Source organism: Hippopotamus amphibius, chromosome 5 (genome assembly GCF_030028045.1).
Source record: "Hippopotamus amphibius kiboko isolate mHipAmp2 chromosome 5, mHipAmp2.hap2, whole genome shotgun sequence".
NCBI lineage: Eukaryota > Metazoa > Chordata > Mammalia > Artiodactyla > Hippopotamidae > Hippopotamus > Hippopotamus amphibius.
Genome location: NC_080190.1, coordinates 145,639,492 through 145,711,580, shown reverse-complemented (window position 1 = coordinate 145,711,580; position 72,089 = coordinate 145,639,492). Strand labels below are relative to the sequence as shown.

At 38.4% G+C, this 72,089-nt stretch overlaps 1 protein-coding gene across 1 annotated transcript; it reads right to left on the bottom strand.

The window, feature by feature from the left end:
* Positions 1-14,207: 14,207 nt before the first annotated feature.
* On the bottom strand, positions 14,208-59,329 carry TRHR (thyrotropin releasing hormone receptor). Its single transcript, XM_057736319.1, has 2 exons — positions 58,541-59,329; positions 14,208-14,684 (listed from the first exon to the last, which is right to left on the bottom strand). The coding sequence occupies exons 1-2, from the start codon at positions 59,327-59,329 to the stop codon at positions 14,277-14,279; spliced, it is 1,197 nt and encodes a 398-aa protein (XP_057592302.1). The 3' UTR covers positions 14,208-14,276.
* Between the last annotated feature and the right edge of the window lie 12,760 nt (positions 59,330-72,089).

Below are 72,089 nucleotides of genomic sequence, written 5' to 3'. Positions count from 1 at the left end.
CTAGGTTTGTTGGGTAGAATGCTTTGTGATCTCAGTGCAGTCTACAGGATTTCAAAACAACAGCTGGAAAGGAGAATAAATATCATCGAATACATTTGCTGTTAGCATCTTAAGAGCTAGATCTCCCTGTTTGATTTCAAAATTCTGCTTTTATTAGATGTCAGTTGGTCAAAGTAAGCAGATTTTTTTCTTTCTAGTCATTTACAGTCTAATGACAGACAAGTATGTTTCATTCTGCCTCTGCCCCTCATGCTGTCTGAATGCTTGAGGCTGCTGCTGGCTGAGATATGATCTGAAGCTATGACTGATTATGTCTGAAGCTGGTATTAGTTTTCCTTGTTTGGGTAGGATTGAACTAAGATTTGAAGTAAGCTAAGGATCCCTTGAGTTCATTTTTTTTTCCCTTTGGCATTTTTTTCATACAAGTTCCAGAAAGAAGAAAGAAACTAGCACATCTACTTTGTTCCTCAAATTTAATCTGTTTTCAATACGACTGTAATTTTTACAGGCCCTAAACGGGGAGTTAGTCTCCCCTCTGGTGGGCCAGTGCTCTTCATTATTTACATTCATGAGCTGATTTGTATTAAAGAAGAAAAAGACACCATTGGTGGGAATTTTTGTGACAAGTGTCTGAGACGAGAGGTGGGGAGAGGCAAAGGATATTACGGTGCTTTTCCCCAGCCTTTCAAGAGCTTACTTTTATAGGAATCATTGCTTTACACAGAACATAAGCAGTGGTATGCAGGACGAAGCTTATTTCAAAACATGGTATAAAATAGGGGAAAGAAGGGATTTTACATGGGCAGGCAAAGAAATGCAGTTGTTTTTCTTGTTTGTTTGTTTTGCTTTGTTTTGTTTGTTTTTGTTTTTTGCAACTCTAACGCCTTACATCTTTTGAAGTCAGAAGAAATGTTTCCTTGGGCAAATCTACATTGTGATGAAAACTGGCAGCCAAGTCAGCTACCAGATACTATCTGGTTTTTTTGCATCAATAAAGAGGCTGAAGTTGAAGACAAATAAGGCAGGTCTTAAGCAAAGTGATACACCCCCAGGTCTGCAAGAAATAACTGAACGGGAGACTGAGGCCTTGTTGTCAGGCAGGTGGGTTGACCAGCCAGTGAAATGATGTACTAATGTTACTGTGACTTCATTTGTATCCATAGACTGGTGAAGCTCAGGAAAATTCAGAATATATTTGCTTCTTTTTTAGACACCAATACCTCTTTGGGACAGCAGATTTCAATTTGCTTGGAAACAGAGACATTGCATTCTCGCCTTAGGGCACTTTGAGTTAATGTCACACTAATGGCAGACAAGATCATCTTTTTTTTGCCACATTTCCATTGTTTCAGCATATTTGCATTCAATGTCTTTTTCTAAAATCTGACGAGAAGGACTTTTCTATTTGTTTTGTGTTGTATCAAAATAGGAGATTGCAGAAAGTGGTATCCTTCTAGGGGTGATAAGAATAAATGTGAAAACTGCCTTTTGGCAAGGGTGAGTGTATGGAATGAGTTAGTTGCCTTTTTAAACAGAGGGCTGAGAATGGAGGGGGTGGGATGTAGGAAGGGCAACATATAGGAGTTTTGGTGAGAATTCTAGATTATGAACTTGCAATGAGAACAGTAAGAGGACAAAGGGTACAAAGAGTAACTCAACAATTTTAAAGAAAGAATGTGTCACCCATTAGTAACTTAAATATTCAAATAGCTGCCTATCTGGCTGGCTCAGCTATCTATCATCCGTCTATCATCAGTCATCTATCTATCCATCCATCCATCCATCTTCCTTAAATATATGATGTCAATCCTTAGTAGAATAAGGATATTTTCTTCAATTTATACTACCAGAAACAGAAATTATAGCTTGTGTTTATGGGGTTTTGATTTTAAAAATTGCATATTTAATTTCTGACTTATATTGCTTTTGGGGGGGTGGGGGTAAAACAGTGGTACATTGAGTACACTATTAGGATCTTTTCTGGAAAATAGTCCCTAATCAGAGTAAGAAGAGTCTCTATCAATGAACTCTTGCACCGTGCTGACGTTTTAGCATCCTGGTGTTAAGAATGCCCTGTGAGGGACCAGGAGGAGAATGAATGGGAAGAAAATGAGACCGGAGGAGAAAGAGATGGTAGAGAAGGAGGTAGCATACTAGCTCATTTAGCGCCACTAGTCACGTGGCACCCCCCCCCCCCCCCCCCCGACTGCAGAGGGGCTGGGAGATGTCGTCTTCCTTGTGTGCATGATGGGGAAGAGAACTGGAAATGTTTATGCTTTATACGATGCTCACAAAAATAACTTTATGGGACAAGGAAGCTCCAATTCCTTTGCAATTCTAAAATAAATTCTCACAATAACTATGTCTATTGTTATCCATCCTTATTTAGTGCCTAATGTGTGTGTCGCTGTGCCAGATACATTGCACACATTTCTTATTTAAATTTACCTAAATTTTGGTTTGGTCACTTTATAGATACTCAGGGAAATTACATAGCCACCCTGAGATAGTTAATAGTTGTACTAGTGGGATTTTAACCAACATCTACTTTAAGGTGTCGAAAGTAAGCTCCCACATTGTGATCTGATAGTCACCAAAACTGGACTGATCAGTTTTTGTAGCAACTGGTGAATGTTGAGATCATCTTCCCTTTGAGTTGACTCCTTTCTTCCACTGGCTGGAATTCTAAAAGTCTGAAGAGTCTAATTCCTGACACAATCTTCTTTTGGAGAACCATATTAGAGGCCTGGATTGTTCTCCATTACCGTAATGACCAAAACATTTTTTTCTTTTAAAAAGTCTATATAAGCCTCAGCATATAAGATGTCCTAAAACAAAATAATCCTTTCAGTTATTCTATTATAAACTGTATGGGTCACTACTTGTGATCCCAAATTGAAATCTATCATGGGGCTTCCTAGGTGGCGCAGTGGTTAAGAATTCGCCCGCCAATGCAGAGGACACGGGTTCGTATCCCTGCTCCAGGAAGATCCCACATGCCGTGGAGCAACTAAGCCCATGCGCAAATAAAAAAAAAAAAAAAAAAACTGCACTGAAATCTATCATGTTACTTGGGATAGATTTTGTTATGATAACACACACACACACACACACACAAGATCTTAATAATTTTTATTGGTTTTGGAGGACATTTTTCATTCCTACTTTGGTGGTTAATCAGAATTTTAAAACCAGTAACTAAGAGCTTTCTCTTCCCAATAAACACTTTTACCTAAAATATTTAAAACACTGATGATCAAATTCTTCAAACACGTGCCTGCTCTGCTCTGGGAAGTACATAGTTAATAGCTGGGGCAGCATGTGGGGCAGCATACCATCCCTGAGAAGACACTGAGATTTTCCTTCGTCTGAATAGTAATCACAACGTTCAAGGAACTGGCAACATAGGAGCTTAATGTTGGTCAGGTCTGCCTGGTCTTTGAGTCTCTTGTTTCCTTTCTAGGGCTGGGGTCACTTGACCTCACTTTGAAGGCTCAGTCTCATCCAGGCTCTCAAATATGTTGTGGCCTCAGCTGGGTCTATGTAAGCACTTACAGCTCATGAATATACTGCTCCCCACAGCATCGTCAGCCATACTTCAGTGGCTCTGATTATTTTCATTGATATTTGTCTAGTTAGATCGCTGATTATTGTTAATTTCTTTCACATGCCCTACTTGTCTAGGTAATAAACAACTATGATGAGCTTCCCAGTACCTAATATATGTGGTGTAAAAATGTATGCCACCAGTCATAGCGTTGGCACGTTGTAGATGCTTACTACCCATTTGTTGCCTTAAATTGAATTATATAGATGTCATTTTTCCTAATGGACTGGATGCCCTCTGTTTCCCTCACCTCAACTTCTTTCTCACAGTGCTTGCTAAATGCAGGCAGCAGTTTTAATGCTAGGTCCCAATCTCTGTGGGTCTCCTAAGTGTCACTCTATTGATTATATCATGCCAGTAATAAGACATGATAATATCAATTTTCATAAAATCCCAACTGCACGTACCTGATATAAGAAATTAAAGGACAGCAATTCGTACTCATCGTATCCATTGCTGTTTCTGATCAAAGCTGAAGTACAGTGTGAGGTATAACCCAGGTGAATGATATGTAATGTGGGTAAACAGCAAATGCTGAATTTGAAAGAAGCTATAGTTCACAATTTGGCTATAAAATTCAGTGTTTCCATATCCTTTGTATCTTGGCATTAAGAAGAATGTGTTCAATGTTCCATGCAAAGGCCATGATTCTTTCAGCTGTCTCAGATCCTTCTGGTAGCCAATTACATTCTTCCCAGAGAAAATGACTTATTGTGAAAGTAACAGTGCTCCTATTAAATATTGAATATTAAACTCTGAAAGAACTTCTTTCAAAAAATCCAACACAATATGATACTTGGAAAAGTTATTTTCATTAATCCTTGTTTGTTTTTTCTTTTTCATTGTTGTTATTGCTTTTCTTCTGTTCTGTCTGTTGGGATCCTGTTTAAAGATATTTCTGTACACCTCTGTCCAGTCACAGCTAATGGGGCTAAGAAGCTAAACAAACAAATATTTTAGTTGTTGCTATTGTCACCTATTTTTCAGGGTTTTTTTTTTTTTTTTTTTTCAGTTCAAGAGTTAGTCTTTCTTAGACCTTGGAAATTGCCACAATCATATCACCTACCATAATAGCTGAAGACATAAGACGTGGTTTTCAAGGTCTGGAGTATAGGGTAAATGTTGAAACGTTTTAATCAACAATGATGGAGTTTCTTTGAGGGTACCTTGGCAATGGCAGAGTCATAAGAAACTCCTTAACGTCAGCTAGTGTTCATTTTATAATACCTATGAATGACTGAATTCACGTGGTAGATGCATGATATATTTTAGTTGATGAATGATTATATGGATGAATGAACAAAGATGTCCAGGTTACTTTGGTTTTTAAATTATTTTATACTTCTCTATATTTTGTAATCTAGCAGAGTGTTTGTGTGTGTGTATTTGGGGTTAGGATAGGGCTTTCCTGGTTTATACTGCTGTATAACAAAATACAAAGCTAACTGACTCGAGAGACATTCAAAAAGCTCCTTGCAAAAAAAAAAAAATACCTGCACTTTAATTATGGTTTGACAGCTATGAGATGTGCTAGTGATTTTGATAAGAGGGTTTGCCTAATTTTGCCATTTGGCTAATTTAAAAAACTATCAATGCCAAGATAATTCTGGATTTAATAGGGAAACATTCTATGTCATATTTTGATGTTTCTATCTCCATTTTACAAATGCAATGATTATATGCTGAGTCAAATACTTATAAATTACATAAGAGAGATTGAGAAGAAAAAAGATGAATTGAAATGACAGGATCCTTTATGGTAGTATAGAGTAGTATAGAGGAACAACTTTTTTTTTCTGTGATTCATAAATTTTGTGCTGTATTAGAAGTGTATGAACACATGTAATGTCAGTTCTTTGAGATTTTAGAAGGCAGTCTGATTGGAAATACAATGAGATCTATTCTCAGTGTTACTTTCTGATGATGATGTTTCCGATCTGCCACTGGGTAGACATCCACTTAAAAATTGTAAAAATTGTAAAATCCCAAATCAGAGTCTCAAACAAAGATTTGGGTGTAAATGTTATATTTTGGAGGTGACTCCAGAAAGCAGAAGTAAGAAATTTAGGAGAGAGGAACAAGGAAGTAAGAAAAGTTAATGAAGGGTGTGTTTTTGAGCTGGTTACCAATATGGAAACTGAGGGCTCAATCAGGCTGAAGACCTTCTAAAGAACCATTTTGAAGATGCTCAGAAAGGTGAGCATCTTCCATCAGAAGATGAGAGGCTGGAGCTTTTGTCCATTGGTTTTCATCTCTCACTGTTTTAGTGTTGTCCCCAAGGACATTAACTCCCTTGAAATCTTGGGTTACCTATGCTCAAGCTGAGTTGCTTCCCCCAGCTTTGAAGAAAGTTGTGAGACAGCAAAGCAAATCACCTTGGTTTGCTGGAGCTGGGAGAGAGGAAATGTGTGTGGAACTGTCCATCACAGCTGTGCTGAAATCATGGACGCTGAAGAAGAGATGTGATGCAAGACTCCACAGGTGGCTGCTACCACTAGTTGATTTGCATAGATTCATTACCTCCCCTTTTATAACAAATCTATCAGCTGAGTTGGCAGTTTTGTGGAGTGGATGGAGTGATCACATTTGGTGGATTTTAATTTAATTTTATTTATTTTTTTGACCACGACACACAGCTTGCAGGATCCCAGTTCCCTGACCACAGATCGAACGCAGGCCCGTGGCATTGCAAGCTCAGAGTCCTAACCACTGGACCGCCAGGGAATTCTCTGGTGGGTTTTTCTGTCAGAGGAAACAATATGAAATCAAGAAGCTGAACATATTTCAAGGTTAGTATGAATAAGTAGATGGTGTTTGAGGAGGTCGAAGACTTCTAGTGTCTACATGCAATCTATCCTCTTAGTAGTTATTATCTGTGGCATAAAATGCTTTCTGTCCATTAAATTTAATTATTCGATAAACATATTCATTCACATCCATTAACAGATACTTTTGGTGGGTCCATCATATACGCCAGGTACTGTGATAGTCATTGCCCTTTAATGACCATGGTGTGCAAAAACGTGTCTTCAGTGATTTTTATAGCATTTTTAGGAGATTTGGGAAAGAGGAATACGCTATTTGGGAAAATTCCACTAAACTAATTACCTGGGGGAATTGAAGAAACTTTACATAGCTGGAGATGCTACACATCATACTATAGGAACAAATGTTTTGGAAAGAAGATAGGGTTAGTGGTGGCAAGGTTGTTTTATTCTCGAATAAAGAGGATTCAAAGAATCCACTCTTGTTCACTCAATGCTCTGGTGCTTCTAGTTATTTTTTATTTTATTTTCCTCATGTTCTCCAAGTGTGAAAGAATAAGGTCATTCAAGCAAAGCTTGAGATTCACTTAAGCAAGCACTTTCTTTTACATGGCAAGATGAACGTTATCAAATAGAATCTGTGTACTAGAGAAGTGGCACCAGGAATGAGCCACATCCACTTCTAAAGAGCTGAACTTTATAGTTCGTGTATTTTTGTTGTGCCTATTCCAGGTAAGTTGGAGATTACTTGGAACTGCAAAGGTAATGGAGTAATTTGCTTTGCAATGATACAAAGTATCTGGGTTTACTTTGCTATTGTTCAAAAAGGGACAGACACCTGAAACAATTACTTCAGTGTTGTGTACGCTTCAGCCACTTGCTTAAACCTCACGGTTTTTTGTCTTATCTAATATTAATATCAAGTGAACTCATTAACAGCATTGACATTGTGAATTTGATGAGCTAGTCATATTTGTTCCAATACGCATTAAACTTACTATTGAAATGGAAAATGTCTATCTCTGTGTTACTTATAATCATCTCAGAAAACCACACTGGTACATATTGGGTGCCACTGGATTAAAATGATGTTCTTCTGAGCAAGTGGTTAAGAGTCAGGTTGCACCAAGTGAAATAATTTGGAAGACGAAGAAAACTAAAGAGCCAGTTCTTTCAGTCTGATGATTTATTGTTCACAATATACATATTGGAACAGACACACAGTTTCCCACAACAGAGCACATAATACTGTACGTTCTTAAAGAGTCTTTGTCCCTCAAGGACATAGAGATTAATTCCCAAGTGATGAAAGGAGTCAGCATACAGCTTTCTAAAACTGATAGAAGGAAGCCAACACATTCAGAAGCACATCAAAAGCAACATGCAAGTGCACGATGTTCTCACATCTGAAGCTAATCACTACGTGCTTTTCAATACAAATTTAATTTTGAAGCTTAAGTTCATGAAGGGCCTAGGTCTCTGAGCTAGCTCTGATTTCTATGGTTAGCATAATTGGATAAATCCAGAGTTGTTAATGACCCCTGAATATTATACACAGGTATAAATACTTGAAATTGTATGATGACAAGATGATATAGAAACAGATATATATGTGTGTGTATATATATATATATATACACACATATGTTTCACTTCGAAAATTAAGGCTATAAGAATATTTTTAGAAGTATAATGCTTATGAGACAAAGAGTGTACTATAGTTTCTATACATAATAAATGAAATGTTTAGAAAGTAAACATAGCTGACCTATATGCTTTTTAACTCTAAATTCTATTATATAGGTAAATATTTCCTCACCAAATATAAGCACAAGTAGGTCCTTGACTTCCTTTACGTTTCCTTTACTTGGAGCTTTATTGGTGGTGGCAAATATTAAAGGACTGGCTGCCTTCCTTAATCTCTCACGAAATGGACTTACTTTGGACCTATAACTTTAATGTCCAGAGCCTTGTTCTAAGGTTTATTTGTATCTTCCTGCTCTCACTCATCTTATTTCTCCCACATGCATTATCTTTTCTTTAACTATCTAAATCAAACATATCCTTGAAAGAAGTCCTGTGTTCTTTACAAAGTCCTCCTTAATGACTCCATGCACCAATGATGCCCCTTTTCTCCTAAAGAGTTCAATTGTTCGTAGTCTGAAATCACACAATTTGGCTTCCAGTTATGCACTCCATATTTCTTATGCTTCTGTGTTAATATGTCATCACTAGATTGTAATCTCCTTGAGGGCAGGGACAATGTATTAGTCTTGAGTTATTAAATTAGGATGTGGAAGTGCTATTGAAATTGTCAAGCACTACACATAAGTAAGGAATTGTTCTGATCCTCATCTAGCACACTTAATGTAGTGCATTTCACTGAGCTGGAACAACAGCTTAAAAAAGTAAGAACCAGATAGAACTAATTCTCTTATTGTGAGAAGATTTAGAGGCAAATTGGACATCAGTAGAAAATTTTAAAATGTATTCCTTAGCTTGGAATTCATTGATTTATTCCTACATTTAACAGATACTTAGGAATATCATCCAAGTTTAGATAATGTGTGGAATGCAAAGATGAAATAGGCTTACTCTCAAGGAGTTTTTCATGTAGTTTGTTTGTTAAGAATTATGATAAATAAGAGCCTTGAGGGTCTACATCGGGGCTATGACTCAATGGTTTTCAAGGTGTGGTCAGAGGACTACAGGCATCAAAATTACCTAATAAATAAGAATCTTGCAGCAAGGTCGAATAAAGTGCATTTTAAGATAAGCCTCCGGATAATTCTTATGTGTATTAAAGTGGGAGTGGCTTATTATTCTTGGCTAAGGAGTAAACATTTAGCCTCCTTACTGGGGCATTTTGTACCATTTTAGGAATACAGAAAATGTTCTTGTTGGCTTTTGAATTCAGACCTGTCAAGTTCAATCTTACTCTACTGCCATGATGTATTTATTTTTCTTTTCTGGAAAGTCTCCATCTTTATTACTATAAGTCCATAACATTCTTGAGAAAGTTCATACTCTCTTTTTTGTAAGTCAGAGAAGGACCATGTGAACAAAAATAAGTCCATTATTCTGTGAGGAATGAAATAATCATTTACGGGTGTTTCTTTGGGGCTCAGATAAGTTGCAGGAGCTCTAGCCAACTCCATTGTTTATCCCATCCTTTTAACTTGTATAATTTCCAAAGTGCTTTCATGTCTATTATTTCAGTTGAGAGCCTGTAGTATGGACTTGACCCAGATCCTCTTCCATGAGGACATACAGGCACTCATTGTGTGGATTTGCTCTTTATTGGGCATAAGACTGCCTTTTGTTCCCTTGCAGGATCCAGATTTGACAGTTTTGACAATGTGCCGTCCCAGCTGAACTATTTCATCCAGCTTTTTAATTTTTCCAGACAAAATTTCTAAAATATAAATCAACTATCTCATATTGGATTTGCCATTAATGTGCTCGGTGTAGAAGAATATAAACGGGACTGACAACACTGTCTACAAACATTCTTAGCAATTCTTTTCAAAGAGATTACTTGAATATTAAAATCAGAACCGTATAGATTTAGTTTATATCAGCATAGTCCACTTGGTTCTAACCAGTAACAAAACTATTCTCCAATGGGTACTCTTGTAAATGAGCTTTTCTGCTGAGTGATTTGAAATTACAGACCAAACACAAAAACAAAAATATTACAGGGCTGTATCTCCCTTTTTCCCCTCCGTGTGATCAATGGAGTTCAGAATTAAAGTAATCAATATTTCTAATTATAGTTCATAAAATAGTATCAAAATACATAAACAATCTTAATTGATTCTTTAAAACATTTCTGATGTCTCTAATTCATATTCTAAATATTGCCAAACTGTTATATCTTGAGATGATATCGTATTGATTTAGTTTTTCCTCATTGGATTGTGAAGTCCTAAAGAATAGGGAGAGACTTGTATTTTCTTAAATTTCTGCCATAATTTTTCACATGTGGAGTATTCTTTTACTGGTTTCTCAGTGAAGCTCTGAAATGCCTGATCACTACTTATCTGTGAGGGAAAAACCATACTGAGCAGCTCAACTTTACACATGACTCTCCACCATGAAAATGGGGACATAAATAGAAGCTTTAGAAGCATCAGTTCTTCCACAGCTTGAACATGATGTTATGAAACATAAAATGTTCAGAGCAACAGAATATTTATACATATACACATATACGTATAGTTGAAAGAATACACTTTTACTTAAGATAGTTCATGTCCAGGCTTAATCTTGAATAAAGTTGGATAAAACTGGCTGCTCTGAGGAAAACCATGTTTGTGGAGGGAGAAGAGTTTATACGAGAGATGGGGAAGGAGAGAAAAATATATTCATTACTACAAGTGCTGTAAGACTTCTTCATGTGTATTACTCTAAAAATTTATATTCTCAGCCAAATCTTGGTTTTGATGGTTCTTTACCGTGAACAACTAACAGATAAACAGAAAATAAATTGCTAGAGATGTTCACACTCTGCTTCTTCCAAGGAGAACAAGTGACTCCAAATATTTGAAATAAATGTTCTTTGAACCTGGATGGACTGGTTGTCTCTGGCTGCTCCGTCATTCACATCCAGTTCCCTTACTCCATGAACAAATATTCCAACCCCTTTGTGAGTCGCACTTGAGAGACATAAAAATATGTTGAATATATTATTTATAGAATTGATAGAGCCATGGGTAAACTATTTAAAATTCCTTTTCCTCCAAAAAGTTAATCTTTTCTCTCTTGTGTCATGTTTATAGATTTAACGTAGTTTAGGGTGATGTAACTCTCCTGTTCTTTAAGAGCAGTCCATAACTGTGTGGACTCAGCATTGCTAAGACACATTCCTCTAAAAATGAAACAATTCAAGTATCCATTTAAGACTTAATTACACTAACCTAAGTTTTATGGCTGAAGTTTTCCTTTGACTTAACTAGTTGTTTAGCTCAAAGCAGCCATTTGTTTTGGTATATTGTCAAGGTGTATTGCTCTGTGCATTTGGCCTGTTTAAGAATGATTGTAGAGTTTACACTTTTCTCATTTCTCTTCAGCATTTAGAATGTTTGTGCTGGAGTAAAGCCGTAGAAATATACTCATAATACTGATGGAGAAGTCTTAAGAGGACATTTATGGTTGCTTGTTTTTCTCATGATCTGTGCCCTTTACCTAATTACCTCCGGTGCAAGATCTAACCAAAGACACTCAGCACTTAATGAAATTGGAAGTAATAAAATAGCTCAAGGAATTTTATTAAGGGAAGCCTTAATAACATTACAAGGTCAGCAATTTTTAATCTAGCTCTTTATTTTCATTTGATAATTTGTTAACTTTTGATTATTTATGGCAATATTTTATGATTTAATACAGTGTGGTAAAGAATACCTTAAAAAGTTTCCTCTCTTCTGTGTAAACCCAGATATCTACTGCATATTGCCTGGGAACCTTTAATTTCATAATGGCATTTGCTTTAGAGTTGAACAGTATGAACTGTGTTCTTTTGAATTTCCCATGTGGTCTAAAACTAGCAGATTATTAGCAAATAACTTTTTAAACATTAAAACAAAAACTGAGCCCATATGTTAAATTTCCAAAAGTGGGAATAGTATATTGTGTTCTGTGTATAACATATAAAACTAATCACAATTTTTTAAAATATCTGATATTACCTCTCTGGAAAGTATTTATATATATTTGTATTATTTAGGCCATCATGTCACAAGAATTTTAAACAGCATGCTGGCTTAAAAAAATAGAAAGGAAAGAGAAAGGCATTTCTTCATTCTCTCTCCCTAATATCTATACAGTTCAGGGAATTAATCCCCGATCTCTGGTCTTATCATAAGAAAATCACAGCTCTAGTGAGACTGTGATGAAGATAATGTTGATTAGATACCTACCCACATGACTGAGACATAGTTGATGCTCAGGGATAGCAGTTCTTTCCCAGAATGAAAAACATCTAATATATTCCAATTCCTCTTGTTAAGCAATTTGTGCATCTGTGTATATGTGTTTGTTTGTCTGCACCTGCACACGTGTGTGTGTGATTTGGGACTGGGTCACTCTAGTGCTCTATCTATATGATCCCCAAATTAATATTTAATCCAGGATGAAAAGCCAGTTAAAATAGATTTCTTACTGTCATGCATGCAGACTTTTAGGGTGTTTCCTATAAATGTTTGCCTGCATCTGTGTACTGACACAGTGATAGGATAAGAATGTTTTCATGGAGTAGATGAGGCCAATTTTCTCCAAAGTATATTCAGGACTGAGGTTCTGGATGGCAGAGTCTCCATGAAGCAGCATTTAAAAACTGAAGTTTCCAAAACAGAGTGACATATCCTTCATAAAGAAGGTGTTTGTGTGGGTAATTATCATTAACAATTAGGTTTCAGAAAAAACCCACAAGATAGGGGTATACCCTGGAAAGGGAAAATGCCAGTCTATAGGGCAGTTAAAAATACCCAGTACTTTTTGACCCAGACATTAAAAATCAGCTATTATTGAACTAACACCAAGGGTGATTTTTACACTTGGAGATACTGATTGGCCAAATCTCAGTAGGTGAGTGAATTGAAAAGGGTTAAAGTAGGACCTGACAGATTCACGTTCACACCTCCCTAATAATCACTGGACCATAGAAGAGCAGGCCTAAGTCACAACTATAAGCAGATATTAATAATGAGATGAAATCAGTTTAACTCTATTGGAAATAAAGTGAACAAAATTTTGCATTGCTTTGATATAGAATCTGTAAACAAAATATCACAAGCATTTGAAGAAAAAAAAAGCACCTACAAATGACAAGCAGGCAGGAAGGAAAGACAACTGCAGACAAGTTAAAATCCACAGACTACAATGCTCAGTGGGGAGTCTTCATCCTGAAGTGTGATAGTCAGCCTTTGGCTGATTTAGAATAGCAACTAAGCTTCTGAGAATGTTCAGACGTTTAGCTAGATTCAGCTAGAAGGATTTGCTTGACATGGCTCAGTAGTGTATACACAAGAATGGTCAAATAGGATTTTCTTCCTTAAAAGTTTCAGAGGAAAAAATAAAACCTCATTTTGAATACTTGGTCTTGTCTTGGCTATCCTTTTCAATATTAGTTATATGTTAGTATGTATCTTCACAGTTATTTAATCTTGATATTTCTCCTGTCTCACCCATCATTTCAAAGGTTTGAAGAGTACAGCGCTGGATTTTTCTAGATATCAAATCTACATGTCTTCTCAATTAGTAATTTTGGCTATTTTGAGGTTTGGCTATATACGTTAAAGTTGAATGGTGATCATCTATACCTTGTAAGATATAAAAATCAACTCAGATTTTATAAACATGATGACTTTTTTCATATACTGAATATATTTGTCTGAAATCTCATTTTTACTCAACAAAATGTTTTTTTAATTTTCCCTGCAGTTTCAAATATTCATGAAAATAGCACTGTACTTTATTAAAATGAAATGCTAAATGAAAACATTAAAATTTTTCATATTGCCAAATTACCAAGTGTATAATTAATCTGGCAGGGGATGAGAAAATACATTTGATAAAGTTATTTTGAATAAGGTAAACTGATGTCTAGATTTTATCTAAACTTCACAGCCCCAGAAAAAACAATCTCAAATTAAACGGAAAGTTTCCACCTTTTGGATCTTTCACAGATCTGCTCATATTTTTTATAATATGTATTTTTTAACAAGAGAAAGAAACTGTGAATCATTCTTATGGGTTAAAGTGTCTTGGGCCAGGATTTGTTAGAGCGTCGGTGAAGACTTTATCTGCTCTGTCGTCATATACGAGTATTGGTCGTTTCCTCTCTTGGATTGATAACTGCACAGATTCTCATTTTCTTTATCATCCATTTTCTTCTACTCCATGAATCAACTTTGGCTAATGGTTATTTCAGAAGCCAAGCAGGTGTCATCAAAAGACACTTTCGTGGCGGACAAGTAAGTGTCAGTGACAGTGATATCATCAAGCTCTGTGCTGAAATGATCTGACTCCTTGATAACGCTGTAATTTAGGGCCACGCTGTAGTTAGCTGGTTTCTCCGCTGGCTTCTGCTTACAGTTACAGAGCTTTCTGAAGGCTGCACGGAATTTCTGGGACATGAGATTGTAAATCACTGGGTTGATGGCGCTGTTGAGATAAATGCAAATTCTGCAAAAGAGCAGGAACCAATTTTCTTGGAAAGGGCTGGAGAGAAATGAGTTGACAACCACAAGAGTTCTGTAGGGCATCCATAAAAGGGCAAACAGAATGACAACCACTGCCAGCATCTTGGTGACCTATGGAGAAGCAGAAATGCAGCGCAAACACGAGTTAAAACAAAACAGAACCAAAAAATGAAAATAAAAGGACTCCCCCTCTGCCCTCCTACAGCCTTTAATTTCCCAGAGGTAGTCTGAGAGAAGGAGTTAAGTGAAGTTTACACTGTTTGAGAGATGAACCCAGGAAGCAGGATTAAAGGCATAGAGGAGAGTGTAACAGAGGAGGAAAAGCCAAAATATCGTTTGCTGTAAGACTTCTCACTTAGGGACACACATAGCCTTTAACTCTTTTTAAACCACTACTATCTTTTTTCTGAACAGCTCCTACAACTTCTTTGCAATGGCACCTATGAGCTGTGTATCCACCCATTCTCAAGTTACTGTGTTTCCTCTGCTTCCAGAGCCAGTTGATCATTTTCTTGAAGTTCTCCCTCCCCTCTAAGAACGTGCCCCAAGCCCTCCTGCTCTATGTAACTCCCTGTTCCCTGAGAGATCACCGTTCACTGTTCTTCTGACTCACTGCATGTAGGATAATTACATTTTATATTTGACTTACTGGGGTAGGGAAGTTGTTCCGTGGGAAGATATGATTTTCACATTGGTTCATATAATACCAAGGAAAACATTTCAGAGATTCTTGACTTCTTTCAGAGATAAGGAGGATCTATTCAGACAAGAGGTTAATGGAAGCCTGCTTTTTCTGAAGCTGACTTTTAAGATTGTGAGTAAATACTTCAATTGATCCTAGTAAACCAAAGGCTTAATTCAGTGATAAATATTCTGAGCTTGGGAAGGAGCCGTAGTAATTATCGTCTTTGTCACCATCATCGTTACTCACATCCGTGCCTTCGTCCACTGCCTGGTACTCCAGGTTCTGACATCAGGTCACTGCTTCACACTCCTTGCCAAGGACTAAGTATCTTATATTTGAGCCCCCAGCTTGATTTGCAATCGGATTGCTGGCATCACATTTGAGTCTTTATAGTGGCCAGTCATAAAGATATGTAAACATATTCTTATTTAATGCTTATAATAACTCCATGTGTAAGCTAGTATTGGCTCTATTTTGCATATGAAGAAATTGAGGTTTAGAGAATATATGTGATTTGTCTACAGACACATGGCTAGTAAGTGACAGCCATGATTCAAGCTAAGTCTGCTTAAGCCAAAGCCCATACTCTTTCATTTATACTTTGCTCTCTCTGTGAAAATGTTTTGCATTTTCATTAATGAGATTTCTACCATGTTATCCCCACATGGTTGCCGAAAACATTTACTCTCTTCTAAGTATAATTCCAACATACTTATTGCTGCTTAATTTCTGAACTTTTAAGGTTGGAATTTATCTGTTTATTTTTCCCTACAATTTTCAAATGAAACACTGAATTCACATTTAATATCTACCTACCTCTTTTTACTTAATGTGAGTAAGGGAGGAACTTTCATTGTCTCAAAGAAAAGCAATCTGTTTCCAGGTTAGTATCCCTGCCATGTGCTTCCACAGGCCCCCAGTGCACACTTTGGCATCACTCTCCAAATCTTTTATTGCAATGAGTTACATTTGTCCACCTGTCCAATAGATGGTGAGCTTCTTCAGGACATGAGTAAAGTTTATTCATTTCTCTTTCCTCAGGGATTTAATATGGTATGTGACATAAGATAGACTTCAATTAATGTTGAATAAATTCAGGCATGGAAATAATTATTTCAAAATATGTAATCATGATCCTTTTCTGGGTTTTAATACTCCAACATATCATTAGAGAATTTTTGCAAACAATTTTTTAATATTAAAAATCCCTTTTAAATAGTGATTGGTTAATTAGTAAGAATCCTTAATATACTTAAGCTTTTTGTTTGAAATATATTTTTAAAAATGTTAAAGAGGTGTTAAAATAAAACAAATGCAATGATGTTTCTAAGACCCAGAGGAAAATATGTCTTCAGTGGGATAATAGAGAATACATTTAATCTCACTTATAATTTTTTTTATAAATTTATTTATTTATTTATTTATTTTATTGGCTGTGTTGGGTCTTTTTTGCTGTGCGCGGGCTTTCTTTTTAGTTGCGGTGAGTGGGGGCTACTCTTCGTTGTGGTGTGCGGGCTCCTTATTGCCGTGGCTTCTCTTGTTGCGGAGCACGGGCTCTAGGTGCGTGGGCTTCAGTAGTTGCAGCACATGGGCTCAATAGTTGTGGCTCACAGGCTCTAGAGCACAGCCTCAATAGTTGTGGCGCACGGGCTTAGTTGCTCTGCGGCATGTGGGATCTTCCTGGATCAGGGATCAAACCCGTGTCCCCTGCATTACCAGGCGGATTCTCAACCACTGTGCCACCTAGGAAGCCCTCATAATTGTTTTTTAATGCCAAATACCTTTAAGTTTAATCACTTTCTAAAATGTTCACAAGTTTTTGGTGTAGCCATAGCTTGGATTTTAACAGTTCTTACTCAATATAGGAGCAAATACCTAGAAAGGAAATGTCCTGGAGATTATCTTTCATACCCAATTAATTTCACTGCTGGCTGTTGAAGTTTTATTTCTGTTGTTGTTCCAAATAAGTGACAGAAATGAAAATGTGAAAATATCTTTAGGCCATTGTTTTTAGGCATTGACATTTTTACTGGGGAAATGCATGGGATATGCAATGAGTTGAAAGATTGCTTATTTACAGAAGCCTCTGCCCCGTGACCTAAAGTTCTTTGAGAAACAGCATGAAACAGTCTTCAGGGGAAAATGATTTTATCATGTATTTTTGCTTGGGAAGGAATTAATTTATCCATTTACTCTAGGAGATTCATTTGTATTCTTACTGTGTACCAGTCAATGCCCTGGCTCTTGAGAATTCCACAGTGACCCAGAAACACGTTGCCAATGGCTTCATGTATCTCATAATCTGACACAATGTGAAAATGCTAAGACGGAGGAAAGTTTTGGTTCTATGAGAGCCCCTGATCTGGACTTGGGGTTGAGGATTGGTGAGTGAGGGCTTGGTCTCAGTGATAGTTAAGCCAAAATCTGAAGGTAAGGAGAGGCAGGACTAGTGTTACTGCAGAGACTGGGTTTGTGTAACAATCTGGAGGCATGAGATAGTGGGGCATAGCAAGAAGACCAGAAGTAATTTACTGTGCCAGTTCCAACTGCAGACCATGGAAAGAAGTGGAGCGATATCTTTCTCTAGGAAGCTTGTGGAAAGCATTACAAAAGCCATCATTTTCTGTGGGGTACTTGGCATTCCTTCTGCTAGGACAGAAGGAGACATGCAGCTGCCAAAGGACATGCAGAGTGCTGAGTTCTCAAAACGTCAGCTCCATGGAGCTAAAAAAGTCAACGAAGAAGTACGCAGCCATTTTTGCAGAGTGTATCGAGGGCAAGGAAAAGAGATCATAAAAATCAGTTGATTAAAACATAGTTTTCAGCTGGAGGAACTGCCTACAGAAATGGTTGAGAAGAGCAGAGTGGGAACAGGAGGGTCTAAGCTGTGCAAGCTTCTGTCCTTGGCCACCATGTTGAAGTGTTATCTTTTTTGTGAGGATCAGCTTGAAACTTTAAAATCAAGCTCTACTGTATATATTTTACTCTTTATGATATTTAATTATGTGGAATAAATGGCATGTAGTTCTCACAAGAGAGTTTTAATTCTGTCCTTCATGCATCATTTTGGAATCTTTATAAAACCTCCAGATAAAGAACCTATTCAGGGATTTCTTTCCTTCCTTAAAAAATTAAAAAAAAAAAAAGCGAACTGCATAGACTTCTATCTGATTATTAAAGTTGAGATTACAGTTCCTTCAGTGGAAACGAGCTCAACTTTGCATATGTGTGGCGTCTGTGAAAAACCAGAGGCTGACTAGGTTCTCTATTTTAGGCTGTGGAGGAACCTTGTTATACTAACTACTATCACTAGTGCTAGTACTATGACTTTTACTCAAAGTTCTAAAACTATTAGCTAACGTTTGTGTACTGCCTTTAAAAAAATAGTGTTAGATTTATAGAAAAGTCGCAAAGTTAATACAGAGAGTTTCCAAATACCCTACACCAAAGTCCCCCATTACACTACTATGGTGTGTTTCTTCATCACAGTTAATGACAATTCTTATACAGAATACGTTAATTCCATACTTTACTCAGATTTCATTAGTTTTTCCCTAGTGTTTTTTCTGTTCCAGGATCCCAGCCAGGACACCAAATTATATTTAGTCATTACATCTCCTCAGGGTCCTCTGGGCTGTGACAGTTTCTCTAACTTTCCTTACTTTTGATGGTCTTGATAATTTTGAAGAGTACCGGTTAGGTGTTTTATGGAATATCCTTCAACTTGAGTTTGGATGATGTTTTCCTCATGGTTACAACGAAGTTATGGATTTTTTGGAGGAAGGCCACAGAGGTGAACTGCCATCCTCAGCACAACATATCAGGGGTGCAGGCTATCAACTTGACTTATGACTAGTGATGTTAACCTCATACATTGCTTTATTGAGATATAATTTACACATAATTAAGTTCACCCACTTAAAGTGTACAATTCAAGGGTTTTTAGTATATCCACAGAGTTGTGCAGCCATCACCACAATCTAATTTTAGGACGTTTTCATCATCCCAGAAAGAAACCCTATACCCATTAGCAGTTACTCTCCACATTCCCCTTACCTTCCCCAGCCGTAGGCAACCACTAATATGATTTATGTTTCCATAGATTTGCCCATTTGAATATCTCATATAATTGGAATCATGCAGTCTTTTGTGTATGACTAGTGTGTTTCACTTAGCATAATGTTTTTAAGGTTCATCCATGTTGTGGCATGTACCAGTACTTCATTTCTTTTTATTGCTGAATAATATTGTCCTATGTATATACCATATTTTATTTATCCACTCATTTGGATGGTTTCCACTTTTTGCCTATAATGAATAGTACTGCTATGAACATTGGTGTACAAGCTTGTGTGTGCGTGTATGTTTTTATTTTTCTTGGGTATACAAGTAGGAGTGGAATTGCTGGGTTGCATATTGCTTTTTAAGATATAAAATATTCAAGAATACTAAACATTTAATATCTGATATAATTCTGAAACAACTCTGATAATTATTACTATAATGCCTAGTAAAAAGTACTAACTGATTTTACAGATCAGGACTCAAGAAAGATAAAGAGTAAAAGACAAAACTAAAATAGTTGGGACAACCCTCTTAGGCTACTCTCGTAACCTGGAGAACAACTACAAGACAGCATAGCATGAGTAAGAGGAAATGAGTATTTTTGGAGAAAAGCATTATTTATTTATACAAATAAAAACTTTCATTTATCAGGCAGGCCTGTTTGGAGTGGATTCAAGAGAAGATGGGAAAAGTGGATAGTGATTATAAACATATCTTTTGAGAGTTTTTCTGGGAAAAGGAGCAGAAAAGCAGAAGGGCTGCCAGAGGGGGATGAAAAGTCAATTTATTTTTTTAAAGATGACAGACATTACAGCATGTTTGTTTGCTTAGGGAACAATCCCCACAGAGAGGGGAAAACTTATGATCCAGGAGAAAGAGAAAGAAGACAATTGGAAGAACTATCTATGTTCTTGAATAGGGCACAGAGTCCAGTGCACAAGTGGTGTGGTTGGCCTCTTCTCAAGTGTAGATACAAAATTACTTTTTTGATATTTGCTCTTTTTTTTTTTTGTTCTTAGCCACACTTGATCTAAGTGATCAAGATAATCTGGGAGAAAATGCCACTCTCTTGTCAATACCCTGAATCCTGAATGGAGTCCTGATAGCAGTTAATTGTTTAATTCCTTGGAATTAACAAAGTACTTTCATTGTCCTTAAACCATTTTCTGTTCATGTCCCAGTGAAATCTTTAGGACAGGTGTTGTTATTCCCATTTCATTGATGAATGGAAACTGAGCTCAGAGAAGCACAGAAATAAAACTAAGATCTGTCAACTCTAAGTCTAGTTTTCTTTCTAGATAATTACAAAAATCAACATATATTAAGCTGAAGCCTTCTAATTGCTGTAACACATATACAATGAAATATTACTCAGCCATAAAAAAGAACGAAATAATGTCATTTGCAGCAACATGGATGGACCTAGAGATTGTCATACCAAGTGAAGTAAGTCAGACAGAGAAAGACAAATATATGATATCGTTTATATGTGGAATCTAAAAAAATGGTAAAAATGAACTTATTTATAAAACAGAAATAGAGTCACAGACGTAAAAAACTAACTTACGGTTACCAGAGGGGAAGAGGGGGAGGGATAAATTGGGAGACTGGGATTGACATATACACACTACTATATATAAAATAGATAACTAATAAGGACCTCTGTATAGCACAGTGAACTCTGCTCAGTACTCAATAATGATGTATATGGGAAAAAAATCTAAAAAAGCGGATGTATATATATGTATGTATGTATAATTGATTCACTTTGTTGTACACCTGAAACTAACACAACATTGTGAATCAACTATATGCCAATAAAGAATTAATAAAAAATATTTTTGAAGTATTTGGAAAGGATAATATTTTCAGCAGGAATCATTGGTAGCCCTGGAATCACATAGGATTTTTGCCCCAAATTGGAGTTTTACATTTAGAAAGTACTGATTAGGGAGAAGAAAATTGTCATATCAAGGCAGATAGGAATCCTTCATACCAACCTATTTCTTAGGGAAAAAACAAACAAGAAAGTGTAAAATGTGAAAGTAATAAAATGGAATAAAAAATAAAATGGAATAAAAAATAAAATGGAAACCTATTTTTGGAGTTACAGCTCAATTGATAGTATGTCATTTATGAGGATCTCGTTACTCTGAGGACATTTTCATTAATTACTAGAGATTAGTTTATTAGTCTGCCTAGGAAGTCATGGGGAATTGATTGATACCTCAGTTTAGTTGTAATTCTTGTACTGGTTCAGAAAAAATTTTTGAGTTTTGATTCTATGTATGATACAGAAAAAATCCTGTGCATGGTCATGGGTCTTGCTATTATCTGGACATTGTCACCTGGGAGATAAATGTTGTGGTATAGTCCTCTGTATGTTAGTGAGGGACAAAGTGTAGTGGGTATAGAAGAAGTTGGGGCTTCCTAGGTGGCACAGTGGTTAAGAATCCACCTGCCAATGCAGGGGACACGGGTTCGATCCCTGCTCCAGGAAGATCCCACATGCCGTGGAGCAACTAAGCCCTTGTGCCACAACAATTGAGCCCACATGCCTAGAGCCCATGCTCCGCAACAAGAGAAGCCATGGCAATGAGGAGCCCATGCATCACAACAAAGAGTAGCCCCCACTCGCCGCATCTAGAGAAAGCCTGAGTGCAGCAACGAAGACCAAACACAGCCAATTAATAAATAAATAAATAAGTTAATTAATTAAAAAGAAAAGCAGTGGGAATTGGTGTCCAGCATCTTGGTTTCACAGTCCACCTCTGAGTTCTGGGGAGACTGGGCTGGTCACATCACTTATGTCTGAACCTCATATTCTGAGCCAGTAAATATAAAATCTGGATCCCTCTCAAAAGTCTCTCCAGATTGAACATTCTAAGAAAATCAAACTTATGTGTTCCTAATGGTAACACAATATTCAGACATGTTTGTGATCATTTTCACATACTTGGATTTTGTTATTTGAGTGTCATAAGGTGGGGCAAAGGGAAATAGCACTTGGAGCATAGGTATCCCTCAGGATGCTGATGAACTGTAGGAATGGATTCAGTTCCTAACCACAGTGATTCTTTGGTAATCATCTTAATTGCCGCATTCAGAGAGGTGATGCAGTTTCTTGAAGCGTTGAAGAAATTACTAGAATTTATATTAATTTCCTGTATCTAACTAAGAACACAGTGCATCTCTAGACCCAGGACTCTGGTTTCCAGATCTACTATTATTTCTTTTTTAAAGTTCATTATAATTGAAATATTGTTGAAGACACGGAGGCATAGAAAGATATAGAGGTATCACTTTGAGAAGAAAGCTAATAATTGAATCCTTTTTTCTTTTTAGGAGTACTGTCAATTTAAAAACTGAAGCTATGGAAGATTTAAAAAGAATGGTCAGACAAAAATTATTTAATAAACTGTACCAAGGCTCATTCAAACATTTAGCTGTTATTTAGTGGCAGAATATCTAAATTTCAGGGCAATCTGAAAAAGCTTTCTTAGAAGTAAATAGGCAAAACCATATTACAGGAGGTGACAACCACATCAGTAAATGTATTTGAAGAATATTTACCACTTTTATCATGAGTGATCATCAAAAGCATCATAGGTTAACTTTAATTTGTAAAAAGGCTCTTTATCAATTTTGGTTCCCACATTCAATAATGCTAAAGCTCTGTTTTTGGCTTCATGAACAAAATTAATCAACAACTAACTTTTATAGGATTGCATAACAGGTTTGGAGAAATCCTTTGTACACATGCCTGTGATGTACTGTGTTTAATTAACAGCTGTATTATTACTGAGTAAATACTTTTTGCAAAAGTTAAAATGTAATTGTGGAGGTCTGTGTGGGTGTAGGGCTCCTTAAATTAGCAAAGTGCTCTAGTTCTTGCACTTCTGGCTGGAATATTCCCATTTTCAGAAGTGTACTTCATTCTGGACAGTTTGTTGGTTAATGGATATAGAAGTTAGCCTTTAATCTTCTGATGTCATTCTTTGAAGGGTAACAATATGTTCTGTGTTTGGAACCCATCCACGTTCTCCTGCATTGCTGCATATTAACAAAGTGTTCTGTTACTGGGAATATTTTGCTCTCAGATGGCCTGTGATCAATGTGATTGATGACCCCTTGCATTTTGTCACATTAACTGAGCCAATGGAAGGAAAAAATTGACTAGACAATTATGCAAATCTGAATTTAGCCAAGCTCCTACACTGATTGGGGGGCTCTAGAATTTTCCACTTTCAGCTTGTTCTACTTTGTTTTGACTTAGTGTCTGCATAGATGCTTTAAAAAAGACAGTTATAATCAATGTGGGGTGCTTCATATCTCGGAGTGAGATCATTGACGGGATTTAAAAGTTGAATGATGGGGCCGGAAAAGGGCTTGGAATCAACCCAAAGTCAGTTAAGGTACAATAAAGTCTGAGTGGTGATTCATGGAGGAGAGATCATGGACTGTCATATCCTGTGTTGTGGATTACTTACAGATTTCTTGACAAGAAGCCACACAGGGATGCTAATGCATGGGTTCTTGACTCCACCTGTCAAGTACTATATCTAAATGTTCCATGCAGAACAGCCATTCTGGCAAGAATTCTGAAGTGTTTTCTGGGCTCCACTCTGATTAAAAAGGTCCATGAAAATGTTAGCAGATCTTCACAGTAGAGAAACTGTGGTTGTATTTGGTGATGCCTGAAGAAGGAGAAGTAGTGATTAAGTGAAAAAAATGGTGATACAAGACTTTCCCAGTGTAAATTTATGTGTGGTATATCCAGTGAAATTGAAAAAAATTTTCTTCACAATACTAGGGGTGTTGAGGAAGGTGGACTTGTCAAGCAGAGCTGTTTCCTGAGTGAGACGATTGTGGGGACAGGAAACTGGACTCTACAACCCAGGGGGGCTCCGTGTGCCATGAGAGCTGCAAGTTGGCACTGCTGTTGGTAAAATACAAGAGCACAGATGAGAGCTGGAATTACAGGGTGGCATAGTTATGTGTAGAACACGATGTGACCCTTCTGCTGAGATACCTCCAGTTCTCCAGCATAATCACTGAGCATCACCAAATACCAAGTGTGAGTCACTTCTTGTGGGAAATGGGCAGAGCTCTGCACCCAACTCTGATGTGGGATGAACCCTCAAAGCCTGTACTTTCTTTCAAGAGCAAAGGCAAGGAGAGGCACAGACATATGAAGAGTGAGAAAAAGTGATGGAATGTTGAGCTGTCCTGGTTAGTAGAGCTAGGGTTCAGGGCAAAATTACACCAATGCCTCACAGGGTAAGAGATACCCTGAGTTGTTGTAAGCCTCACTTTCTGAGAATCTCTGAGAATCTGTGTTAGATGGGGACTATACAGTATTTCTTTATGTTTCAACCTAGAATGAGGAAAACTGGATGAAAATGAAAGATATTCCAATCTAGCAATGGGAATTGGCAGATGAAGGAGAGGAAAAGAATTAAGATTTATGAAATGACTACTAAGTACCAGGCAATGTGCTTGGAATTTTCTTCATAACAGCCCTACTTCATCTGTATTTTACAAAGGATAAGACTAATGTTGAGAAATGTCATACACTAAGGAATAAAGCCACACTTTAAAAACACGTATATTTGACTCCAAAATCTCCTTATCCTCTTTACTATAATACCTTGAATTTGGAGCAGAAATACTTTTTCCCTGAAGTTTGCAAAACCAACCAACCAACAAATCAACAAACAAAACAACCCCAAAAATGTGTGCTTAAACTTGGAATTGATGAAGGCTCTATGTGCAGGGGAGCAGAGAGAATGAAAAACTAATTCTTAAGGGAAACTTCCTACACTGTTGATAGGACTGTAAATTGGTGCAGCCACTATAGAAGACAGTATGGAGGTTCCTCAGAAAACTAAAAGTAGACCTACCATGTGATCCAGCAATTCCACTCTGGGCATATATCCAGAAAAGATGAAAACTCTAATTTTAAAAGATATGTGCACCCCACTGTTCATAGCAGAACTATTTACAATAGCCAAGACATGGAAGCAACCTAAATGTCCAATGACAGACGAATGGATAAAGAAGATGTGGTATATATATACACAATGGAATACCACTCAGACATAAAAAAGTGAAATAATGCCATCTGCAGCAACATGGATGGACCTAGAGATTATCATACTAAGTGAAGTAAGCCAGACAAGGGAGAGACAAATACCATATGATATTACTTATATGTGGAATCTAAAATATGATACAAATGAACTTATTTACAAAACAGAAATAGACTCACAGACATAAAAAACAAACTTATGGCTACCAAAGGGGGAAGGGGTAGGGAGGGATAAATTAAGAGTTTGAGATTAGTAGATATAAACTACTATATATAAAAGAGATAAACAACAAGGTCCTACTGTATAGCACAGGGAACTATATTCAATATCTTGTAATAAACCATAATGGAAAAAATGTGAAAAGGAATATATATATATATATATATATCAGAATCACTTTGATGTACACCAGAAATTAACACAATATTGTAAATCAACTATACTTCAATTAAGAAAAAGAGCCCAGATAATGTTAAAAATAAAAACCAAAAAAAACCCTAATTCTTATGTCTTAGCACCTAGCAAAGACATTCCTATTCATACTGTGATACTAAGTTCTGATGGAACAGTTTTGCAATATTTCTGATTTCAGATCCTTCTGCTAGGAGTAGAAAGCAGCTGTGCACTAGGTAACATTTGCAGCTAGACTTGAGGATTAAATGCAAAACTTGCCACAACACTAGCAACTATTGTAGGGCGGAGGTTTTGGTATTGATTACAGAGTCTGATAACTGTGCATGATGAAAGGCTAGTTTCCCTACTGGTGATTGGATGTTTTCTTGTTCACAGGAGGCAGATATCTGGAAACATGCTGGGAAGGGGAAAACTCAGCTGGTACAGTTGGGCTTCAAATTATAATAACATCTCAATTTAGAAAATAAAATGTCAGTCTGAATTCTTCCATGAGCCATGCTGGAACAGTGCTGCAGTTCATCTGCCATGGGTTGAGTGTCCTATTTAGTCTTTTCTGAGTATTATCTCTTCCAGGTAAATTATTGGCGAATGGCTAAGTGTGTAGAAAAGCTTGTCTTAGTAGGTCTTGCTTTGATTTCCTTACTTTTGGACCTGGGGTATGTTTACTTCCTTTGATCACTCTTCTCATTGGAATGAGACCTTAGAAATTCTGAATGAGGCATTTTGGCTGGCTCTGAGCTGGGAATCCAGTTATTGGCTATTACACTCCTGTGAAGATATTGATCCATTCTGAGGGAGCTATTTCCCAACCACATCTCTCCCCTGTTCTTCTCTGGTCTCATACAGGTGACATTGTAGACTGTAATACATACAAGTGATCCCTCAGCTGCTCACCCAGCAGGGGATGGGAAATCAATGAGAATATTTTAAAATGTAAAATATGAATGATGGAGGGGAAGGGAGATAATCTCTAAATAGCACTAAAGCTCGCAGAGCTGCCAAACTTTTAATGGGCATTTAGTTGTCTTGCTTCTAAAGGTCTTGGACAAAGTCCCTCATTGTAGGGCTCAGAGCACCTGGGAGGCAGCCAACTCCTTCTCTACCCATGTCTCTCCCTGGAGAGACAGCCCATACCATGCTTGGGCACATCTGGAGTTACAGAGATAATTTCCTAGCTGTCCCAAAAAAACCCACAGAGACAGCCAAAAATGGGGGAGGTATGTTTCTTTCCTTCAGCAAGCCATACATTCAGCATTTTCACTGACTTTAACTTTCTGATATGTTAAACATGGGACTTAGAAATCAGAAGATTTGGTTTGAAATTTTAGCTTTACTAGTCATTACCATTCAAAGCTTTCTAACCCTTGGTGTCTGCATTTAATACAGGAAAACACATGTTTGAAGATTAATTGTAAGGAGAACATGAAAACATGTTGTAACATATCCTATACCTTTCTAATATAAGAGGATGTTATATTCCTTATCCTATCTTGAAATCTGCATCCTTCGGAAGGGGTGCTAGCTCTATCACACTGTTAACCTAACTACTTGAATAGAGCCACTTTGCATTTATCTGCTTTTTGCCTGTTTGACTAGAAACCCACATGAATCTACAAAGTGTATGACTCAAACCATTGCATACTGGCCCTGTGCTATGAGGTCCAAGCTTTTGCCACAGATTATTACATCTTTAGAGCCTCTTTTCAATGATATTGCCCAGGAAGTATTGGTATAGTGGTTAAGGGAATAGGTTATGGAGCCAGACACAGCTGGATTCTGATTCTAATTCTGCCTCTTTCTAACTGTATGGCATTGAGCAAGGCATCTCACACTTTGAAGCCTTGGTACACTCATATATGAAATAGAAGTAAGTATATAAGAATGAATGAGATAATTTATGGAAAGGACAAGCATAGAATATGGTCCTCAATAAACAATAGCTAATTTTACATTTATAGTGGTGAGATTTCCCATCTCTTAAGCATAACACGGAGCCTTTACTGAATTATTTTACAGTATTTATGAAGTAGGTATTCTCTTTATAGATGAAGAGACAGACCCAGAGAAATTAATATTTTTAGAGAGAGTGGTAGGTACAATCCCTTCTCTAAGTTACTTTCATCTTTTCCTGTTTCTTTCTTCTGTACTAATAATCACATTCCAAAAGGAGCCTGTTACTTCATTCGGTTATTTGTTTATAGTCTCTCTTTCGTCCTTAGAATGACGATGGTTCCTTGAGGGTGCCCATTCTACCTTACATGCAACGAACAACATGAAGGTCTGGCACCTAGTAGGCCTAATAAATGTTCAGGAAAGACATGAATGTATAAATGAAGAAACAACTCACTAACACTATTCTAAGTTTTGCTTCCTCCATGGAATTCCACGTGGTTGTTTGATACTTCTAATCCAAATCGTGAATGCCATTCTTATTTTGGGTCTGTTTTCTTTCCTGGTACATAAGATTTTGATGATGGGAATAATGTGTAGTGCATATTTTTATCTCTAGCCCCTGAGGCAAGGTTTGGCATCAAAAAATGCTTGAAGTACAACCTAAATGCCCATCAACAAATGAATGGATGAAGAAGATGTGGCATATATATACAATGGAATATTACTCAGCTATAAAAAAGGATGAGATGGAGCTATATGTAATGAGGTGGATAGAACTACAGTCTGTCATACAGAGTAAAGTAAGTCAGAAAGAGAAAGACAAATATTGTATGCTAACTCACATATACGGAATCTAAAAATGGTACTGATGAACTCAGTGACAAGAACAAGGACGCAGATACAGAGAATGGACTGGAGAACTCGAGGTTTGGGAGGGGGTGGGGGGTGAAGGGGAAGCTGAGACGAAGCGAGAGAGTAGCACAGACATGTATACACTACCAACTGTAAAATAGATAGTCAGTGGGAAGTTGTTGTATAACAAAGGGAGTCCAACTCGAGGATGGAAGATGCCTTAGAGGACTGGGGCGGGGAGGGTGGGGGGGACTCAAGGGGGGGGAGTCAAGAAAGGAAGGGAATACGGGGATATGTGTATAAAAACAGTTGATTGAACTTGGTGTACCCCCCCCAAAATAATAAATAAATAAATAAAATTTAAAAAAAATGCTTGAAGTTAAAAATTAAAATCAATGTGTAAAGATTCAGTGTCCAAAAGGGTCATGATAGATCAGACTGGAACTATGTTGAAGAAAAATTTCTGGGGAATAGTTTGTAGAAATAAAGAATTGTTGGGTGTATTGTTATGAAGAAGTTAGGAAATGTAAAGAGCTACAGAGATGCTAACTCAATACGATTTATGCTGAGTTCATTTCCCATTACTGGATGTTGACTGATACGCAGTTAATATATACCAAAGTAAGGTGAAGGTTGCCTCCAAAAGATATAAATCTCACATTGACAGCCATTCTTGTTCTGTTCTTATCTGCTGCTGTCAAATTTAGTCACCTGTGGCTTCTCAGTCACTCATGAAACTGTAGAAAACTATTTCTCTAGATATCACTCTGCATCTTAAATTTGTATTTTTAGAGCCTATTGAAATCAAGGATTCTCCCATGTAATGAGCAAAGCATTTTCTTTAGGAGATGCAGAGTCAAGATGAAGGTAGGGGATATACTAGCTGCTAACTTAGCCTGCCTGTGGTAAGCTTGAATTTTTCTGTTTTGAGTAATTTTGTGGAATTCAAACATATTTATTTAATATGTATTTATCATTTGTTTTTGAACACCTGTCATTTCCAGTGCCTGTACTAAGTATGTAAGATTTTTACAAATAAACTTTTAAATAGGAATAGTTCAGGGGTTAGCAATCTTTTACTATAACAGGCCAGATAGTAAATATTTTAGCTTTTGTGGGCCATATAGTCTCCTCAACTACTTAACCCTGCTATTGTAATGCAAAATCAGCCACAAACACATGGAAATGCCTGGGCGTGGTTCTATTCCATTAAAACTTTATTTAGAAAAATAAGCAGTAGGACTGGATTTGGCCCATGATTGTAGTTTGCCAACCAACTGAAGAGTTGAACACTTTAAATAAAACAACAAATGGCATATAACTTATTTCAAACTATTGTTGTAATTTAAGACTAATTTTTTTCAAGTCCTTCATCTCATTATCAACAGAGCTTGTAAGAAATATGAACCAAATAATGCTGGCTCTTAACTTGTGAACCAAAGTTTTGATTTAAAATTTGATTTCTCTTATGACAGATTCATGGGTAGCATTACCTCTCTAGAAAATATCACCTAAAATATGTAATGTTAGCACTGTACTTTCAATAATGCTGGGAGCTACTTTTCCAGAAGATATGTATTCTCATGGGTGATTAAGTCAGGAGCCATGCAGAAACCAGTACAGAAGCCAGTTGGAGAAGATGCATTTACACATTGATTGGTAGTTGGTCCTCCTGTCCCTAAGCAAGCCAGTCCTTTGGTTTTCATATCAAACTCTCCTAATTTACTAATGTCAAAGACTCCTTTTTACAGTGGTATCCTGGCCCCATCACTTACCAACTGTTAGACTTTGGGCCCTACTGAAACTATTTCTGAGTCTCAGTTTTCTCTTCAGTGAAATGGTGAAAGAAATTTTACTACCTCTGTCAACTATAAATTGGAACTTGCCATCTGCCTGTACAAGGATTAAATCACATTGTGCTGCTACTGCTGCTGACCTTCCGCATCCCCTGAAGGGCATTCAGGGTGGAGACCAGGCATGAGGCACTCTGTGCTGTGGAGGTTGGGCGGAACAGGTCTTCAGATAGTTAGATGTTTTCAGGAGCTGATTTTATGAGCCCAACCCTTGCATCCCCTCATATCTAGAAAAGCACTAAATCTCTACATGGTGACGTCTGCTCCTCGTGACTAGCTGAAACCCCTTACAAAAAAGATGCATTTGATTGCATTTACTCCTTCTTTACCAAGACCACATATATACTAATCTTCCCCGCTGCCTCTCTGGAACAGTTTCTCAGAGCTATCTGGGATGCTGTCTCCCAGGTTGCAGTCCTAATTCTGCCCCAAATAAACTCAACTTGCAACTCTCATGTTGCGCATTTTTTTAAGTCGACACTTCCCAGGGTTTTTGTGTGGAAACATCATATGATGTATATCGAGTGCTTCTGCTAGGGCTTGGGACACAGCAAATGATAGAAAGGCGAAAGCTATTTTTGAAACGAATAATAGAAAACTTACTATGCATCAAGTCCTGTTCTAAGTGCTTCTTTACATACTAGCTCATTTAATCTCAACAATAGTATTGTCAGGAGGGTACTGTTATCTCCATTTTACAAATGAGAGAACCCATATACCACACACGAGGGGTAAAACTGGGATTTGATCCACGCAGTTTGTCCCAAGCTGCTCTTTAACCACTCTGGCTGCCACCAAAAAAATGGAAGTCTCTTACCCTGTCCCTAAAAAGGCAACTGTTTCTTCTTCCCCAGTTGAGAATGACAGATAGAGGTTGTCATCCTTTCTCTTACAAAAGTGAGTAAAAGAACATTTGGGTAAAAGAACATTTATCACAAACCTCTCAATCACTAACCTACCTAGAGGTCCCTATTCCCACAGTTGGGAAATATTTCAGTTCTGAATTAGAACGTAGACTTCATTTCCTTTTAGAATAAGTGTTATACAAGTTTATGAAATATAATTAAATAGTATCACTAATGCTATACTTCCTGTGCATAAAAGCCAAATGACTAATGTAGGCCAGCCTGTTTTAACATTTCATCAATGGGAAAAACCCTGTTATTTCAGGCATTGATTTATCAATGACATTTACTAATGCCTGCATATAGAATAAAAATAACACTGCACTTTGCAAATGGGCTATTTATTTGATATCTCTGATCGTCATGTTTAAAATCACATCCCTCCTATTTCAGCACTTCATATCCTCCTTATCTGCTTAATTTTCTCTACAATCTGATGTCACAATCTGATACACTATGTGTATTTGTCTATATACTATGTGTATTTATTCCCTGATTCCATCCCCACCCCGCCCCCGACTGCCTCCTTAGAATGTAAGGTCTACGAGACAGGGATTTTTGTTTTATTTATTCATCACTCTTTCTCCAGGTCTAAACAGTCCCTGGAACATTCAAGCAGGTGTTCAACGCATTTTGTGGAATGAATGAATCAATTTAACTGTTACACATATAAGAAGGTCCCCTTTTCTTAGGTAGATAGGCCCACTCTGTACCTCATTTCTGAGATACTAGTACCACGGACAGGTATGTGAGGAAGTAGAGTGTACTGTTGCTATCAGAGGGTTTAGATTAGATGTTAGGATTAAACTCTTTGCCCTCCATTTTTTGACTGGGGACCCTGAGTTTAATGTTGCTAAATTTCAGGCCCCTCACCTTTGAAACTGAGATGAGAAAATTATATCTATGTCAGAGGCACAAATGAGATGAGATATGAAAATCCCTGAGAAAATCCCTGAGAAAATCCCTGGCCCAATGTAGAAAGAGCTCAATAATATTACCTATCAGAAAGGTTAATAAACCACTGACATCTAGGCAAGGGAATAGATTACTTGCCTAGTTACATTGGTGGGAGGAAGAAGAGACAAGTGGCCTGGGGCATGATATTAACTGAAGAATCTAAGGTAGCATATTTAAACAGTGACTCTGGACCTGGGTTGGGAAGGCTTTGAGGAGGGTTGTAAGAATCTCTTGGAAGTTCCAGAACTCTCCAGGCTCCTGAAGAGCTGGCAATGTTGCCTCCCCTTTAGAATTTGTGTTGGGATGTGAATCCGCTATTGAAGGGAAAATGTCCTGCTCCTCAGGGGTTTTGACACCGAGCAGGACCCTGTGGTGCTTCTGGGCACAAAAGTCTTTCTGTGTCCCTATGTCTTGTTTGCAAGAAATAGGCTTCATTCAGTCTCCATGACCTTCCCTGAGTTCCAAAGAGCAGGTTCAAATAGTTGCTAATCAGGGAAGGGAGGGGATGCAGAGATAAGGGAGGAGCAGCCAAGAAACAATAGTGCAGCCTTGGGGCAGGGTCCTGGTTCCCCCTCAAGGAATACACATATCTTTGAGCTATTTTGCATATACAGTAAGTCCCCTATGTACAAATGAGTTCCTTCTGAGAGTGTGTTGGTAAATCCAATTCGTTCCTAAGTCCAACAAAGTCAGCCTAGGTACCCAACTAACACAAAAGGCTATATAGTACTGTACTGTAATACATTTATAATACTTTTCACACAAAAAATACATAAAAAACAAAGAAAATAAAGAAAACGTTTTTAATCTTACAGTACAGTACCTTGCAAAGTACCGTAGTACTGTACAACAGCTGGCATACAAGGGCTGGCATTGAGTGAACAGGCAAGAAGCGTTACTGACTGGAGGAGGGAGAGGAGGTGGGAGATGGTAGAGCTGAAGGACTGTCAGAAATAGGAGACGGAGGGCAAGCTGCAGTTTCCCTCATGCCTGACGTTGATGGAACACATATTCGCAACGTTGAAAGTTCGCAACTGGAAGGTTCATATGGAGGGGACTTCCTGTACTGAAAGCCCCCAGGGGAAAGAAGTTAACTACATGCTGCCCGCACGCACACAGAGCCCTGACTGATTGGAACCAGAAGGCTGATGATGCTGACTCCCACTTACCTCACCAGCCACCCACAGGAGGAATGTGATGGGAGCCCATCACACACTCCTCTTTGAACCATTATTATAAAACTCCTCACTACTCCCTCCAGGTTGGGACACACAGTATTGAGGGCGTTAGCCCACTGTGGCCCCCTTCGCCTGGCAAAGCAATGAAGCTATTCTTTTCTACTTCCCCCAAAACTCTGTCTCCACGATTCAATTTGGTACAGGTATACAGAGGCCGAATTTCGGCTACCGTTTTGTAGTGGAAAAAAGGTTGATAAATTTACAATACGTTGCTAAGATATAATATGTTCAAATTTTTATGATGACTGTGAACATGGCACATACATGAAATATAGGCTAGTTAGTACACAGGGAAATCGCTACTAATTACAGAGGCTTTTGTGCAGACGATCTCCCTGGCACTACGACATGACAGTTTATCAAGACGTTTTACTTCTGAGAGCAGAAATTTCTGTTTCTCCTTAGGGAAAATGGTTTTGTGAATTTTATCCTTGCTAATCATCATGCTTCAAGTTGTCTTTATGATAAATTATTGGTGTTTTTGAAAGAATATATTCCTCCATGTTACTAAATAACTTGACTCTATCCTTAATATTGGGATTGTATTGAGTCATTTTAGTTGAGGCAGGAAGATGGCCTTATTAAATAAATAGGATTATAATTATACCTTTACTCTGTAACTCTGTAAAGGACAGCATCATCTGAAAGTGGGTCTACATTTACATCAGTTTGCAAAAATCAGTGTGCCTTCTTTAAATACTACCAAAAGTTTCATAACGGCCATTAAAAATTATTTGATAACATAATTCATACTGTCACAACCTAGACGTTTCTGTCTTTTGACTAACTGAGCTTAATATAACCAAGAGTTTTCTTTTGGTGCCTCAGTCTTCATGATTTAAAAAAAATTTCAAGACTGCTTTTTCTATTTGTGGTATAAATCACAGATAATTGTCTATTTTAAAGCATGTTTAGAATGGAAACAATAAGCCTGATGTGATTTAATAACCTCTTTAGATTAATTATTCTGAGGAAATGGGTGGAGTGTTGGGGAGGAGCCAGCAACAGAAGCTGTTATTCATTAGCTTAAAAGCCACAGAGAATAACAGCAGTTTTCCACCTGTCTGAATTTTGGATCTGCATTGGATTTTGAGTGACTGGCACAGACTTCTTGAGATGGAAGAGCTCCCCTGAGGAATAAACAAACCTGCGTGATGCTGAAGTGTGAAGAGTAGCACTGATAGAAGAAAGTGTTATTATGTGGAGCCTCTCTGGCTTTTGCCTTTAGCATCTCAAGGGTCTTGCTGAGGAACAACAACCCAGTACGCCTGCATTTGAATGAGAAGGGTCAAGCACCCTTGATCATGTGGATCCCTGTTTATTAAGGGTGTTTACACTTCATGATACCCTCTTTCTTTGAGATAAAGTCAATAGCAAAGTTAAAGTCAAGGACTGTGTGCAAAATGGAGTGTGTTGCTTTTGTCCCAAGGCTAATTGCTTTTAAGTGTGTTTCCAAAATCCTCTAAAGTGGATGAATATCATATATCACTTATATGTGGAATATAAAAAAAAAATAAGGGTACAAATGAACTTATTTACCAAACAGAAGTAGAGTTACAGATGTAGAAAACAAACTTATGGTTACCAGGGAATAAGGCAGGGAGGGATAAATTGGGAGATTGGGATTGACATATACACACTACTGTATACAAAATAGATAACTAGTAAGAGCCCACTGTATAGCACAGGGAACTCTACTCAATACTCTGTAATGACCTATATGGGAAAAGAATCTAAAAAAAAAAAGAAGAGTGGATATATGTATTCGTATAACTGATTGATTTTGCTGTACACCTGAAACTAACACAACATTGTAAATCAACTATACTTCAATAACATTAAAAAACATTATAAAGTGGAAAGAGTCAAGATGTTTGAGGAGAAGGAAAAACAGACTGAACACTAGGCATGTCAGCTGAGGATGCTGGTAAAGGAGAGATCTGGGTCTAGATGGTGAGGAAGGAGTTACTGCCCATGAGCTGGACCTGTTCACAATGTTTTTGAGTAAGGGGTTTATCCAGGCACCTGGCTTATATCGATTTGGAGGCAGGGCTTTCCATGGCAATTTTGGCAAATGTAGAAATCCCTGCCCTGTGGCAATGCATCACATCTGATCTGATCTGACTCTTTGTCATAAGATCCTTGCCTCAATGAAGGCGAATGAAGAGCTAAGTTTGAAATTGTACTGGTTGTGGGTGTGTCACTCGCTGCAACAGAAAAGGAAACAACCTCAAGGACAATGAAATGTCTCATCTAAATAGGGCACCATGCGTAAAGCCTCTGATTGCCCAAACAAAGGGATGGATTTTCCTAATTTGCTGGAGAAGATGTTTATTGGGAATAAGTCCTGGAAGAGTTCCACTGCAAATATTCAGACATCATTAAGAAATTAGATCACCTGTAATTTACTACTGCTCTGGTTCATTTTTTCTAAATAGGAATGGGACTGAATCTTGTTACCATTCTGCCTGTCATTTACCTTTTCCCATTTCCCGCAATGAACTGCCATGTCCCCTCCCTCTGCCATTGCCTCTTCATTCTCAATCGATACTGTCCATCCTAGTACTGAGAAAATAGAGACCAGCTTGTGAGAACTCACCAGAACTTAAAACTGATCTGCAACACGGTCATCCTCATCTCTTTTGCTTGTATCTTATTCATCCCTTCTTTAATTCACTCATTTATCTATCTATCTATTTATTTATTTATTTAATAAACATTTATTGGGTACTTCTATGTGCCAGACACTGTGCTAGGTGCTAGTGAATTAGACCAAAACCTTCCTGGCAAAGAAAACAAGGATGCCTCCTTTCCTCTCCAAGGCTGACAACTTCGCCTACACTTTGTCAGGTTCCCCTTCTTGCCTTCTCAGGAACCGTGATCTATCAAGTCTTGCTTGTGTATCTACAAATAACTCTTCCCACTTTACTAGCTCTTTCCCATCAGGATTTAAATAGGCTCAGGTTTCTTCATCTTAAGAAATAAAATACAAGTAGAACAAATGTAAATACCTTGCCTTGTTTCTCACTGTCATTGTTCTTTCTCTCATAATCAAGTTTGTTAACACTGCTGTTTACTCTTACTCTCTTTCCAGTCTTCTTTCCCCTTATAAATTCATTCACCAATCCCATGCGATCTGATTTACTCCCCCCTACACTTTATGGAAATGCTACTCACAAAGGTTACCAATGCCTGTTTTAGGTGCTTTTTCAGTTCTTATCTTTGCTTCTTTTATTGACCACTATTGAAAGCCCCTTCCTCTGGCTTTTGTGATTCTACTTCTCCTGTTCTTCCTCCTTCCTCTTTGGCAATTTCTCCTGTTTATTTCAAAAGCTGTTCATCCAGTCTCCCTACAATTCTAGCTACTCCAGGGTTTCCTTTCCATTCCACAAAATTTCCTCCTGTAAATATACTTTATCTGGAGGCTTCAACAAACTTGATTTGTTCTCAGATCTATATCTCCAGGCCAGATGTTTCTTCTGAGCTCTAATTCTATATTCCTAATTGCACCTGTGTATTGCATTGACACTTCAAATACAGTGAAGGCAGAATCGAATTTAACATGCTCATCTACCCTGAAATATGTTCCTCCACTGAATGTCTTCATTTAGGCAAATTACACTATCCAATCAGTAACATTTATTATTTTCATATTCCAGGCACTCGTAGGGGCATGAGATTCCAGAATGCAGACTTTCGACTTTCACATCACCTTTTTTCTCAATGGTTCAAATGTTTGAGTCCTTTCTCTCCCCCTTTCTACACATCTACATATATCAAATCTATTGATTCTATTCCGAATGTATCTATTTCTTGCTAGTTTCACTGCTATTTTTCTCATCATGTTAGGCCTTTGCAGAATTGCTCAGATTATCTCGCCTATATCGTTGTAGCACTCTCCTAACTATTGCCCTTGACTTTGGTCTAATTCTTTGCCTACTGAAAACAGTGATCATCCTCAAGCATAAATCTAATTATAATACATCTTGCCTTGCAGTCTTCCAATGACTTTTCCCTGCCTTTAGAATACTGTCCAAATTCTCAATATCCTAGATTAAGACTTTATTTCCTGGTTTAGTCTCCTCTTTTGTTGCCCGGCCTTAATGAGCTACTTACAGTTCTTTGGACTGATTGTGTTCTTTCTGGCCTTCACCTATTTAGTTTCCTTTGCATAAACCATCTTCCTTCCCTGTTTCACCTACAAAGCTTCTATTAATTTGCAAGACTCAGTTTAAGAGTCTTCTTTTCCAGAAGGCTTTTTTGATGCCCACCTTTCCCCAAGCCATCTAGGTCAGGTAACACTAATCTGTGCTTTTCCCCATGATAACACTTATTCCTTCATGGCTTTAATGATCAGTTTACTTTCTTATTTTTTCCTATTAGACTGTGACCTTTTTGTGAGCAGGAACCCTGACTTGTTCATATTTATATCCTAGTGCGTAATACATGTGCCTGTCATATAGGAGGTTTTTAGTTGAACAATAAATGAGTAGGTGCAAACCTGTCCTTACTTCCACTATTTTCCCATTCCATATAATGATGCATTGGAAGGGACTGTATTAGTTTAACAAGGCCATCCTTAACTCCAGGATAATACCTCCACTGTGCACGGCAGTTGGTTTATACAAAAGTATTGATTTGATTACTCTTAACTTATTCAGAGACATGTCTAATTGATTTGTAACGAAATTCCTGGTGGTCCATTCTAGCACTTTATAATATCTAGTTAAATATTCCTCCTGTAGACTCACCCTGAATCGGAGCCTCTCTCCATCTTTCCTTGTAGAACAGAAATTATCTCAGTGCACTCTTTCCCTTACTCTTCCCACCCAGATTTTTCTATATGCATAATATTTCAAATGTTTGTCAAGTAGAATCAGCCACAAAGCTGAACTCTTATCAGAGGAAACATGGCAGGGTGTCAGTCCTGCACATGGGAGCTTGAGTCACTTGACTTTAAAAATGATCTTTAAAAAATCATGGGGCGTTCTGCGTTTACCCTGCTTCTTTCCTCTCTCACTCTCACAATGGGGCCACCTCTCTCACTGAGTCATTTCCTTAGTTTCTAAGCTAAGAGCTGCTGCCTGCAGAAAGCATGCTGGGTTCTCCCATAGTCATAAATCTACATAAAACTCAAACAACAAAGGCACAGAATGGAGAGGCATAGCATGATTTACTTACTTGCAGCTGCTATGAGGGTGAGTCAAAAATTATCTGCACTCTGGATGTAGAATTTATTTTAATTAACTTTTAGAAAAGACAAATACATCATTTTTCAACATAATCTCCTTGCTTTTCAATACACTTTGTCCATCTGTCAACAAACTTTCATATTCCCTCATTAAAAAATGTTTTAGGCTGAGCTGTGAGCCACAAATGCACTGCTGTCTTCACTTCTTTATCAGAAGTGACTCTTCGTTCTTGTAGGGCTGCTTTCAGGGGACCAAACAAGTGAAAGTCCAATGGAGCAAGATCAGGGCTATAGGGAGGATGCTTTAACCTCAAAATGAAAATGAAGTAATCCATGACAGACTTGGGTTTTGAAAAGTTTGTGTGAGATGGGTACCGAAACAACTCACGGAAGAGCATAAACAGAAGCATTCGGATATCTGTAAACAAAAGTTGGACCGACACTCTAAGGAAGGTGAAAGTTTCTTAAAGAGAATCCTTACTGGTGACGAGACATGGATTCATCACGACAAGCCTGAGAGTAAACGGCAGAGTATGGAATGGAAACATCCTCAATCACCAACCAAGAAAAAGTACGAAAGTCAATCATCAGCTAGAAAATTGATGCTTACAGTTTTCTGGGATTCTCAAGGGCCAGAATTGGAACATTATTAGGAAAAAGGTTTAACAATCAACAGTGCCCATTGCAGTGAGATACTTATTGAAGAGCTGAAGCCTAAACATCAGATTAAATGCAGAGGACTTCTGTTCAAGGGTGTTATGATCTTGCATGACAACGAAGGTCTTCACAGTTCTGCCCACACTGTTGACACTCTGCAAAAACTTCCTTTTGAGGTGTTAAAGCATCCTCCCTACAGTTCTGATCTTGTTCCATTGGACTTTCACCTGTTTGGTCCCCTGAAAACAGCCCTACAAGGATGGGGATTCACTTCTGATAAAGAGGTGAAGACAGTAGTGCATTGTGGCTCACAGCTCAGCCTAAAACATTTCTTAATGAGGGAATATGAAAGCTTGTTGACAGATAGACAAAGTGTATTGAAAAGCAAGGAGATTATGTTGAAAAATGATGTATTTGTCTTTTCTAAAAGTTAATTAAAATAAATTCTACATCCAGAGTGCAGACAATTTTTGACTCACCCTCGTGTATTATTATGTTCAGGCAATCTATCCAAGGGAGATAGTTTTTGCCTAAAAGTCACCGGTGTTGTTTATAAAAGGTTGCAGTATTTTCTTTTCCAAAATAATATTATCTATTTTTATTTCAACTAAATATGGATGTCAGGTGTTTTACATTATTCATCCTATTCCGTGTACACATGTATTTAGCCTTGTTTAATTTTCAGAGCTAATTTAATTTTTAGTTTATTCAAGTTCTTCTCAGGCGCCTACCATGCAGCTCTGAAGAGCTGTGTTTGACTCTAGTGGCAAGGCCACAACGTCCCAGTTTTAGATAAATCCAATTATTCATTTAACTCAAACTTCTCTCTTTCCTTGGCTCATTCTTCTTTCTTTACTTTCCCTCCTAAGTGGAATCATCCACTACAGCTATGCCTTTGACCTTCTGGCTATTCCAAGAAAGGGAAATTGTGTGGTGTGGTTTTTTTTGTTTTTTGTTTTCTAGTTCTCTAGCAAAGAATCCAGCCCTCTTCTAGCCTCCTAAATGCAGACACTCCTCCAGAACTCAGTTTTTGTCCGTCTGTCCTTCCATTTAAAAAAATTCAACAGATTCTGGATCAAGATGGTGGAGTAGGAAGATCTTGAGCTCATCCCCTCCCAGGGACACACCAAAACTACAACTACACATAGCAAAATGATCTCTAAGAACAACCTGAAGACTAGCAGGATAGATTTTCTACAATTAAGGATATAAAGAAAAGGCCATGTTGAGATGGGTAGGAGGGGCAGAGATGTGGTATAGCCAGAACCCACAACCCTGGCTCAGTGATCCACAAGTGGGAGGATCTCACAACCATGGAGTTCCCCTCTGAGGAGCGAGGGGTCTGAGCCTTACATTGGGCTCCCCAGCCCAGGGGCCCTGCACTGGGAAGATGAGCCCCTACAACATCTGGATTTGAAATCCAGAGGGGGTTATGTCCAGGAGAGCTGCAGGGCTGTGGGAAACCGAGATTACGCTCTTCAAGGGCTTGCACATAAACTCGTTCTCTCTGAATCCCAGCACAGAGGCAGCAGCTTGAAAAGAACCTGGGTGATATACAAAGGAGAGTCATTGACTAACATAAAGGCAGGTATCAGAGGGATAGGAATCTGGTGGCACTTTCTCTGGGGACAAAAGCACTGGTGGGTGCCAATTTTCTTTTACTTTCCTTTCACCTAGCTGGCCCAGTGCTGGCAGGTGCCATTTCTGTCACTGTCCATCAACCTAGCTAAAACCGTGCACCACACCCTGGTGTTTCCTTGGCCCCACCTCACTCAACCCACTTGGTCCTCCAAAGTGGCTCTTATCCTCCCCCATCTGTCAGGCTATTCTAGCTGGCACGATGCTCCTTCAAAGTGGCTTCAGCTCCAGGGGGCCAGCCCTACACATCAATGTACCAGCAGCAATTGTGGCTGAACCTCCAAGCCAGCTGCGCTGGGGGCCAGCCCTCACATCAGCATGCTTGCAGCAGTTGCAGACAAGCTTTGTAGACAGCTGGGTCAGGGACCAGTCCTATCCACCAGGGGGCCTGCCACAGTTGTGACTAAACCACACAGCTAGCTGGCTGGGAGCCAACACTGCCCACCAACATGCCTGCAGCTATCACGGCTCAACCACAATAGAAGGACACACACATCCCACACAGGGGATCCCCTGGGCCACTTGCCTCTTTTAACTAGGGGAGATTGTACCATTGAGCCCCACAGAACACCTTCTACATAAGGCTATCCTTTCAAGACTGGGAGACAGAGCTGATATATCTAATATACAGAAACAAATATAGAAAGTTAGGCAAAATGAGGAGACAAAGAAATACCTTCCAAATGAAAGGATGAGACAAAACCTCAGAAAAAGAACTAAATGGATTTCCCTGGTGGCACAGTGGTTAAGAATCTGCCTGCCAAGGCAGAGAACATGGGTTCGATCCATGTTCTGGGAAGATCCCACATACCATGGAGCAACTAAGCCCCTGTACCACAACTACTGAGCCTGTGCTCTAGAGCCTGCAAGCCACAACTACTGAGCTCATGTGCCATGAGTACTGAAGCCTGAGCGCCTAGAGCCTGTGCTTCGCCACCAGAGAAGCCACCGCACTGAGAAGCCCACGCACCACAATGAAGAGTAGTCCTGGCTCTCTGCAACTAGAGAAAGCCAGCATGCTGCAACGAAGGCCCAACACAGCCAAAAATAAAAATAAATAAATAGATTGAAAAAAAAAGAACTAAATGAAACAGAGATAAAGAATTTACCAGATAAAGAGTTCAAAGTAATAATGTTGTAAAGATGATTATGCTACTCAAGAGTAGAATAAGTGAACACAGTGAGAACTCCAGCAAAGAGATAGAAACTATAAAAATAGTACACTAGAGTCAATAAACAGCTATTTAGAGTATGCAGAAGAATGGATCAGCGTTCTGAAAGACAGGGTAATGGAAATCATGCAATTAGAACAGCAAAAAGACAAAAGAATAATTTTAAAAATGAGGATAGTTTAGAGACCTTTGGAACAACATCAAGTGTACTAATATTCACATTATAGGGGTCCCGGAAGGAGAAAAGAGAGAGAAAAAAACAGAAACATATTTGAAGAAATTATGGCTAAAAATTCCCTAACCTGGTAAAGGAAACAGACATTCAAGTTCAGGAGGCATAGAGATGCCCAAATGAGATGAATTGAAAGAGATCCATGCCAAGACATATTATAATTAAATTATCAAAAGTTAAAGAAAGAATCTTAAAATCAGCAAGAGAAAACCAACTAGTTATGTACAAGGGAATCCCCCGAAGACTATCAGCTAAATTTTCAGAAGCAATTTTATAGGCCAGAAGGGATTGACACAATGTATTCAAAGTACTGAAAGAAAAAAAAAAAAAAAAACTTATAACCAAGAATACTTCATCCTGCAAGGTTATAATTCAGAATTGAAAGAGAGATAAATAGTTTCCCAGAGAAGCAAAAGTTAAAGGAGTTTATCACCACTAAACCAGTCTTAAAAGAAATGTTAAAGTACTTCTTTAAACAGAAAAGAAAATGCTATAATAAGAAACAAAAATATTATGAAAGAAAAAACTTCACTAGTAAAGGCAAGCATATAATAAAGGTAGCGGATCAACTACCTATAAAACTAGCAAGAAGATTAAAAGACAAAAGTAGTAAAATCATCTATACCTAAAATAACTAGTTAAGTAATAAACAAATAAGAATATGTAAAATACAATGTAAAAAACATAAAATGTGGTGGGGGCGAGTAGAAAACAGAATTCAAGAGTACAGGATCATATACCATGATTAAGTGGGATTTATTACAGGTATGCAAGATGGTTCAATATTCACCAATCAATCAAAATGATACACTGTATAAGCAAACTGAAGAATAAAAATCATATAATCATCTCGATAAATGCAGAAAAAGCATTTGACTAAATTCAACATTCATTCATGCTAAAAGCTCTCAACAAAGTGGATATAGATATAATTCAACATAGTAAAGGCCATTTATGACAAACCCACAGCTAACATTATGGTGAAAAGCTGAAAGCTTTTCCTCCAAGATGGAGAACAAGACAGGGATGTCCTCTATCAATCACCACTTTTATTCAACACAGTATTTAAGTCCTAGCCACAAGAAAAGAGATAAAAGGCATTGAAATTAGAAAGAATTAAAACTGCTGCTGTTTGCAGATGACACAATACTACATACAGAAAACTCTAAGGACTTTACCCCAAAGCTTTTAGAAGTATAAATGAATTCAGTAAAGTTGCAGGATATAAAATCAATACACAGAAATCTGTTGCATTTCTATATACTAATAACAAACTATCAGAAAGAGAAATTAAGAAAACACTCCCATTTACAATTGCATCAAAAAGAATAAAATATCTAGGAATAAATTTAACCAAGAAGGTGAAAGACCTCTACTCTGAAAAGTATAAGACACTGATGAAAGTAATTGAAGATGACACAAAAGAATGGAAAGATACATAGTACTCATGGATTGGAATAATTAATATTGATAAAATGTACAAAGCAATCTACAGATTAAATGCAATTCCTATCAAAATATCAATGGCATTTTTCACAGAACTAAAGCAAATAATCCTAAAATTTGTATGGAACCACAGCAGAATCCAAATAGCCAAAGCAAATCTTAAGAAACAAAAAGAAAGCTGGAGGCATCGCACTCCCTGATTTCAAACTATACTACAAATCTATAGTAATCAAGACTGTGTAGTACTCGCACAAAAACAGACACATAGACCAGTGAAACAAAACAGAGAGCCCAGAAATGCACCCACATTTATCTGGTCAATTAATCTATGACAAAGGAGGCAAGAATACACAGTGGAGAAAAGAAGTCCCCTTCAATAAATGATGTTGAGAAAACCAGACAGCTACATTCAAAAGAATGAAACTGGACCATTTTCTTATACCATATATAAAAATAAACTCAAAGTGGATTAAAGATTTAAGTGTAAGACCTGAAATCATAAAACTTCTAGAAGAAAACATAGGCAGTACACTCTGACATCAGTCTTAGTAATAATTTTTTGGACCTGTTTCCTTAGGTAGGGGCAACAAAGGCAAAACTAGACAAATGGGACTACATCAAATTAAAAAGCTTTTGCATAGTGAGGGAAACGATCAACAAAAAGAAAAGGTTGCCCACTGAATGGGAGAAGATATTTTGGAATGATGTATCCAATAAGGGGTTAATACCCAAAATATGCAAAGAGCTCATACAACTCAATATCAAAAAAACAAAACAACCTGATTAAAAATGGACAGAGAACCTGAATAGACATTTTTCAAGGAAGACATACAGATGGCCAACAGGCACATGAAAAGAAGCTCAACAGCACTAATATCAGGGAAATGCAAATCAAAACAACATTGAGATATCACCTCGCAGCTGTCACAATGGCTATTATCAAAAAGACAAAAACAAAAACAAAAACAAAAACAAGGATTGGCAATTATGTGGAGAAAAAGGAACAGTGGTGCACTGTTGGTGGGATTATAAATTGGTACAGCCTCTATGGAAGACAGTATGGTGGGGCCTCAAAAAATTAAAAATAGAACTACTGTATGATCCAGCAATTCCACTTCTAGTTCTGGGTATTTAGCTGAAGAAAACAAAAACACTAATTCCAAAGGACATATGCACCTCTATGTTCACTGAAGCATTATTTACAATAGCCAAGACATGGAAGCAACATAAATACCCATCCACAGATTAATGGGTAAAAAGTGTTCATATATTATATATATATATAAATATATAACATATATATATATAAAATAGAATATTACTCAGCCTTAAAAAAGAATGATATCCTGCCATTTGCAACACATGGATGGACCTGGAGGGTATTAGCGAAGTGAAATAATTAGGACAGAGAAAGACAAATACTGTATGACTTCACTTACACAGGCATACCTCAGAGCTATTGTGGGCTTGGTTCTAGACCATGGCAATAAAGAGAATATCACAATAAAGTGAGTTACATATATTTTTTCATTTCCCAGGGCATATATGTTATGTTTACACTACAGTGTAGTCTATTAAGTGTGCAATAGCATTTTGTCTAAAAGAAACCAATTTATATACCTTAATTCTTTATGGCTAAAAAATGCTAACCATCACCCAACAACGCAGGATTGCCACAAAACTTCAATTTGCAAAGATTGCAATACCTGTCAAATGCAATAAAATGAAGTATGCTTGGATGTGAAATCTAAAAAACAAAACAAACAGAACAGAAACAGACTCAGATACAGAGAACAAACTTGTGGTTAGCAAAAGGTAGGGTGGTGGCGTGTTGGGTGAAATAAGTAAAGAGGATTAAGAAGTATAAATTTCCAGTTATAAAATAAATACGTCTCAGGGGTGTAATGCACAGCATAGGAAATATAGTCAGTAATATTGTAATAACTTTGTTCGGTGACAGATGGTTACTAGACTTACAGTGGTGATCAATTCATAATGTATATAAACGTTGAATCACTATGCTGTACCCCTGAAATGAATATAATATCGTATGTCAACTGTAGTTCAATAAAAAGGATAAATAAATAAATAAATAAATAAATTCAACCCAAGTCATATCTTCCATTGGTTCATAATATGAACCATTATTCCATTGGTTCATAAATGCACATATCTGATCCTCACTACTCACTTACAGTCTAAATTTTTCCAAATTCGAAATACAATCTAAAATTTCCATATCCTCATCTTAAGCTAAAGATTTCTGACAGTGTTTTTAACATCTTTCCCTTAACATTTCTTTCAACAACAATTTTACCATTTTTGGTCTCCTGAAAAAATCTTTAGTCATATTTGATCCTTCTATCTGCATCATACTTTATATCCAGTCTTTACTAGTTTAGTCAGTTATCAGTATGTCCTTAGGTACCATGGCAGGCACTAGACGCAAAAATAAATGGAATAATGTTTCTGCCATTGCGGGATACACAGTCTGGTGGGAGAGATGTGAACAAATTACTACAGCAATGTGGTGCATGCAGGTCCTTATCCGACCTGTTACTTCCAATACACCCTCTCATAGATCACCTCTGAGAGCAGACTCTCCTTTTCTCCACCGGCAGGGATTGGTGTTTCTCTCTTCCAATTTGTAGCATTTTGCCCTTGCATCTGTACGGAATGCTTGCGGCGAGCAGGGTATGCACACTGGCTTGGAGGAGGAGAGAATGTGGCCAGATAAGAAAACTGCCTGTAGAATGGTATGTCGGGGACAGAAAGGAGATGGGCTTGGGAAAGTAAGCGGGGAGCAGAACACAAATGTCCCAGTGTGCTGAGGATGACCTTAGATTTAAACCTATATGAAACAAGGATATTGGAAGACTTCAGGCAGCATAATGATGTTATCAAGTTTGCATTTTAGATGATTCTAGCAGCACCCTGGGGGATGAACTGGAAGAGGGCGATTAAGAGGCAGGGAGATTCATTAGGAAGCTTACGCCACAGTTTGGTGAGGCAGAGAGACCAGCCTCCCGCTCTACAGCGCAGAGAGGAAATGATGAGACTGAAATTAACGAGATAGCATTAGAGAGGAGAGGTTGGATGTCAGGGGAGATTTCAGAGGAAAAAAAATCCAGGTGTGACGACTTGAGGGGAGTAGAAGGTTTTGAAATAGGCGTTTAGGGTGTAAAAGGAGGGAGTGAGTGATGGTCCTGTAAATGCATCAGCAGAGGTTAACGAAGGCCCATGGGAAGGGAAACTCCAAGGCTGGGGCAGCTGCACCCTATAGAATGTGATTTCCCTGGCGTTGCTCACCAGCCTGATAAGGGGCTTGGGAAGGGAGGCGGTGGCGATGGTGCTATCCTTCGTTTTCTGGCCTCACTGATCCAGCCTCAGCCTGCATGCCCTCCAAATTTATTTCCCATAAACCTGTGGCCCACGTCTGGCTAATCTCACTAGTATTCCTCAGACAAAACATGCTTTTTAAAATTCTGGGCTTTTTTCCTCCTGTTGATAATACTGTCACATCCTTCCCATCTCCCTCCTTCACTTGGAACCACCTCTTTCCTCTCTGTCTCTTTAACCTGGCTCAAACATCCAGCTCCAGGAAACTTACTTTAACCCTCACCGATCTCCCCCTTACTTGATTTTCTCTTGCCCTATGGTTGAAATATGGTTTAACCCAGGTGTGCTGGGTTAAAATCCTAGCTTTGCCACACCTAGCAGGTCACGTTGCATTCCTATGCCTACAAATTCTCTTTTATAGTTAGTTTCTACTTCTTAGGATTGTTGTGAAGATGTACTGAGTTAGTTCATATAAACTTAATGTGCTTAATGTATTTCTCTCTGGGCATATAGCGGGAGATCAAGAAATACTTACTAAGTTGATCTTATGAATGTGCTGTTAGATGAACCTGGAAGATCCATGTCTATTATAACCTCTAAACTTTATCTTCTTTGGAAAAGAATTGCCAGTCTATATTTTTTGCTATTTCATGAATAAGGCGGGGTAAATAATATTTTTACTGTAATGTATAATTTAAATACAGTAAATAAGAATTATTGAATACTTACTATGTACAGGCATTTCCTCTCAGTAACCCTATGAGTGTTTCGTTTCCCATGTTACATTTGAACAAATAAGTATCAAGAAGTAAAATAACTTATCCAAAGTTACAGACACAGGAAGTAGAACTGAACTTACATTTTTCTGACTCTAGAGCTCACGCTGGACGCTGCCTTTGGGTAGATGTCCAATGTGCGGGACCCCTGGCTCTAACTGCAGCCTGAACTGGGAACTTGAGCTTTTCAGAGAGGTGAGAGGTATCAAGAGTGGGGAGGGCTCTACAGGTGGGAAAAATTACATGAGCAAGGTTGCAAAGTTAAATGAGCTTGGTATACATGGGAGAATTTGGTGGGATACACCTGCACCTACGGGGAAGGAATAGAGTTAAGACGGTTCTTCCTTTTGTGTTCTGTGCCATGCTTGCCTACACCACTGCCTGTCCAGTCACTCCAGCTGAGAATCTGGGACTCGCTTTAGGAACTTCTCTCTTTTTCATTTGCCAAATTAATAGTTAAATCCCACTGATTTAACTCTTATACATCCTTCCTAACCTTCTCTACTGTTACATCTTAATGCAAGTCTTCTTTGCGTCTTGCTCGGATTGCAAAAGCTTCATTTTTGTTTCCCTAGTTATGGACTGGCTTCACTGTAAAATTTCATGAGTAAAGTTCCCAACATTCAAATCCAGTTTGCCACTGTCCTTGTTAGAATCCTTTAATTTGGTTGATCCTTTAACCAAATTTAGTTGCTTTCAATGATACACAGAGATTTCCAAGGTCTTACCCTGGGCTCTGCTTGGGTACAAAAATGACTAATTCTCCTGGTTTCATGTTAGCCTGGTGAATGCCTACTTGTATTTCAAAAGTGAAGTGACTCTTCTCTGTCGGGGGCCTACTCTCCAGCCTTATGTATGGTGTTCGTTCATTTCTTGCTGCCTCTTCTGCATACTGTACAGCCTAACTTTGTATTTTCCAACTTTTTTCAACTTTTTAAAAAACTAAAGTATATTTGATGTACGATATTACATAAGTTACAGGTGTACCATATAGTGATTCACAATTTTATACTCTTTATAGTTATTATGAAATATTGTCTATATTCCCTGTGCTGTACAATATATCTTTGTAGATTATTTTATACATAGTAGTTTGTGCCTCTTAATCCCCTAACCCTAACTTGTCCCACCAACCTTTCCTCCCCACACTGGTAATACTAGTTTGTTCTCTATATCTGTGATTCTGTTTCTTTTTGTTACATTCACTAATTTGTTTTATTTTTGAGACTCCACATGCAAGTGATATCATACAGTATTTGTCTTTCTCTGTCTGACTTGTTTCACTTAGCATAATACTCTCCAAGTCTACCCATGTTGTTGCAAATTGCAAAATTTCATTCTTTTTTATGGCTGAGTAGTATTCCTTTGTATATATGTACCATATCTTCTTTATCCATTCAACTGTTGATGGACACTTAGGTTGCTTCCATATCTTGGCTATTGTAAATAGTGCTGCTATGAACATTGGGGTGCATGTATCTTTTCAAAGTAGTGTTTTTGTTTTTTCACATCTGTCAGAATGGCTATCATCAAAAAGACCACATATAACAAATGTTGGTGAGGATGTAGAGAAAAGGAAACCTTCATGCACTGTTGGTGGGAATATAATCTGGCGCAGCCACTGTGGAAAACAGTATGGAGGTTTCTCAAAAAACTGAACATAGAGCTGCCATATGACCCAGCAATTCCACTCCTGGATATATAGCTGAAAAAAACAAAAATACTACTCCAACTGGTTTTGAATGATGATCTTTCATATTTTACAGAAAGTTTTATAAGATAGTGACTACTATTGGTTCTCTGAGTAATGCCTGGCATGAAATTGGTGCTCAATAATTGTTTATTGAATTAAAGAAAAAATGGATGGACAAAGCCCGAAAACTGATGAAAAGGTCAGATTTTAGAGGGTTTTGAAAGCTAGTCAGAGGAGACTGGGGATATTTCTTTTTGAAAGAAGATGATGTGTGCAAATTGTTTTAGGAAAATTAGCCACGTAGGAGCACTCAGATAGATTTATTCTCATCTTAATACTTCTGCTCACATCATTTACTTCCCTAAGTTGCCATCCCTCTGCATCTCTGCACATTCTGTCCAATGTAGCTCTCTCATTGGGAAGGATATTTGAAAGGCTCATTGGAAAGCCAACAGGATTTTGTATAAAAAGTAGATTATGATTTGAGTCTGCCATGTTTCTAAGTCATCCTGTCCTGTCTAGAAGGGGGATATCTTCCTCAAAAGTTTTATCTAGTAACAAACTCACTATCATACTAGCTGGTGGCAAATTTTGCTATTTTGGAATTCAAAGGCATTCAAAAAAGACAATACATTTTAACTAAAATCAGAGAAGGATATGGAATAAATAAACAATAATTTTTCAGGGAGCAAAATAGAGTGTTGGAATTGACTTAGCCCCAAAGTATGTATGTATGTACTCTTTTACACTTTCATTTATTATGTAAGACACAGGCACACACACACATGCACACACAGAAGTGTACTGATCAATATTTAACAACTGGCTCTCCACAAAAAAGGGAGGGGCCCCGAAACGTCATATTTGTAGATTTCTGCAATGTTAGTACTCCAGCCATGACCAATTGTAAACAACCAGTGTGATGTCACTGAACATAGATTTGGGAAGAAACGCTAGCCACCTGCTCTTGCAAAACCTGTGTTCTCTGGCTGCAACACATGACTATCTACAAACTCTTTTGGGAGCCCGTGACATGCCAACTTCAGTGCTGAGGGCACTGGGAATATGGGCTCTATTCTTATGGATGTTAGTGGCAACGGGAAGACCAACAGGTAACAATTATGATACACAGGAATTCCTAAACCAGAACTATACGCAAAGTATTGTGGAAACATAGGTAGAATACCTAACACTCGTGGTTATAGCTAGGCATTCAGTTATATAAACCTGCCTGAGAAATGCAGGGAAGGCTTGATGGGGTGCATGGGGGGCACCATTTGATCTCAGACTTGGAAGATAATTGGGAGTTTGCCAGATGAAAGGGGTTCCAGCTGAGAGAACATAGTGAGTTCAGAGAACTACAAATAATTCAGTATCACTGGAGCATAAAGTGTGAGTTATGAGAGCCATAGGCAATGAAGCTAAAAACATACAGAGGAGCCAGGATCTTATTTGTTATATTTAAACTCTAGCCCTCAGGGAATTATATAAAGCATTTAAAAAAATTTTTTATGGTTTATTTTTATGGTTTTATGATTTAATTTTTTATCTTTATTGGAGTAAAATTGCCTTATAGTATTGTAGTAGTTTCTGCTGTACAACAAAGTGAATAAGCTATATGTATACATAGATCCCCATAACCCCTCCCTCTTGAGCCTCCCTCCCAACCTCCCTATCCCACCCCTTTAGGTCTTCACAAAGCATGGAGCTGATCTCCCTTGTGCTCTGCAGCAGCTTCCCACTAGCTATCTATTTTACATTTTGTAGTGTGTATATGTCAATGCTACTCTCTCACTACGTCCCAGCTTCCCCTCCCTACCCCAGGGTCCTCAAGTCCGTTCTCTACCTCTGCATCTCTATTCCTGCCCTGCCACTGGGTTCATCAGTACCATTTTTCTAGATTCCATATATATGCATTAGCATACGGTATTTGTTTTTCTCTTTCTGATTTACTACACTCTGTATAACCGACTCTAGGTCCATCCACCTCACTACATAAAGCATTTTGATAACATATTTGTTTGTTAGAGAAACCCCTTAGTGAATAATATGCAGAATGATATGGGAGGACAGTGGAATGGGAGTCAGAGAGGCTTGGTGAGGTGTGTCCTAAAAGAGAGCAGGTGAGAAATGGTGAACTAGGACAATGGTAGCATGACGGAGTAGGTCAAATATGAGAGTTCTGAGGTGGAATCACTAGCACTTGGCTATTAGTTGGATTTGGGGTGGGTATATAGGACAGAGAAGTATTTAGAAGGACACCTAGATTTGTGGCTTGGGAACCTAAAATAGGAAAGAAAGAAAGCCATAGGGGTTTATGAAGGAAAAAAATTGATTTAGTTTTAGGCATATTGGATTGATATACTTACATGATGCTCAAAAACCTATTAGGTGTGTGGATCAGGAGATGTCTTTGCTAGAGCTGTGTACTGGACTCTCATAGGTGGGAGTTGTAACCATGGGTGTAGATGTAAGTAGGTAGAGGGACAAAGGCCAGGGCTGGGAAGGAGAGATGGGAGTTAGATGTAGCAGGACCACAACCTGGTTCAGGCTTCCCTCAGTGGACAACACACGTTCATTGCCCCACTTCAATCACACTAGGCTATTCTATCCCAGAACATGCCCAGTCCTCCCCTGTCTACTCCTCTCTTTCTGTTGAACTTTCTTCCTTTTCTGTCTCCTGATTGCTGTCTTTAGACATTCTGCCCATCTTTACAGGCCCAGATCAATGCCTTGTACTCCACAGGGCTTTCCTCCTTTCTCCCCCATTTCGCTCTTCCCCTCATGGAGGCTGTGTCCTCTATTGTAGGACATAAGGGGCTGCTCAGGATTATTTGTGTACACGCCAATAGTGAACTCCTTGAAGGAGAAGAGTTTGTCTTTGTATATCCTGGTAGCCGCCACACCTAGGAGAGCACTAGGTGCTTTCTGGGTTGTGAGTGAATGTTTCATTAAATTGAGGAGGATATTGAGTATAAAAGAACCTGTTGCAAAATACTGCCTAATGTTGACCTAGCTCTAGCTTCACACATTTCACCTTCCCCCAACTCATACAAAAAGTAAAGGAGACTAAGAACATGGCTCCAGCCCAGCTTCAATCTGTTTGGAACCTGGAATATCTGCAAGTTGAAGAATTCACAAGAGGCTACATAAAGAAATATAGTTTGTCATTTTCAAGGTTAGCTGATTTTAAGGTGTTTTGTGCTGTGTGGTCAAACTGAGAATTCTGTATGAGTGCAGGTTTTTCTTTTTTGTGGGCATATAGGAAACTTTATATTTCTCCGCTGGTGAATTTATGTCTTAAAGCTGCAGGTATAAAACTGGGAATAAACGATGTGCGTTCATCTAACCAAAGGACACAAAACATGTAACTACTGGACACTTTCACTGAGACAATCTATAGCATATATAGTTTTTCCTTATATAGGATGTGAATTGGAAAATGGAAAACTTTTCTTTAATAATAAAATAAGATTTCACAGTTAGATATCTGTGTGCTAAGTTACAAAAATTGCACTTTTTTTTCCCCGAGATCTTTATATCAACACTATTAAGGACATAGTTGAACCCAGACAAATGGAATAAATAAAACAATTAAAAATAAAAGATAGACCTGTGAAAACAGTACAAAAACCGTCCCAGTAAACTTGAGAAACCTCTGATTTAGGCCTAATCCTGGAGAGTTTAGTATCATTAATACACTTTTTTTTTTGGCCGCACCCTCGGCATGCAGGATCTTAGTTCCCTGACCAGGGATCGAACCTGTGCCCCCTGCCATGGAAGCCCAGTTTCTTAGCCATTGGACAGCCAGAGAAGTCCCAATATGCCTTTTAAGGTTAATTGTTGATTAAGCTACCCACACAGCCGAAGAGACTTTATGTTTCCAAAAGTCAGCTCTACTGCCACCATTATGCCTGCTTTCCTTTGTTTCTTAACTGTTTCCTTGCTCAAGATTTCTTCTTTAAACAGTAGATAGCGCTTGCGGCAGGAGTTGGAGGGAGGCAGGGGAGAAGAGAAAAGACACATTTAAGCCCTTTCTTTATCTAAGTTCTTCATTTTCCACAAGCGCATCCTACTCAGATTGCTCAGAATCAGGAGGCTGCCTAGGGGGATGGAGGTCACTGAGAAGTACAGGACTGAGGGAAGGATAGCTGATGGTACAGGTGGGAGGAAAGACAAAAAAAAGAATTTTGTCTGATGCATCTCATTTGATTTGAGTAACTCTATGAGGAATTGTTAGTCCCACTTTATTCATGAGAAAGCTAAGGCTGAGAAAAACTGACTCACAATCTGATTCATTTTCTTTTACTCTGTGGTATTCTTGGGAATATTAATTTCAACATTCTGTGTAAAAGCAGCATATAAAATTATATATCTGTATATTGACAATAATGATATAAAAACGATCAAGTGAAAATGAGAGAAAAACATGACTAAATGCTAATAATCTATGATTTTGAGAGGTGGGGTAAATGATGCCTTTTTTCTTATTCTGAGTTTTCTGTGTTTTTCATAATACCCATGAATGCCTTTCTATCATCAGCAGCAATAATAGCAACAACAGCCACAAATAAAAGGCACATATTGCTTTCAAAGGAAAGCTGCTTTTTGTTTCCGTGGGCTACCACCATTCCTCTAGGAAGCTAGAAGTCTTTTAAGAAATTTATGGAAACAAAGACGGTTTGGCATTTTAAAGGCTTTTTCAGCCAAACAAAACCTATAATGAAAATTTTGCCATAAATTCTTGGAGTTTCTACTTGAACTTACGTTACACAGTTCCCCACCAGTTATACTGTTAAAAAAAAAAAAGTACATTAGTGTGACTCAACTGAAAATGAAACTGGTAGCCTGATCCATAAAATATTCTGCATACCCCCTGCATCCTATGGAAAGCAAATACTTGAATTGAAGGTGTTTATCCACAGTGTAGTCCTTTACCAAGATATTTCTGTGGCTCCAAAATACCAAAAGATCCAATCAATTCCTTTGAAATATGCAGTCAATGATAAAGATTTTATCTCACAATGCTGAACACCTGAATTGACTGAAGTGAGAGAGATCTTTTGGTATTGTGTGGATAGAGCTGAAATGTGACAAATGTGATCACTTAAACCATGTCTATAGTATCAGAACAACCAATTGCAAAGCAAAAGATTTAGTCAATCAGATAATTCTTTTGTCTACACAATTCCAAGTGATTATTCTCAGTAATTTGTTTCATTGAATTTACCAAACATGTAGTTGGTTTCCTAAAACATAGCTGAATCTGAATAATTGGAAGAAAAAAAGATTCTGGCCTTAATTTTCTGCATAGGGGATATAAGTTAAAAGCAAACAAATCAGCAAACAAAAACCTCACACTTGTCCCTTACATATAAATACTCTTTTATCTCCTCTTAACATGTAGTTCTTTTAGGCCAGGAACATTTGACTTTAATTACTTGGTTAGAAAGACCTGGTCCAGATAGAATATTTATTAAAATGTAAATTAAACTTGCGTGAAAGAAAAAACATGCAGAGAAAATATTAGAATAAAAGTCCTTGGGCTATAGGAAGCAGAGGTTAGAACCTTTCAAATATTTAAGAAAAGAACCACTTCAGAAGAGGAAAAAGCCAGATCAAAGGTCACTGATTTTGGACAAAACTAACTCCCCTTCGTGGCTGTCATTCCATTCATCGGGGGCACTACCATTCTTCCAGACTTGGAACCCTGATGCCACATTGAATTGTCCCCTCTTCATCCTTTGTATCTGATATGTTCACATCTCACTCTCTCTTTCTTTGAAACCTCTCTCTGGTCCACACCTTACTTTAAATTCTCCTGATAGAGACTTTTGCTACTTCATGCCTGAATTACTACCAACAACTACCAAAGTGGTCCCTCTGCCACCAGTTTCTCAGCCTCCAAACCTGTCTGGTCCACAGCTGTCAGGTTTATTGTGCCCTAACACCACTCTCCTCGTTGCTGCCCCCTGGGCTCACCACTCACATTCATCGTTGCCCCTGCAGTAAATTCAAACTCCTTTCTCTGCCTCATAGTTGGGATGCTTCACGGCCCTTTCTCTCCTCTTCTCCTTCTCCCCCCTCTCTCTCTTTCTCTCTCTCTCTCATACACACACACACACACACACACACACACACACACAAAATCAATCCAATTTTACTTTTTGCTGTTCCCCCAAAGACCTCATTTTAGTCAACCAAATCACTACATACTATAAGAATTCCCCCATATGTACATCCTCCTTGGCCCCCTCTCCAAATCCATACCGTTCTCACCCCAGCCATGTCCTTTCTGGGTAAAGTGCTGTCCCTCTTGACCTTTACTTTCCAAATTATCCTCATCCTTCCAGAGCCTTCTCAATTGTCCCCTCTTCCACGAAGTCTTCTCTAATCCCTCTAGCCTCATAATTTCCTTTCTTTTCTCTGCACTCCCCTCTTATCTTTTTTTTTTTGGCACACGGGCTTAGTTGCTCCGCGGCATGTGGGATCTTCCTGGAGCTGGGATCGAACCCGTGACCTCTGCATTGGCAGGCAGATTCTTAACCACTGCGCCACCTAGGAAGCCCCCCTCTTATCTTTAACCAAGACTGAATAACCCGACGTAGTACTTCAATGCACTTCTATTGGTTTATATCGCATCCCTTGTCTCTCAAGGAGGGTATTATTGACATTTGTAACAGGGCACTTCATTGTGCAGGGCTGTCTAGCACATTTCAGGTCACTTGGCATCCCAGCCTCCTGATGCTAAGTGACAGGTATGTTATTGTGACAACCCCAAATGCTCTGATTATTAAAAAGTTCCTTAGAGAAGTTACTATATCATACACACACCTGTTCAACGAATGATCTTTGTTTAAATGGTGAATGTATATTTTAAAGAATAAAGCTCTATTTTCCTTACAGTTGCCAACATATTAAAAAACTGAGAATGAGGCTAATTAAACACTCAGATGAACCAATGCTCCATTTTAGATGTGTTTCATAAGATATTTCACTGACCCCTCACACCAACCCTGGTTGTTATTTACCCTCCTCCTTAAAGTTGAGGAAACTAAGGCTCAGAGAGTTCTGCTTACCCAAGGTCATACAGCCAAGCTTGATTAGAACCCTTACATTTTTAAAGCCCAGGGTTATTTGGAACCAACTCTTTGTCTTTTTCTTTTATCACTCAGCCTCTATAAGGACAGCCTATTTGTAACAGCTTGGAAATAAGAGTGTGAACATGTAACACAATTAGCAATTTAAAGCACATTATTAATGCTGATAGGCACAAATGACTGTAATTGAAAGGGAAGACTTTAGACCAGACAAACAATTTTTTAGAATTTAAAACAAGAATATAAATTAGAGTCTAATGAATGAATTTACTCCCTGACCTTTTTGCTGCAGACATTAACCCATGTTTAGTCTCTAATTGAGATGTACATATTCTTGACTCTCTTATTGTATTTGTTAATGTTTGTCTTGGCAGATGGCCAACAGATCTCTCTAAGTTTCCCTTAGTCAAGTTTTGGGTAATAGATGGCCAAATACGCCTTGTATTAGGTAGCACTGCTAGACCCAAAGCAACAGAAATCCAAGAGCTGGCAATAGTTGCTCAAGTCTTCCCTACCATCTAGGCATCTTTAATAATAAATGTTATATAAATCAAGCATCATGGTATCATTTAAAATGATGTATATATTTCTTTTTATTCATTTCATGCATGTCTGAAACACCTACATTTGTTAGTAACTTCTTTCACTATGTGCCCAATGTCCAATTACAATTCTTCATATTTCAGCTATGCTAGAGTTGAGGAAGCGATAGTACAGATGATTTGTGGGCATACTCTAAAAAGTACACTCGGGTTCTATCTATGCATATGGAAAGAATTATACTCCTGCAGGATGAAAGAAAGAAAGAAAATTCAACCCATTTGAAAGAGCCAGTCTTGTTGATTTCAAGTTTTTCTTTTCAGCTCTGAGGATGTTTACCACCTGTTTTTTTCTGTTTAGCAAAGAAGGAAAAGGACCTGAAAGCCAAGTTCATAGGTAACTTAGAACAATAGTGTAACTGTAGGTAAATATGCATATGATATAAAAGTATTTTATTCCTATATTGTCTTATAAACCATATCTACTGAAACAAAGTTACACTTCACTCATATAAAACCAGTATTCAACTGTAACCACCTGGGCATTCAGGTGATCTGAAACATAAAGGGATTTTTAGTTATGCTGAGCAGGAAAAACAGACATTTAAAAAATTCAATCATTCTTTGTAACAAATTGAGCTTGGTGTTAGCTTCTTTATGAGAACATTTCCTGAGCAAAGTGCAATTTGAGCTTCTACATGCTGGGACACTTTATAGGGAGGTAGATAAGAAGGTGATAGTATCTTTCTCCACTAAGACTGAAAAAAAAAAAAAAAAAAAGTTCAGGAACCCCTCTCAGTTTCATTATTGTTTTGACTCATCTTTTCTCCAACTATTCTGTCAAATATTTACCAGACAATAGAATTCTTGAAAATATACAGCTGCTCCCTATAGAAGCCAGAAATGGTCTAAATATTTTGATAACATTTCTCAGAGAGGCACAAACATTTCAAAGGTGGAATTCTAGGGTTTCTGTTTATAGTTCCTTAAGTCTTAATAGCACATGAACTAGTACCTGCTGATGTGCTATCAAAAATTTTCCATCTATTTTTAGATCTTCAGTTGTTTTAGAGATGGATTTAATGTATAAAGCAGAAGCTCCCACTGTGAAACATTTGCATGATTGTATCTTAGTTCTGCCATCAGCTAAGTAGGGCAAAGTTGATCCCATCTCACAGGGAACTCTCTCCCACATTTCCTCTGTGAACTTGGAGGTTCAGATTTGCTTACCTGCTTCCTTGAAGATACTGTGCTGTTGAAATATCTATTAGAGGACTTTGAATTCAAATTCTTGTTCTGATGGGTAGAGTCACTTTTCCATGTCTTAGAGTTTTCTTTAGGATCTGAAGGAATGGGATTTAAGAAGAGGATCCTAGCTATGAATCCATAGAGGACAGTGGCCAGGATCATTGGCACAACATAGAAGACACCGAAGTCCATTAGGTAAATAGGTGAGTAGTAATTCCTGGAGATCTTGTAGCCACAGGACACCACAATAGCATCTTTATAGGTGCTAATATTGAGATCCAGCAAGAAGAACCAGAGCATACAGTAAATGGATGTGAAAGCCCAGACAAAGATGATGATCTTTTTGGCTCTGGAAAATGTGCAGAGAAACTGGGCTTTGATGGGGTGACAGATTGCTATGTACCTCTCAACGGTAAAGGCTGTGATTGAACAAGAGGAAGCATTAATGCCCAAGTACTGGAGGTAAGTAATGCAGAGGCATCCGACATAGCCATAGACCCAGGAACCGTAGATACTCTCCGTTATGTTGGGGAGGCCTGCGGCCACCAGGACCATGAGATCAGCTACTGCTAGACTCACCAGGTAGCAGTTTGTGGGTGTCCTCATGTGCTTGGTTCTCATGACCACCAGGACTACCATGATGTTGCCCACGATGCCCAGACCACAAATAATGAGCACCAGTAAGATGGTGACCACTTGGTATTCTAGGGCCACCACTGCTCGCGGCTGAAGCTGTGTTTGGTTCAGTTCACTTACTGTCTCGTTTTCCATCTTTGGTGGCTTGAGCTTTCTCTGAAACACTTCTCAACACATCTTCTTTCCAGTGCCCTGCCTTTATCACAGTGGATCTCTCCCCCTGTGAAGAGTTATAGTCCACATTCATTCACAGTGTCACCAATTCAGATCAAGTCACAGTCACTTACAGGTAATTCTCCTCTCCTTTCTCCTCCCATTTTTCTGCAGTAATAGGGCTCATATGTACCTCCGAAAACTCCTTTTATTGCAGCTCTAGTGTAGGATGGAGTAACTGTTTCAACCACCTTACGATAAGAAGGACCGATTTTTTTCTTAATGGAGAAAAATGCTCAAGAAAAGAGACACAGAAAATGCTCCCTGTTTTGAAAGCGTGCTCAGTGGGAAAAAGAAAACAATATCTGCTACCTGGAAAATAAATACAAAGCATCTCTCAGATGCTTGGGAAAAGTACAGTAAAGAAGAAAAAGATGAGGTGGGGGGAGCCAAGAGGCTCAATGATCAAGCTTGACAGAAAATTAGCATCTGCCTCCTCTGCTCTCAAAAGGTGAGATCCCTTTGCTACAAAACAGCAAGCCTTTGAACCTACCTCTCCCCATGCCCCCTGCCCTGCAGAGCCAACAGAGAACAATTTCTTCTCTTACCTTTTCCTCTGTAGCACTGCCCGCTTTTCCAGGTAGATGAAGCAGTAATAAGTGTGAGTTTCCAACCCTGCAGAAAACCTCGTCTACTTTGACAGGGAGACCACTTAGCAGGGCTCCGTCTTCAGAACTGCAGTTCCTCTAAACCCTCGCAGCCTTTCCAACTGATGACAGACCATACAGCCGCAGCAGAAGCAGCGCAGGAGCAGCAGCAGAGAGCCTGTCAAATCATAGAGCGTCCCCTAATGAGAACACGCTCGTGCTCTCTGTCTCCCCCCGCCCCCCCCCCCACGCGCGCACACACACACATCCACACTCACAAACGCCAGTCAGTCCTCCCTGATTCGTAATCTGCTCCCCTGGAAGGATTTACTTCTAAATGTGCTAATGACCCAGTTCTAATCTGGAAGGCTGAAATCACCAGCAAGGGGGCCAGAAGCAGCTGGTCTTGTAGTTGTGTGTAGTCTAAGTTCTACAGGAACTCCAGTGCCTGAGCAGCCCTGAAATATATTCACACTCCCTGTCTGATAGGACTTGGGGACAGCAAATTCTTCTCAGTCTAGACACAGTCTTTGAAGCTTGAAATATCTGTCAGCTGAAATCAACTTCTCTCTCAACTATGGAAACCCTTAGACTATTTCCCCAGTGAAGCAGTGAAACTGGCTCCCTCCTCTCATATTATATGAATTGAAAATGCGTTAAAATTGATTTTAAACCATTTCAGCTGCAATCTTCTGAGGCTTATAAAGTTTTTTTTTTTTAAAAGCTGTTTGAGCTGCAAACGTCAATTTAAACCTGCATATGATCGGTGAACTTTGTTTTTCAACTCTGCTTCTGCATCACTTACTAGAATCTCTCTAATTGCTCTGGGTGCTTCTGCCCTCTTTACCTACCCTCTGGATTACCAATCACAAGTACCACCCAGCAATGTTCTGTGTCAATTTATTTCTAGGTGGAAAACATACCTAGTGAAAATAAACCAGGGCCACCCCGGAAACAAAACTTTATAAACCATCCTTTTTAGAAAAGTGTATTTCAGCTTGATTTTTATTTCTCTAAAGTAGCCCATGGGCAAATCTTTATACTTTTTAATGGAATCTCAGAAAATATGTCTTTCTTCTCCAGGCACCAACTGAATAAATCAAATGTTCATGTTTGTCCACTTTTATTTCAGAGTGACAACGGAGAGCAGCCCTTAACTTAATTCCCTATATGGTAAACAGGTTGATTCTCTATTTTAAGAAGTTTAGACGTTCTTTTTTCTAGAAGATGTCAGTGGAAGAACAGATTTGGAGTAGACAGGACCGTGGAGGTATCAGAACCATGTTCAAGGCTAGGTAACAATGGAATGAAAATGAAGCTTGGATCACATTGAGTGAATTTCACCCTCAGCACCATCGAGGGCTCCTTGAATATGTACTTCTCCTTCCAAATCATCCAGGGTTACCAATTAAGGACCCATGACCCAGATTCAGGTTTCAGAAATGTATCGTTTGGCCTGCACAATGTAGGCTCAAAGGTAGACTGTTGCCTACCTTTCAATATTCAGAAATTGTATACTAAATCTAGATTTCTGCCTCTCATAAACATGGAAAGATCTGGAACCAAGAGTCCATGTTCCTGCTAGCAATAATCATCTGAAGCTGAGTAGTGGTCGTGGGGTACAGGATGCTCCCTCTCCTACTTTCCTCACTCTTTTCTGTCACATACCTGCTTCACTCAGGAACCATACACACCTGGCCTTTGTAGACTTTGGAGTCTTGACTCTGGTATCACATTCAGCTCTTGAGAGAGACAGTGGAGGGTACCAGGCAATTGCAAATTCTTTCACCCTGATGCGATTTCTGTCCACATCATAGTTGGTTCCCCTAACTGGTTTAGCAGACTGGACAAAGGGGGCCTGCCTTCTCTCCCTGCCCTCGAGGACAGAGATTACTCTGAACATCTTATTTCTGGTCGAGTCCTCTACATTTTGGAAGGAAAAACGTTTTCGAAGGTGAAAGCACTGCCCCTCTACCGCATCCCAACACTACCATCTCCAATCTGAAAGGCCTCTTGAAAAGTCACACTTTCTCTCTCATTCTCCCCAGGAGTTTAGTCAGCTTTCTGGCCTCCTGAAGAGACCTCACTGCAAGTCTTATACTCGGGTAGTAAAGGTGAGGGGAGAGGACATCTACAACACTATCTACCCTGGCAATTCCACCTCCCTCCAAATCTTATCAAATTCCTCGTCATTTCTATGTAAGAACACTGTTCTGAGTCTCTATTTTGTGTCTCTATTCATTCTTTTAGCACTTAATTGTTAAGCTCTTACTATGAACCAGGCACCTAGTATATAACATTTTGTTTTTACCTTCAGATAGGTTGTGCTGTATTGGGAGAAGCAGACTCGTGAACAGTTACAGATATGCACAGCTATGCTGAGAGGGTTTAGGTTGTGAAGGGGAAGCCATTTGTGGGTGGTGGGGGCAATGGACTGAGGGACCAGAGAGGGCTTCAGAGGCAAGGTAGCATCTGAGAACAGTCTTGAAGAAGAGTACAGCTTCTTTTTGAAAGGTGGGATGAGCGAAGATATTCTGACTGGAGGAGATGGGACATATAAGGCCCAGCTGTGTCAAATGGTGAGGGTTTTGGGTGCGGAGGAGAGTAATTTTATACTTCTGCTTTGGCCACGAGGCGTATGAGCTGGTGAGGAGACAACCACTGATGGCCGGCAGGCAGCTTTTGTAGGAAGGAGTGCTCCCTTCTGCTCTGACTCAGACCATCCTCAACTCCTCCTCCCCTCTGCTTTAACTAGTTCTTTCATCTCTGGAGAGTCCAAACTTCTGCTTTCACCATCCCAGACTTGCCTGTCCCTTATGGTCCTGTCTGTGTTCGAGCTAATTCATGCTCTTTGGGAAATTAATATTTTCAAAGTATCTGTGATTTCATAAGGTAGGTTTTGATTTGTAAACCTCAATTAGATAAAATCTAATAAATGCTCCCTATGTATAAAGAACTGCACAAAAATAAGGTGCAGCTAGACTAAACTTTATAGTTGGGTTGAGTTTTTTTTTTTAAATAATATCTTAAATGCTAACCGACTGTGACTTTTATATCTTTTGAGTAATTCTGCCTAGAGAGAAATGCATCCTTTGAAAATAGTTCAGTGATATCTGTTTTGAAAAAAGGTTGGTGAGTCATGGCTACAGCATGTAGATGGTGCACACACTGCTCATTGGCCACTTCCAGTCTGGTCCTGTTTCCTCTGACCCGTGTCTTTAGCCAGGCCTTCTCAGTCACATGCCACTAGCCTGGCATTGATAAAACTGAGCATCACACTTACAGCCTCCTTTGTAAGAATGTCCTTGGACTCCAAGCTGGGGCTTTTTTTTTTTTGGTCTGGCCTCAGACTTGACCCTTGAGCTTGAGGAAAGATTTAGCACTTCTGCTTCCCACCCTTGGCATTCCCAGCCAGACAGCTTGCTCTCGATAACTGGCTTTCCCTTTCCTGGCTACCCCAGGAAACCATCTGCTTGGTCAAGTCTTTTGCATTTCTGGGACACAGTGGCTGACATGATTTCACACCTGCTGCGTTCTACACAAGAGGAATTCAGGAAAGCTCTACCCTGGTCTCTGAAGGTGATCTTAGCTGTCTGGGTAGTAGGTGGCTGTCCGCTGGTTGTTAGGAACCCATTAAGTAGAAAGATGATTATGTCACCAGCATTTTTCAAATGTTAGCATGCATCTGGATCTCCAGGGGAGCTTGTTAAAACTTGGATAAAACCATTCCCAAATTGCTGTTTCAGTAGCTCTAGGGTGGGAGCTACGTATGTGCATTTCTTATAAACTACAGGTGATGCTGACGCTTGTCTGTGGACCACACCACGAGTAAACCTGTAGTATGTGATCTAGTTCAGCGGTTCTGGTGTGGGAGGTGGGAGCAATGATGAATCAGAATCACCTAGAGAAAGTTTTAAAAATGTATGTATCAGGGCTTCCCTGGTAGCACAGTGGTTAAGAATCTGCCTGCCAATGCAGGGGACACGGGTTCGATCCCTGCTCCAGGAGGATCCCACATGCCACGGAGCAACTAAACCCATGCACCACAACTAGTGAGCCTGTGCTCTAGAGCCCATGAGCCACAACTGCTTAGCCCACGTGCTGCAACTGCTGAAGCCCACGCACTTAGAGCCTGTGCTCCACAACAAGAGAAGCCACCGCATGCAGAAGCCCGCGCACCGCAATGAAGACCCAACGTGCCAATAAAAAAAAAATGTACTTATCAGCTTAGCCCCCCTAAGTATTTTGGGTTTTGGTGTATTTCCTCAGAGCCTAAGAAAGAGATAGGGGCACTGGACGAAAGCAATTGACTTGTTCTCCTCTGTGTCTATCACTCTTTGTCGTCTCTACTGTCATACCTGGAGATGGGCTTGGCAGGTGGAGGATTGCTGGGAAAGAGAATATCTATGCTCACCGTTGGTCAAGTGGCACTGGGGTCAGAGATACTGTAGAGCATCCAGCTAGGTCAGTGGTTTGCAGGACCCAGACCAGGGTGAGGAGAGGGCTGAATTTCAGAGGGTGCCAAAAATCTCAGTAATTAATATCATCAATATTTTAATGCAATATTTCTTAAAGTTAATGCAAAAAAATCTATGATGAATAAAATGTCAACATTTTAAATAAAAACAGCATCAATATTATGAATTTTCCCTTTCACCTCAGGTTCCAGGTACGAATTCTGTACTTACAATTTTGATCTTTTGCTTAATATGGATTATTTTGCATTCATTTTGACTTTTAAAACATATTACATTAAAGTTATATCTTGATTAATGTTTTCTTGGAGCCCCCGGAAATTTTGTACCCTCCTTTGCTTCCTTCTATTCACCCATGGTTGAATTTCAGAATCATCTGGAGAGTTTTAAAAAAAATATAGATACTTAGGTTCCTTTCCTGGATATTCTTATTTAGTTAGCCAGGAAGTGAAGCTTAATCTTTGGTATATATGATGATGATGAAGAACCACTGAGCTACACCAACAAATGTTGGTCTCTGGAGGTGAGGGAGTGGTAGTATGTGGGGGTCCACACTGCAGGAGGGCCAGGGAGGTGAAGTAAACTAGATGCAGGTAACCTGCCAAGATTTGGAAAGGTGACAACATCAGAAAATGTTGGCAACAGAACACTAGCACAGACTCTGTGTCTGAGAGAAATTGTATTACTATGTAGGTTTCTAGATTTATAAGAGCAGAGTGAGGTGCGGTCTATGGAGCTGAGACTCAGACACAGAAATCGCAGAACCCTTGGTCCCTGGAATTGGGATAGAAGGTCTGAGTTCTGGAAGTAGGAAACAAAGTCAAGTCAGGATTTGCTGAGTCACCTAGATACTGAAATAAGTATCCTTAAAAATTTCCCCGTTCAGGTATAAGCTTTATCACAGAGCCTGGAGTAGAAGAAAGCATTTGGCAAACTTTATAGTAAAGATGTCAACATTCATTTCTGTTAAAATTTAAACATTAGCTAGAGAAAACTGTTGGCTGTTGATCAAGAAAGAAAAATACTTTATGAAATGGGATTATGAAGTTGTGTTTTTGCTTATTGGAAAAGGCACAGAATCTCAAAGGTAAAATAAGTTGTACAGTAATATTGTGTATTTTGGGCACAAGTTGACCTTCCTTTCTATTTTTCAACCACATATACTCTTATATTTCCATTTCCTAGTGTCCATATTTGTGGAGGAAATAAGATCTTAGATTTAAAAATGAAGTACAATAGAAGTCAACCTAAAAATATTTAAAAATGAAAAGGTAGAAACACATATACGTAGCTACTTACCCTCTGCAGTCTGTACCATTTGTTATCTGGTCGGGTAAAGCGTGTTCAGGAAGAGTTAACACCAGTTACAAAAGTTTCCCCAAAATGTCATAACCTACACAAAAGATTGAAGAGCGAGAATTTTAATGAAAACTACTGAGCCTGTAAATTAACTATATTTCAAAAATAAATAAATACATAAAAAAAACTTCTGAGCTTCTGATTATCTTGATTTATTGCATGTTTTATGGAACACTATTTAAAGCTATTTTTTAAAATTCATACATTAAAGTTAAAAAAATTCATATAATATTCATACAATATTAAAATACTGTAATTAAGTTACTATAAAATTCCATTTTGTAAGCTGAACGTGGCTTACTCTGGCTGCTAGGAATTTCAAGTCCAAATTTATATCCTTACATAAATAGTTGTGTAAGACTTTATCAATAAAGTGCTTTTTTTGTTTACAGTCTGTCAGTTTTATATTTGACCTTCAGTTCCTCCTCTGCTCTTATTTGTTATGTCAGGCACACAGATGCAGACACATAACTCTGCTTCCCAGATATGTACATATTATTTAAAAAAATCAATTTTATCAAGGTACAATTTACATAGAATAAAAAAGAATTCACTTTAAATGTAGAGTTTTCTGAGTTACAGCATTAACATAAAACTTTGTAGCCACCACCACAATTAAGATACACAAAACTTCCATCATCCTAAAATGTTTTCTATGTTCCTTCCGATTCAATTCTGTATCCCCTGAGCAATTCTGTGTTCAGGTAAATGTTGCTCAGCTTTCTAGCTCTAGACTATATTTAACTTTTGAAGAGTTTCGTATAAGCGAAGTTATACAGTATGTACTCTCATGTACACACAAATCAGCATAATGTTTCTTATATTTATCCATCTTGCATGAATCAGTCACTTGTTCCCATTTATTGCTGCATAATATTCCAATGTATGGCTCTGTGGATAGATCATATTTTATCCAATCACCTATTGGTGGATATTTCAATTATTTTCAGGTTTTGGTTACTATGAGCAAAACTTCTATTAATGTGCATACAGATACGTTTTCTGTATTTTTCATTTTTCTTGGATAAGAATTACTGAATTCCAAGATTGAAATTGCTGGGGCATAAATTTAGTATATGTTTACATTTTTAAGAAATCACCAAAATGTTTTCCAAAATGACTGCACCATTTTCATATGAATTTACATAATGTTTTTTTTTTCATACAAACCTGCATAATGGCTACATGTAAAAAATTCAAAGTAGAAAGTAACCGCACATGTTTAGGGTGAATTTTGCTTTATGCATTTGTGTGTCTCCCGGCTTGCAGCAGGGAGGATACGCAGAGTATATCGAAGAGGCTCTTTGTGTACAATACAAATTTGTTGTATAAATGAGTGAATTAATTTTCCCAAATGATTAACTTAAAGTATAATTTGTAGAACAGCTATGATGAGGAAATGACATAATACATATAAAGCACTCAATCCAGTACTTGGCACATAATAAAAATTTAGTGTGTTTATTATTCTATAAACACAATGTGCTTATGGAAAATAAAACTGGTGTTATTAAATTTGCTAAAACACCACATACCACCTTTAAATTTCTAAGTTAATGTGTCTTGCTGTATCCAATGGTTTTTTTTTAGTGGTTTGGCTAAGATATGTCTCTATGGAGATCCTAGGGCCCTATTACTCTTATTCTTCTAAAATCGAGTAAATGTGAAATATAGCATTAAATGTTTTCATGCCTCTGTAATTTTACTAATTAACAAAATGCAAGCTTTTGTTCATTCACCATGGTTATGTTCATAACAAATGAGGGAATTTGTAGAATTGAAATTCGTGCCAATGCCTTTGAAATTATAATGATTGTGACAGAAAACCTTGAAAAAAGTGGTTTTAGTTGTCAGGAATTGCTGGCTTACATAGCATGCAAAGACAGAAAGGAGAGCACAGAATACTGAAATTGTATGTGTGTGTGTATATATATATATTTTTTTTTTTCTTTTTTTTTTTTAAAGGAAAGGAAGACAGTAAGTAGTTAAGAATAAAATCCAGTCACTTAAGTATTAGGTTGCAGTGGCAGCTGGCTATTTGGTGTTACTAACAAAATCCTCTGAGCACTGATGCTCAGAAGGGAGCACATCTCCCTGAGGAAATGTTTTCTGACACCCCCACAGGTGGTCCGAACCCTTGGAGAAGGTTAGGGCTTGTTGGGAGTGATGCTGATAGGAAATAGGGGTTGTTTGAAGGAGATAAGTAAGATCTGCCCAAATCGAAAGCATAGCATGTTAGAGAATCAACGGCCACCCCAATACTGGAAATGATTTTTAAAAAAATAAAAAGAGGCATTAATGTGGAACAAATTTTCAGTTTGTGACATTGTCATAGTTATTCCCTCTATGGCGAGACATTTCTGAAGTATTTTATTACAATTTTTCTTAAACTTTCCAGTCTTCTGGGAAATCCTTTTCAAAGAATGGCAGTAAAGAAGTGTGGCGAATGAATTAAGAGACAACACTATGGAGAGATTTCTCACCTTCAGCGCGGAGGTTCATTGGTCCGTCCGCCTGTTCATCCATTCACACTTGTTAAATGCTCCCTTATTCAGCGCCAATTATTTGACAGGCTCACTGCCAGACACTATAGATAGAAAAGTGAATATGAAAAGCGCAGAGGAGCTCCCAGCCTGGCAGGGGTGACTTATACAAACTGCCAATTATAATAAAGTGTGTTTGCTGCTATAATTGAGGTATGTACACATTTTTAAAGGTGTTAGGAGTGACTAATTCTATGTGAAATGGTATGGAGTAAATTCACAAGACCAGGGAGGAGGTCAGCAGGACTCAGGTCCAGAAGGAAAAAAAGCAGTAAAGAGTTGGACAAATCTTAGAGGACTGGGGCAGGGAGGGTGGGGGGGACTCGAAGAGGGGGGAGTCAAGGAAGGGAGGGAATACGGGGATATGTGTATAAAAACAGATGATTGAACTTGGTGTACCCCCAAAAAAATAAAAAAAAATAAAAAGAGTTGGACAAATAGCCCTTGACCAACCAGTTGGGGTATAGGGAAGGTACCATGCATAGCAAATTCTCAGTGGACAGCACGAGGTGCCACGTTTGTCTGTGAGGATGTCCCATGGTGAACACTACTCTATTACACAGGCAGTGCCTGACTCCTCCATCCTCGGACAGACATAGAGCCCCATTACAAAGGCATGTACAACGCCCATGGTTCTTGACAGATTGACTGGTTTTTCATCCCTGTCCACTTACTGTCTGTGTGACTTTGGCAAGTCATTTAACTTTTCTGCACTTCAATATCTTCATTTGTAAAGTAAGGATAATAATAGTAGCTATCTCATAGGGTTGTGTGTTTTTTTTAGTATTAAAGTAATATGAGTCATTCACTGAAAGCACTGAAATCTGCAAAGTCTGTCTTCTGCTAAAATAATCTTTACGAGTATGGAGGGGTTCTTGCTGACATGCAGTCATGAGGATGGTGAGTGGTACTCTTGCTGGTATTTGCCTAGTTGAAAATGGGCAAGCTGAGCCAATTACAGCCCTCGTCCACTATGTTTGGGATGGTATGCTAATGATTTGTTCACTTTAATAAAGACAGATTTTGGTAAAGTAGAAAAAAGAAATAAAGTAATACGAGTTAAAATTATTAGAACTATGCCCACACAAGAGTGTACTGAGTAAATGTTAATGGCTACTATATTTAGAGCAGAAGAAAAAGACTGTTTCCTAAATCTGCTGATTTTTGAGGCATGGTGCTCTGAAGTTGTACCCAGCTAAATTCTTTTTGGTTTCAAGAAGTGGCAGGGCCATCTACAGAAGCTGGATGCTCATCTGTATTACAAAGAAATGACAAAGCAAGGACAGGATTCAGATCTGCTTAACGATGACAGGAATGTGCAGGGTAGCTCCTTTCTTTACGTCAGGGAGACTGGGATGCCCATTCTTATGACTCCTTCTGACTGAGGCTTTACAGTCCCTCTGCCTGCTCTAAAGGGATTTCCCCAAACGACTGATGTTTACCAAGCTCTGTCAAATGAGTGTTTAAAAAGAGAATGAAATCGCTAAACGTTGCTATCCTCAAACTGCAAGTTGAGACCCAATACTGGGTTGTGAGATCAATTGAAAGTTTCATGACAAATGTTTTGTTTTGTTTTGTTTTTTTAGGTTGAATATAATATGGGTAAGTATTATCTCACAAACATCTAGTTTCACTTAACTCACATAAGCAATAATATAATGGCTGACGTTGTTATAGTGCCTGACACTGCCCTAAGAACTTTAATGTATAATAACTCAGTTAATTCTCATAACGATCCTAGGAGATAAATCTCATTTCCAACTCCATTTTTCAGGTGAGAAAACCAAGGGGTTAAACAAGTTTACAAGGACAGAGAGTTGATATATTCGAGAGCCAGGGTGCAGAGCTGCAAGTCTGGCTCTAGATGGTATGAGGCACATGCTGATAACATAAAATACACATCTTACTGTGAGTATGGGTCAAAAGGGTTTGAAAGCCACTCTGATGAAGAGACGATGTGCAACCCACACCATCCCAGCATCCCTGGGCAAATATACGAGCTTTGTAGAACTTCTACCCTCTTGGCAATCACAGCCAGTGTTAATATTTAAGTTACTTCTGAATTTTAGCCAAACAATTTAATCAATTTGAGAATGAAAGAGGAAGGTAAGTGTATGCAAAAGAGTAAGATGTCAACGTCTTCAAGGGCAAGCTTTTAGGGAGAGAAAATGGTGAACTAATGAGATGTGCAGATTACAAAAAATTCAGTTAGTATCATGCACAAAAAATTATTTCAGAAAATAAATATTTACTGTGCACCTCCTTATTCTAAGGATTGTGGGGAGTAAAAATGAATAAGACAGGGTCCCTTGTTCTCAAGTACTTTCTAGTCCAATGGGCAAGACAAGCAAATACAAAATCTGAGTTACAACATGACCTTGTAAGTTCAACAATAGAAATATGAAGAAATGCAGTGAGCTTCTCAGTTGCATATGAGTGGCCACCAACTTGGCCTGGAGGGTGAGAAAAACTTATGGAGGAGCCAATGTTGGACCTGAATCTTGAGAGTAGAAAGAGGAGGGAGGATTTCAGGCTGAGGGAAGAATGTGTGCAATAAAGTGAAGGGGTGGGAGGGTGGAGCACGTTTATGGAAGCACAGGCTGTCCTAAGTTACTCACTACCACTTTTCCTAGTAATGAGAATGTCTTTGGGAATAAACATTCTATTTTTTTCTACAACATCACAATAATTGAAGACACGCTCAACCTTGCCAAAATAGCTGCATTCTCCTAGGCTTTATCGCGTATGTGTAATTGAACACTAATGCAGCTGGAAAAAGAAATTTTCTACAATATTATGCCTATCTCTAATAAATTCTCACTGAATTGGCTTACCTAAGGGCTTAGTGTACCTCAAAGATCGAAACTGCATTGATTGACTGACTTTTGTGGGAGATGCTGCAGGCGGCAACTTTCCTTGCTTGTCTCAGTTAGATTAAGGCAAGTATTCGCCACCTCTCCAGGGCAGAACAAGCCATGGGAATACCTTCTCCTCATTCTAAACACGTGTTTTTAACAGCACGTTTCAACAAGCAACATTAGCTTTTGGCAAACCAGGCTCAGTATAATGTGTAGTCATCCAGTGTCTTGCTTGGAAGGGCAGGGAGGAAAGGTGTATGTGTAATGCAAAGGAAAGCCTTAGTGTCCCATAAATCAGCTGGGTGAGGCTGGACAATTTACTTCAATTCTCTGAGCCTCAGTTTCCTCATCTGTAAAATGAAGGTGTTTGGATAATTGATATGTTCTGGTTTTAAATGTTTGATTTTGAGGGTATTTTATTTTATGTATTTATTTTTATTAAGCTCTTTATTGGAATATAATTGCTTTACACTGTTGTGCCAGTTTTTGCTGTACAACAAAGTGAATCAGTTGTATTTATACATATATCTTGAGGATATTTTAGACTTTTCTTGAGAATCAAAAGAAATGATGTCTAAGGTTCAGGTACCCCAGAATCATACTATAGCATCTCTTCTACTCCAACATCTTAAGGGAACCAAAATGGAAAAAGTGGGTTTCCTCTCTGCAGCTAGACAAAGCTGTCCTCTGGACTTAGACTGGGAAGAGGAACCCTCTGGTTGTGCCCCTGATATTTTATCACACCTGTTATACTGCATTTACTGGCAGCCCACAAGCCCCCTCCATCTGGCTCTCCCGTGTTGGTTTACCTCAGGGTGGAAAATGCCCAGGCATCATACACATAAGGCCACTAGCTTGCA

What these genes read in the sequence shown, in the direction of transcription:
- TRHR (XM_057736319.1), bottom strand. Translation starts at nt 59,329, where the DNA reads ATGGAAAACGAGACAGTAAGTGAACTGAACCAAACACAGCTTCAGCCG. An exon ending in CAGTATCTTCAAGGAAGCAG is followed by an intron (nt 14,685 to 58,540) that starts GTAAGCAAATCT and finishes GCTTCTCCATAG; the next exon opens with GTCACCAAGATGCTGGCAGT.